Here is a 72,089-nt window from a genome sequence, read left to right as displayed (position 1 = left end):
CAACTCAAGCAAAGGTAAGGTACAAGCCACTGGTGCTGACAAAATAGCATGCACCATACTCATATCTTTCTCCTTTGTCAACCTTTTATGCATGGAGGGTATCCTCAAGGTTTGAGAACAGTTCTCATATTCTCCCAGATATGATGGTAAGGTTTTCATTGTATACTTACTTCTAGGAGAAACAATTGTTTGAACTTCCTCCTGAATGCTTGGGTGTCTAAATTTGTTTTCCATGCCTCTGGTAAAATCCACCTCAGAGAATGGAGGCGAACTAATAGAAGACATGTTCTCATGAACTTTCTCATGAACTGCGGCCCACATGTCATTTGCCATGTCCTCATTAGCATCAATAACTTCATCATTGCATGGGAAGACAAGGCTGGGTGATGGCAGAATGTCATCTTTCAATGGAGTGTCAATTGGTGCAGACCTTTCGCTATGAGCTTGTGAAATGAGCTCACTTTTCATTTCTCTACTTGATGACACTTCCGGTATGGGTTCTAATGTTGGCTTAAGAGAGGCTGGGCCCCGAGAAATAGGTGGTGGTGGTCCCTCAAGTATTGACTGAGCTTCCCTAATGAGTTGCTGATGTACAGCTAGATTGATCTTCTCCTCACGAGGGTTTGGGTATTCTTGAAGCTTCTTGGGTAGTTCAGATAAGGCTGTAATGCGACTTCTATGAGCATCAATGATGGCCTCTAGAGTCTCATTCACTTTATCCACAAAAACAGAACCCCCAGAACTAACCTCAGTCGTACTAGCCTCATCTTGTTTAACACTAGGCTCAGGTTGAGGTTGATGTTCCTCACGCACTTCCTGGGATGTAAAAGTTTTATCCTTTATGTTTTGTTTAGAGGCTTCTTGAGAACTAGTGGATGTACTTTTAGTTTGTTTGTTTCGGTTCTTCTTCCTCCTAGTGGTCTTTTTTCTATTGGACTGTAGGGTCTTATCCACTAGATTTGTCTTTGCATCCCTAGTTCGAGGTGTCTCATCAGTTTGCATTTCTGCATTTCGTGTTTGTGATCTAGTCATGACTCTAAGTGGCACGACATCCTCATTCTCAGATGAAGGTGGCGATGGAACTGTGCCTACAAGGTTGAGTGAAACCTTAGGTTGAGAGGTGCCTTCCTCATGTGGTTTCAGCAGACAGTCTTTTGGGAAGTGTTCTACACAACACCCTAGACAATATCTTTCAATTGGTGGAAACTGTTGTACTGTTGTATTGGATCGAGATGCTTGCCTAGAGCGATGTGGACAATCACGAGCCCAATGGGGTTCTCCGCACTCATAACAGGGGCCCATTGGTTTGGCCTCTACTTTCCTTGGCTGCCATTGACCTGAGGGGCCTGGAGTCCTAGGTTGGTAGCCGCCTAGCAACATTAAAGAGTTTTGTTCCCCTAGTTGAGTCTCCAGTGCTGGGCTTGGGTATACGGGACTTTCAAAAATATTTTCTTTGGATGAATATGATACATATTCTTCCTCCACATAGCCTGGGTTTACCAATTCTCTACACATATTCGAATTGTCGTAGTTGACAACCCTCACAGGAGCAGTCCCTGGAGCAGGAGGTTGAGCACCAAGAACAGGTCGTGCTTGTTCTTGTGTCATCGGTGGCTTACGTTCAAAACTAGTATACTGTTGATACATTTGTGGAGCCACTCCACCCCTCGGCTACTCACGTTCCTGTCTCATTCTCGCAATGCGAGTACATTCCTGTGTGGTATGAGTAAAGTTCCAAGCACAGGCTTGGCACCACTTCTTTGTGGGTTGGTTTGTGACTAGAGGAGAAAAGGTATTACAGTCCTCTGTTTTATGGTCACCGCCACATGCTCCACAAAGATGAGGACCTGTAGGAAGTATACTCCTCATTCTCTGCTGCTGTTGTTGTGGCTGCATGGGTGGACGATAGGTTTGTCCTAATCTCCTTAGCACTAGGTTGGCTATCTGGTCAGGATTTACTAGCGCGCTAGACCCTGAACTTTGGTCATCACCCCACTGATTTCTAGGTTTCACCTCAGGGCCAGAACCATCTTGGAACTTGAAGTTATCGGTGAAATCCATAGCATCATGGCAACACTCATTGAAACTTGTATGCTTCTTTGCATAGAGATGTGTATGCAGTGTCAAATTTTTAAGGCCTTTTAAGAAGAGAGAAATTAATCGACTTTGGGCGGGCTTCTCATCTTCTAGGCAACGATTAATGTACTGCTTCATTCTATTTACACAGTCTCGAACACTCTCATTCTCGCCTTGCTTGAAAGAGTAGATGTGTGCTACCGTGTCATGTTGAATTTCCATCAAGGAAAAAGCAGCAATGAATCTCTCTTCCAAAACTCGTAAAGAAGTTTTGTCTGAAGCTTCTAATGCCTGAAACCAAGCAAGGGCTTTTCCAGGGTGAGTCCAAACCCTTCAATTTGAGTATGCTTATCAGCAACTTGCTCAGCTCGAACTGCTTGCCTAAAAGCTGCTACATGATCGTATGGATCTCCCGACCCTTCATACTTCTTAACCAATTTCTGAAGAGTTGATGGCCTTACTTGTCGTGAATACTCATCATAGGGCCTACGGCCTCTCACTCTCAGTGGAAATTGTTCCTCTCTTTGGAAAGATGGTCCACATGTTTCCAAAATTGGTGTGGGTACCCTATTACCAGCCTCACCAAACCATTCCAAAGATCTTGTCACCCTCATTTCAGGAGGTGCATTTATAGGAGGCCGAGTTGGCTCCTCTCTCCTCCTATTGTCATAGTGAGAAAGATGTTGGTGTGATGTGACCTGAGGTCGCACATTTGGTGTAGGACGATATCTTGGTGCTAGAGTTGGGCTACTAGCAGTGGTCCACTTAGATGTTGAAGGTCCCTCTCTAGTGAACTCTCGTAGGGGAGGTTTCTCCAAGAAAGGCTGTCTCTCCTGGTTTGGCTGTATTTGTTGATAACACTTCCATAAATAATGGTTGTCCTTTCCACGTGAGTTCCCGAATCTCCTTCCAATCTAAGGTTCGGTATTCATTGGCCCATTTATTAATTATTCTGTTCATGTGTCCTGCAAGCTTCTCAACTACCACCACATGAGCTAGAGGAAGATCTAGCTGTGGCAATTTAGTCGTGGCATAATATCCCTCTAACGAGTCCTTATAGACCTCTTGAAGTGGGTCATCCTGTAAGACCTTAGTCACAGGAATTTGTCGTACAAACTCCCATTGGCATTCAACCCCCTGATCCAGTTTGCTCTTGCCTTTCCTATCCCTTTCCAAATTTAGATCTACAAGAAGTAAATCATCTATGGATGGCTTTGAGGACTGGGCATTGGATGGTCCAGGCATGTCCGGCTCGATGAGCCAGTCATTTCTAAACTCCCTTGCTCTGGAAAGTTCTGATAAGTCTAAGAACTCGGTTTTAGAGAGCTCCCCTAATTTGTCTACCTTTTCTGGATGGTAGGTGACTTCGTAGCGAACACCATCTCCACCCATGTACATGTTACCCTGGTCATTGACTAGAGGTGCTCTATCAAGTTCTGAGAATATATCGGCTATCTTAACAAGATACCGTTGTTGTGGGTCCCTAAAGATCTCAGCTCCTTGAGCATTTGTGTAGACATATTGGAGTCTCACATTGAGTGTTAACCCCATGGTGTCGGCTTCAAATGGATTAAAGGATCTTGTGGGTGTTCTATTTGGGGCTATGGGATGACTATTTGTCGGCCCTAGATTGTCCATGGACAATGAACTAGTTGTTCTAGAGGAAAGGGTATCGGATTGGGATTCAGACAGGGTTTCAGCAATATCTGCCAAATTGCCTACCGATTGGGTCCCACTTTCTTGCGTAGGTACTCTAGAAGGTGCCCTAGACTCTACAAGACGTCCCGACCGTAATTGCATAAGGTCAATTTTTTTTTTTTGGTTTTTTTTTTAAGTGTTTTTGTTTTGTTTTGTTTTTGTTTGTTTTGGTTTTGGTTTTTGTGTTTTGTTTTTTTTTATAAAAATATATATATATATGTATATATATATATATATTTTTTACCCTACCTAACCACTAAAGGTAACTAAAAATGGGTCTGTGTGGCGTAACTATCTATCCTATTTTTTTTTATTTGTTTTTTTTTTTAAATTTTTTATGATTTTATGTTTTTTTTGTTTTTATTATTATTTTTTTTTAAAATTTACACAAAAGTTATGAATCACACTAAAAAAATACTAATTATGCACAAAGTTACAAAAATTAAAAAAAATGCAGGTTACACTAATTATGCAAAAAATTAAAAATATGAAGAATTACAGAATATGCAAAAAAGTAGACTCCTAAAAAAAACAAAAAATTTTCTTTTGTCTTCTTTTGTTTTTTCCTCCTTTTTTTTGGTTTTTATTGTTTGTTTGTTTGTTTGTTTTTATTTTTATTTTATTTTTTTTTAAATAAATTTCGTGCCAAAAAATATGAGTTTACTAATTATGCATCATTTACATACTTCTAAAAAAATAAAAAATAAAAAATGCAAACTTCTTTAATTATGCAAAAATTTAAATGATGAACAATGATTTCAAAATACAAAAATAAAAATTGTTTTTTTCTTCTTCTTCTTCTTTTATTTATTTATTTATTTATTTATTTTTGGTTTTGTTTTATGTTTGTTTTTGTTTTTGTCTTTTTTTTTTAATAACAAAAAGTTAAAACAATGCAAATCACTCTAATTATGCTAAAAATTACAGAAATGAAAAATAAAAAATATGCAAACAATATGGACTCCTAAAAAATAATTTAAATTTTCTTTTATTTTTATTTTTTTATTTTTTTAATTATTTTTTTAAATTTCTTCTCTCTATTTTTTTAATATTTAATTGTTTTCTTTTTTCTCTTTTTTTTCTTTTTTTAATTCTTTTTTTTTCTTCTTTTTTAATCTCTTTTTTTTTTCCTTTTTTTAAATAAAAATATTTTTTTTGTTTTTTTAATTTAAAAATAAAAAAACATGAAAAAATAAAAAATAAAAAATAAAAAAAAATAAAATTCCACTAACCTTATCCGCGGCTCGCCCACTCCCTCCCGGATATCCCGCCGCCGCATCCACGCGCCTTCGCTTTGCTTCTGCCGGCCTTCTCCTTCAATGCCTCCACGCTGCTGCGTTGGCCACAGCAGGCGCCTTCTACCTTCACAACTCCACGCAGGTCCTTCCACGCCGGCTTCCTTTACACAGCCTTCAGTTCGAGTTGCTGCATCGCCTTCACGACTCCACACAGGCCGACTTCTTCCACGCCTTCAGTGTACTCGTTTTTTTCTTTTTTTCTTTTTTTCTTCGCTCTGCTCGCGCTTCAGTGCCAACGCCTTCGACGCCACCTTTGGCCACGTCAGCTGCTGCAGCCAGGCACTGCTAGGCCTTCCGCCTGCTGCCCTATTCCTGGCTGGCTTCCACCTCCATCACTTCGAGTTGCGCCTTCTGTCTCGTCTACATCCATCACTGCTGCAGCCCGCCTACACTGCCTGCAAGCAGCCGGTCCTTGCGAGTCAGCCTCCTTTCTCTTCGACTTCTGCCAGCTGCCTGCGTCTACTCCTTCGCTTTGCTCGCTCTTCAGTGCCAACGCCTTCGTCTGCAGGCTGCGCCCACTGCAGCGCTCGATACAGCCCGCCTACACTGCAGCGCTCAAGGAAGACGTCCCCCTACAGCTGCCACGTCAGTCGTAAAAAAAAGAAAATATATATATATTATATATATTCTTTTTTTTTAAGCCGCCTCAGCTCTGGCTGCGCCTCACCGCCTCTCTCTTCGACTTCTGCCGTGGCCCGCCACCACTGCTCCTCCACGCCACACGGCCACCTTCACTGCAACAACTGGCGCCTTCGCCTTAGCTCGGCCACCCAACAGCCTTGTGATTATATATATATATATATATATATATATATATATTATTGCCGCCTTCTTTGCTATAAACCGGCCGCCCACAGCCTCTCCATTGTATATATACGTGAATAAATAGATATATATATATATCTATATATTTATCTATTTATATTTTTTTTCTTTACTGCGATTATGGAGATGCCTCCCCACACGATAACAACACAACAAAACATCAAAAGAAAGGTCGCCTCCAACACTTCCTATCTCCCTTCTCTTTCCCTCTCTCCTCTCATCCTTAAGCAGACTTCTTGCTTGGGAGTCTATGGGGCTTGCATAAGCTATGGAAGAGCTTAGCAACGCACCTCTTTTCTTTTTATTTATTTATACCAATTACATGTTAACGAAAAGCATGAAAGAATGAAATGACAAAAAACAATGAAGGTAAGCATAATGAACGGTACTTGAAAAAGCATAAAAGCAATGAAACATAAAAAATAATAATGCGGGAGAAACCTCAACCGCTCAATGGTTAACCTTATCCACTCACACCGGGATCACACACCCAAACTTAACCTAATCACTCAATGGTTTTGCAACCAAAAGAGGAAATAGTGGTGGTTTCCACACACTCTCAACCGGATTTGAGTCTTCTCCCCGGCAGAGCGGCGCCAATGGAGAGACGGAATAACTCTCTCACTTGTAGCAAGAGTAGTACGATCCACACGTAGCTCAATCCAATGGGATTTGCATCCCTTTCGGAGCTAGGGATTCAACCCATACCGGTGCACAAAAGCTTATCCAATTAATGGAGAGAATGCTAAGAAAACTACTACTATTGACATAGATTCAACACACACTCAAGCTCAATCTTGCCATACTCATTCACTCATCATCCCACTCCTTCATACATCCAAACAAGAAGAAAGCTAAGCTATTGCATACACAAGCTCAAAGCATCCTTCATTCTCAAAATCTTACTCCCTAGCATGCACACAAACCTTGAAGCTAACAACAAAGAAACATGCATACTAGAGAATAGACAAGAGAAGAGAGACAAACATCACTCATTGCATTGAATTAACAAAAGAATAGAACTTACAACAATGTTGATGGGGAGTGAGAAGAGCTTGCACCTCTATGGAAGAAGAGGGAGAGCTAGTCTCAAGAGAGCTCAAACATGAGTTTGCCCAATGTGTCCATGCTCTCAAATGAGCCACCTTTTATACAAAAATTCTAGAACTCTCAAAAGTTCCCATGTGGGATTATTGTGAAGCCCTCTCCCACATTCATCTACAAAGTGGAACTCTTTACAAGAGCCCTAAGTATCTTTTTTGTTGCTTCCTTGTATTGATCTTCATTTGCATGCAACAGTATTGTGGAATCCCTTGCATCTATTGGTGTTTCAGTAGATGATGATGATAAGGTGGAAGTCTGTCTATGTGGTCTCGGGCCACAATACAAGGTGTTCAAGACGTCTATTCAGACTCAGGAAAACGTTCCCAATTTCACAAATTTGGTGTTTATGTTGATTATAGAAGAGAAGAGATTGGGTGAAGATCAACAGTCTTCACAAAACAAAAACAGTTCAGAGCAACAGGCCTTCTACACAAGTTCAAGAAGAGGACGAGGTAGAGGAGGCCATGGACGCGGCCAAGGAGATGGCCGAATAGGTAATCAGAATTATGGCCAGCAGCAACAACAACAACAGTCCCAGAATTCACAACAACAACAATAACACAAAGGTGGAAGAGGCCAATTCAGAGGCAGGGGGAGTCAAAGAGGTCGTGGAAATTTGGCAAAGGTAGTATAATGATACACGTGGGATGCTTTTATTGTGGTAAGCCTGGACATGTACATGCAGATTGTTATAAGAAGCAGGCTGACATGCAAAATGGAAAATTGTAGCAAAACAACTATGCATCCTCGAGCAAAAACAATGAGGATAATGAAAGGTTGTTTGTTATGCAACATGTCGTTAATGCCATGTCTAAAAATGTTGAAGCAGCACATAAAGATGAAATATGGTACGTTGATTCAGGTGCTTCGAACCACATGATAAGTCATGGGGAGTGGTTCAAGGAGATGAAAAACCTTGAAAGACCAAGTTTTGTGGAAACAGGGAGATGACACTGTTCATCCAATTGCCCATGTTGGAGATGTGCCATTGTCTATGCAGGATGCAAAGTGAAGTACCTTGCAGATGTACTTCATGTTCTGAACATAACAAAGAATCTAGTTTTAGTTGGCCAGATGATTGAGCAGGGTTTGTAGGTTCGGTTTAACCCTGATGGGGTTGTTGAAGACTTTAAAGACAAGTGTAGGTTGGTTACAAAAGGCAACAGAGTGGGCAGAATGTTTACATTGAATGTAAACATGCCTGAAGTGAGTGCTGCGATGTTTGCAAATGGTTCATGAATTTTTGCAGACACAGACATTTGGCATAAAAGAATTGGACATGTGAATGTGCAGAGAATGAAGTCTATGCAGACTAAAGGAATTGTGACAGGGCTGCCAAAGTTTAAAGTTGAAGGTATGCAGAAAATATGTGAAGCATGCCAATTTGGAAAGCAAACAAAGCATGTATTTTCACATAACAAAAATGTGAGCATAAATGCACTATATGTTGTGCATTCAGATATATAGGGTCCTACGAAGACCATGTCTATGGGAGGCTATAGGTATTATGTGACATTTATTGATGACCACATAAGGAAAGTGTGGGTATACTTCATGAAGGAGAAGGGTGAGGTGTTCACTCATTTTCAGAATTTCAGAGTTATGGTTAAAAAGCAAACAGGGAAATATGTAAATTGCCTAAGGTCAGATGGAGGGGGAGAGTACTTCTCTAATGAGTTCTCTGAATTTTTGAAGAAGAATGGTATTCGGAGACAGTTTACATGCACATACACTCCGCAACAAAATGAAGTTGCTAAGCGAAAAAACAGGCACATTGCTGAGATTGTGCGAGCATTGATGGGAGAGAAGAATATGCCACATAGCTATTGGATTGAGGTTGTTTCTACAGCAGTTTACATCATGAACAGGACTCCAACTGCAGCCATACATGATGTAACTCCGGTTTACTAGTGGCAGAAAACCTGATTTGTCTCATCTGAAAGTCTTTGGATGCATTGCATATGTGCATGTGCTAGATGAAATGAGAACTAAGCTGGATCCAAAAGCTGAAAAATGTGTGTTTATTGGGTATTCCCTTGAGCAAAAGGAATACAGGTGTTATAACCCTACTACATGTGAGTTGAGGGTAAGCAGGGATTTTTTATGAGATGAGCAGCTGGTATGTTGCTGAAAAAGAAGCTATTGGGGCTGATGTGAGTGGAAATGTGGTTGTACAGAAGAATACAAGTCAGCAATCACAGTCTTTGACTGGACCAAGAGAGTCCTCATCTAGTGGTTCAGTTGGATAGACCATGGAGTGGTAGGCTACATCATAATACCAATCCTGTAAATGTGATTAGTACATCACATAAAGGCAAAGAGAAAGAGCCCCTTAGTATGCCTGACATTTCTGCAGGGCATTCTCATGTTGATGGAGAGTCTAGTGGCTCAGAGATGAGCCTTGATGAGGAGCTTGGGATACCAGCTATGAGAACACCTGGTGTAAAGAAGGCTATGGAAGCCATGAATGCAAAGCTACGAAGATCTGGGAGAGATCTATACAGAGGTTTACCTATGATGATTATGTGGCACATCACTATGCATACATGGCAAAAGTTGTACAAGTTGTAGAGCCCACATTGCATTGATGAGGCTATTGGAAATGTGTGTTGGGAGAAAGCTATGGATAAGGAGATGGATGCACTATATGAAAATGAGACTTGGGATTTAGTGGAATTGCCTGAAGGCAGGAAAGCCATTGGATGTAAGTGGGTGTACAAAGTAAAACATAACAGTGATGGAAGCATAAGCAGGTACAAGGCTAGATTGGTAGCCAAAGGATATGCGCAGACATATGGCATTGATTATGAGGAAACTTTCAGCCCAGTTGCCAAGATGGCAACAATGAGAGTTGTGATAGCAGTGGCTGCATCAAAGCAATGGTCTTTACATCAGATGGATGTAAAGAATGCATTCTTGCATGGGGATTTGCAGGAAGAGGTGTATATGTTGCAGCCACCTGGTTATGAGGATGTGAGTCGCCCCGAGCATGTTTGCAGGTTGAAGAAGGCCTTGTATGGCTTAAAACAAGCACCAAGAGCATGGTCTAACAAGATTTCTGAATACCTTGTCACTATTGGCTTTCATGTAGCCAATGCAAATTTCTCGCTGTATGTGAAACATAGTGATAGAGGGGTTGTGCTTGTTGTCATCTATGTAGATGACCTGATCATTATGGGGGACCATGATGCAGAGATGTTTGATGTAAAGATCCTGCTTAGACAAAAGTTTGAGATGAAGGATCTGGGGGAGCTTAGATATTTCTTGGGCATTGAGGTGATTAGTAGGACACTACATGGTATTGGATTACTGCAGAGACAGTATAGTTTGGACATGTCCAAGTACGGTATGACAGGCTGTAAGCCTATCTCAGTGCCATTGGATCAGAATGGCAAGTTGAGTGTAGATTCGGGAGAGATTTTGGAGGATCCTACTATGTATAGACGCATAGTAGGAAGCTTGATACATGACGATCACCAGGCCAGATTTGAGCTATGCTATTGGGTTGGTGAGTCAGTTTATGCAGGTTCGTCTCAAAAGCCGCATTTGGATACATTGAGATGCATACTAAGGTATGTGAGGTCTACTTTGCATTGTGGACTATTTTATAAAACTGGACAGAGATATGTGTACATGGGTATGCAGATGCTGATTGGGCTGGTAGTATCTCAGATAGAAGATCTACTACTGGCTTCATGTTTTCTTTGGGGAGTGCTGCTGTCACTTGGAGTAGCAAGAAGCAGTCTACGGTTGCTCTATCTAGTACACAGAGGCCGAGTACAGAGGTGCTGCTATGGCAGCATGTGAGGTAGCTTGGTTGAGAAAGCTACTTGAAGATTTGGGTCTATTAGTGGATAGACAAATTGTCATTTTCTATGACAACATTAGCAGTAAACAGTTGGCCAGGAACCCAGTTTTTCATGCTCGCATGAAGCATATAGAGGTCCACTACCATTTTGTCAGAGAGAAGGTTTTGGCAGGAGACGTTGACCTTGTTTATGTCAGCACACACAGGATCAGGTCGCTGACATCTTCACCAAAGCATTGGGTACAGAGAAGATCCACAGATTCAGGGCTTCGCTTGGTGTACATGAGATGGAGTTGAGCTCGAGGGGAGAGTGTTGAGATATCGAGCTCATCTAGTGAGGCGGTGGACACTGATGACCCACCTAGGGGATAGACCCCACACTTACACCACTAGCATGGTTGGTGAGATCATGGGTGATATGCGGCCAGTGAGATGACAGGTTGTGTGACAGCCATTCTAGAGACTGGCATAGTTATAGCGCCAACTCATTTAGTTGGGTTCACACTATAGAGAACCCTAGAATGTATTTGGTTGAGTACCTTTCATATTGTGTGCACTCTTATCTTTGTATATGGTGTGTTGAGTGTAGTGTGAAGAAGAAGAAGATTTTCAGCCTCTCACCTGGTGTGATCTCTTTTAGGGTTTTGTGAGTGTGTGTGTGCTTGCAAGAGCTCAAGCTCTCTTCTCCCCTGCATCTTTTCACTAGGTAGGTGTAGTCTAGCTATGAAACTGATGAAGATCTATCGTGTTAGCTACCAAACACACCAGTGGTGTGGAACGGTCACCCAAGCGCATCATGAGTGTCAACTCATGTTGAGTTTGACATCTCAACACTTCCCCTCGCTCAATTCTATCTCTAAGACTCCAAGCATAGTATAAAATTTAGAAAGCTTCTATGCTCCCAAGGCCTTGATGAAAATGTCAGGGCAGTTTGGTCCTCTGTGTTGATGACATACACGAGATCAATATCTCCTGTCAAGACCTTCTCTCTGATGAAGTGATAGTGAGCCTCCATGTGTTTGGTCCATGCATTAAACACTGGGTTCCTGGCCAATTGTATGCTACTAAGGTTTCCACAATAAATGACAACATGCCTATCCATGTGCAACTCCAAATCTCCAAGTAGCTTGTGTAACTAGGCTACCTCACATGCTGCCATTGCATAACACCCTTGTACTCTGCCTATGTACATAATAAGGCAATTGTCGAGACTGCTTCTTGCTTCTCCAAAGTAATAGCACCACTCACAAAGGAAGACAAAAATTCTCTAGTAGTAGATCTTCTTTCCAAGCTGCTACCAGCCCAATCTGCATCAGTGTATCCATACACCTGCAACTCTATACCAACCTCATATAAGATACCATAGTCCACTATGAACCACATGTAGTATAGTGTGCACCTCACACCATCCAAATGTGGTTTTCGAATAACTTGCATAAATTGGCTCTCCAACCCAACTATGTAGTTCAAGTTTGGCATGGTGATCGTCATGTAGATTAAGCTACCCACTATCTTCCTGTACATAGTGGGATTTTCCAACATCTCACCTATATTTGCATTCAGCTTAAAATATTGATCTAGTGGTATAGAAAGGGGCTTAAAGCCAGCCATAACATATTTGGACAACATGTCCAATGCATACTATCGTTGTGATAGCCATATGCTATCAAAGCATCTTCATGACCTCAATGCTAAAAAAGTATCTCAACTCACCCAAATCCTTCATGTCAAACTTCTTTTCGAGGATACCCTTCACATCCTCACCTTTCCTGCTCATTGTCACCCCAAATAATCAAGTCATCCACATAAATGGTAATGATGACAATCGCTTTATCACTATTTCGCATGTAGAGGGAATGATCTGCATCTGCCATATGAAATCCAATGGTGGCAAGATACATTGTGATTTTGCCATGCCATTCTCTTGTTGCGTGTTTCAAATCACACAAGGCTTTATGCAGTCGGCACACATAATCTGGGTAACTCAAATCCTCATAATAACGAGGTGGCTGGTCCAAATACACTTCTTCTTGCAACTCACCATGTAAGAATGCATTCTTTACATCCATCTAATGTAAGACCCAACCTTTTGACATAGCCACTGTAATTACATCTCTCATTGTTGCCATCTTGGGAACAAGGTTGAATGTCTCCTCATAATCAATGTTGTAGGCCTGAGAAATACCTTTGGCAACCAATCTTGCCTTGTACCTGCTAATGCTTCCATGTGAGTTGTGCTTCACTTTGTAGACCCACTTACATCCAATAGCCTTTTTACCCTCAAGTAAAGGCACCAATTCCCATGTCTCATTTGCATCCAATGCAACCATTTCTTTATCCATGGTTGTATCCAAGTTTTCATGCCCAACAACATCATCAAAACATGTGGATTCAACATCCTACACAACCTTTTCCATGTATGTATATTACTAAGATACATAACTATCATACATCAATCTCTAAATAGGGTTTTTCACCCTATTCAACCTCAGTGGTCCTGGATCTGTCCTTGGTGATAGAAAACCAGATTTGTCAGACTTGGATGCATTACATTGGTACATATTCTTCATGAGCTACACAATAAGTTGGATCTGAAGGCTGAAAAATGTATTTTCATTAGTTACTCCCTTTAGAAAAAGGGGTACAAATGTTACAACCATGTTACATGTGAGATGGGGGTGAGCAACCATGTTACATGCATGTGAGATGAGGGTGAGCAAGGATGTCGTATTTGATGAGATGAGTAGATGGTATGCTGATGTAGAAGACTTGATTGGGGATGATACACAAGAATAGTTGGTTGCACAAAATGCACGTGAACAATCACAGTCGTTGAGGGGACTGAGAGAGTCCTCTAGTAGTGGGCTAAAGTAGTTGCGATTGCAGTTCACTAGTAGTGGGCTAAAGTAGTTGCGATTGCAGTTCACATTATGAACAGGACCCCACATTCTGCATGGTATGACTCCAGAGGATGGACTTCAATTGCTTCTCATTTACATGACCAATACGTTTGTGCCAAATATCTGTATCGGCCACAACACATGCACCTTTTGTGCAAACATAAAAGCTTTGACCTCATGAATGCAAACATCCAAAGTAAACATTATTCCCACTCTCTTGCCCTTTGCAGCCAAACTACATTTGTTCTTAAAGTTCTCTACATAGCAGCTACCATCAAGGTTGAAATGTACCTACAAACCATGCTCAATTATCTACCTAGGTTCTTTGTGATGTCGGGCACATGGAGTACATCAGACAAGTACTTCATCTTACTATCCTACATAGGCAATGGCACATTCCGAAAATAAGCAACAGTATGAGCTGTGTCATCCCTCGTCTCTACATAACTTGGTTTTTCCAAGTTCTTCACATCTCTAAACAACTTACCATAATAGGTCATGGTAGTTAGAGGCTCCCGAGTCCACATACTATGCAACATCAACATTTGTGAATACATTTGCAGTCACTGTATTGACCATGGGGATACAGCTAGAGTCACTGTATTTACCATGGATACACCTGCAGTCACTATTGATCCATGTGCTGCATAACAAATTAATGCTCGTATCTATCTTCAGCTTGCTTTCTTGAAGACGCATATTTTTTTTTCTGAAATTTTTCATTCTTCATGTCACTTTGCTTCTTGTGACATTCTGTAGAAAAATGACCTAGTTTTCCATAATAATAGCAATCTCTGGAACCTGCTCCTGATTGTTGTATGTTCCAATTGCCACGACCTCTTTAGCTTCCCCTACCTTAACCACTTGTGTATTATTGTTGTCTGTTCTAATTGCCACGGCCTCTTTAGCTTCCCCTGCCTTAACCACTTGTGTATTATTGTTGCTGCTGTTGGGAATCATTGGGCTATTGTTGTCCATAATTTTTATTTCCATGTCATCCATACCTTGGCCTCGACCATGACCTCTACCTCTACCTCTACTTGAATTGAAGTAGAAGGTATGTTCCAATGTGTTCTTGCTTTGTGAAGAAGTGTTCTCACCCAGAGACTTTTCTTCTATGATCAGCATAGATACAAAGTCTCAAAAGTTTAGAATATTCTCCCTGACTACGATGGAAGTCTTGAATCGCTTGCACTCTTTTCCAAGCCCATATTCAGATAGACGCTCACTGCTTTTCTTATCCACAACATGCAGCTCTTGTTTTAGTTGTAGTTCCTTACCTTTGTGTTGGTCTGGAACATCTTCACACAGGTTCTACCATGTAGCTGCTAAAATGTTGGCATCCTGTATGTGTTCTATCATTGTGTCTATGACAATGATTAAAATCCAATACTAAATGACTTTCCTTACACCCTGGTTCTAATCCTTGAATGCCTTTACGTATGCTAGAGTGGCATTCTCTTCAGGCAACTCTGGAGGCTCCTTGTCTCCTTTGACATTGCCCCAAATCCTTTTACCCATCAGGAAATTGGTCATTCTGAACTTCTAAGCATGGAAGTTGTTCTTGTCCAGCTTCTCATTAACAATCGGATTGAGTCCAAGAAAAAACCAGCAAATAGACAATTTCTATATGCAACCTGTAACACGGTAATATTTTTTATGTGATTGCCTGCACAGTAGTACTTATGCACAACCTGTATGTCAATAAATGTGACCAGAGTACATGTACATACACCCAAGTTCAGCAATACATGTGCAAACACTATCTGCACTCCTAAAATGTACTGATGCATTGTAATAACCAAGTTTCAAGCAAAGACAGTTCTTAACCAGATCTTCTTGAAACTACTTAAAAACACTTTGCTGACGAACAGAGACTGGAACGCGCTCGAAACATGATTTTGGCCATAAATTATAGTACAAAGTATTGTGCACCTTACATACACCTCCATGCCTACGCAAATAGCTCCTCAATCAGAGATGTGTAGCTCCTAGAGCTACCCAAGGGGTGTTGCACCTAAATAAGAAGGGGAAGAGATGATGATGCTCTTATCTGTATACTGCTTCCTTTGCCTTTGTAGCTTCTTTTTCTTGCTGCTTAGCTCCTTATCTTAAACCAGGCTCTGATACCATGAAAATATTGGAGGATGAGAGAGAGAACTTGAGGTCTTGCAAGCACACACACACACACTCACAAATCACTGGATAACACACATCACTGGATAACACACACACAAGGATGGAAGGTTAAAATTTTCTTCTTCTCTCTATTCAAAAGAGGTCTACAAAAGATAAGTGAAAACCAACATAAGTACTAGAGTACTACGTACAAGTGGTCCATATGTGAACACGCTAAATAGGTGAGCTCGCAAGATAAGTATGCCATTAGTCGGTTGGACTAGGTAGGTGTGGTTTAGCTATAGAATCAGTGGGGCAGAGATCCGTCATGTTAGCTATACCAAACATGCCAGTGGTGTAAATGTGGAACGGTCACCCATGCGCATCATGAGTGTTTGCTCGTGTTGAGCTTGACATCTCAACAATGCCAGTGGTGTAAATGTGAAACGGTCACCCAGGCGCATCATGAGTGTTTGCTCATGTTGAGCTTGACATCTCAACAATGCCAGTGGTGTAAATGTGAAATGGTCACCCAGGCGCATCATGAGTCTTAGCTCGTGTTGAGCTTAACATCTCAACAATGATGGTGTCCCAAAGCTCATAGGAAGATAAGATAGCTACCAAACATGCCAATGGTGGTGTAAATGTGGAACGATCACCCGCCAGGTGCATCATGAGTGTTAGCTCGTGTTAAGCTTGACATCTCAACAATGATGGTGTCCCAAAGCTTATAGGAAGATAAGATAGCTTTGAGCTTGAATCTTCATGGAGAATAATTGGTGCCATAAGCTCTCCATTACCACCAAATGGTGGTGATAAACCTTTCCTTTTGCTAACACAAAGAAATGGTGGGTGACCAGCTTTTCTATGCTAGCACAATGGCTAATTGGTGCCATTAACACCACCAAATGGTGATGGGGGGTTTGTAGGAGATTCCATTTCTCTTAAGGCATGATTAGACAAGCAACTAATAAAGAATTTTCATATTGAGATGTAGCTCTAATACCATGTAAGAGGATACATGTGTGTGGGTGTATGCAAGAAACACTCACAAGAATTATATAAGATCTTTCATGTCACAAAACTTTAAAATCAAATTACATAATAATATAGAGAGAATAATATTATATTATTGATACAATGTATGGCAAGCCACGCAATCATGTACTCTTATGTGAAAGGAAGGTTTGTTGACGGCTCATTTAGATGGAGGTTGTATTATGATAATACAAGATCAAGAGAAAAATTATAGTGATGGCTATGTGGAGAAGGGTATGGTTGTGTACCTATTTAGGCATGTATACATAGGGGAGCCATGGCATAATCACATGGCTCCACGATCATAGTTGATGCCACCATTTAGCCCTTCAAGAAGTCCTAGAAGTTGCTACTTGACTTTCAAACCTCTACCAAGCTATTCCCTTTTGGCCACGTATGTCAAGACAATGCGTCCCCCCAAGAGTAAAGTTTACCTACTCCATGTGTAGACCACTGTAGCATTAGCATGCGTCCACTATAGCATGCTAGGGGATAATGATCTAGTATAGAAATAGGATCATGTCATAGCTCATAATGGTGTGCATGCATTGGGTAGTGGTGGGTTACTCTGGTGTGTATGCATTGGGTAGTGGGGATTCTTTAGCATTTGTGCATGAGGCATTGGTTCAATCTTGTGAAGAAGCTTGCAGAGAGAAATAAAGGTGGTGTACTCCCAATGGAGGGCTACAAGTCCCCTTATCACTAAGGATTTTTCAAGGCCAAATTTGAGGGTCCCGTAAGGACATTTCTCAATCACAGCAATTTATAGGGGACTCTAAAATGTTGAAGCTTTTTGGGGAGAAGGCATAGTTTCCTTTTTCGATCCTTGCTGTGGAGGAGAGACTAAAAAGAAGGTCCATCCTTCTGGTCTCGATGAGCAACCTACAAAGCACCCTTCGGTTTCACAGATATGTTCTTACAGATTGCAGTGCATCCCTCCCATCACCACAATAGGCATCATTTTAAAGCTTGTTTAGGTCTTTGAGAAGGGCAAATTGCCCAAGTATTACATACTATTCTCTTTCTTTCTTTCATTGGTTCTACCTAAGTAGTGCTCAAGTCTTAACTTTGTAATTATTTCTATATCTCATATTTTGCTCCAATTTGGGAGTCACCTAAAATTTGGAGCTTAATTGTATTCCCCCCTGGCATCAAGCATTGCCATTATCCAAGCCCAAACATGTAAGGGCTTGAGCCTCTTGTATTTCTTTTATATTCTTTTGAGATTTTGGAAAAACCCATTTTCATTTTTTGTATAACTTTAGTGTCTTTACAAAACAAACACTTGTATTTATTCTTTGTATATTGAGAATTTTTCTCCACTAAAGACTTGCAATGACCCTCTAAGATTTTCATTTTACCTCTAAAATGTATCCTCTCAATTCCAAAAAAAAAGTACATTTTGATGCATCCTAGCTATAGTTCTATTTACAAAATCTACACTTTTTCCAAAAACAATTGTTAACTTCTGGAGTCATAATTTTAATAATTTCTGGAGGAATTTTCTTTTGGTAAACAATAATTGATATAATTTAAAGATCTTTAATGTATGTTTATGTGTGTGTGTGTGTGAGAGAGAGAGAGAGAAATTGAGTGTTTGTGTGTGTGTGTGTGTGTGTGAGAGAGAGAGAGAGAGAGAGAGAGAGAGAGAGGGATGCTTGAAAGTTATTCCTTGGAAGGCCTGTTTGAGGCCAATTTCCACATGTTTTGCTAGGCTTTTATGATGTATTTGTGGGTCTTTGACTAATTTGTTGCTCGAGGTTATTTCATTATTTTACACCACCATGATTGTACATTTGGTTCCATACTATAGATATTTGCCCTTGGAGGGTGATCAAAGCTTGATATTTTGGCAACGATACAATTTAAAAGACTATCATTCAGATGTACATAACTTGGAAGTTATGGGCTGACAATCAAGGCACAAAGGAAGCACATTGTCAAGCTGAGTATGGGTCCAAGATACACAAGGACTTAAGTGAAAACACTAATATACTATAGAACACTCAATTCCTAAAGATTGGACTCAAAGTTAAGCCTATGTTTATCTTTGATATGATGACACATTGTTTTTGGTAAAATACAAGATAGACCTTGTAATTCACTTTTGCATGCAAGAGAGGCCAAAAAAAAAAAGTGCATTAGCCAAGGGTAAGTCAATAGTGTTTTCAATACTTGTTCTATCTATTCTTCTAAAAGTGAGTATAATTGGCTATAGCCTAGACTATGCTTACGAATTTACTCGATATAACCAAGACTATAATCGATTCTAGGCTATACCATCTCAACACGGAGGCTCAATAGCCTATGTTTGGATTCTCTCTCTCTCTCTCTCTCTCTCTCTCTCTCTCTCTTTGCAATGATGTTGAGTTAAAAGAAAAAATAGAATATGCATGCCCCACAAATTCAAAGACTTCTTCTCACAAGTTCAAAGACAACTTATTCAAATACAATGGTGCTTCCTTGTTAAGCTCTATCCTTGGATCCAAGAAAAGGCTTACCCAATGCCAATAGATCACAACTAGCACAAGCATCAAGAGAGGGGGGGAAGGGGGAGAAGGAGGTATAGAAGCATTTTTTATGTTTGAAAAAGGAACCAAAATATCAAACTAATTGTGATGTATCAAACTTGTTTACCAAAGCTTGCTATGCTGACCTGTGCGGTGCGTGTGTGTGTGCGCGCGCGCGCGCTATGCTTACCTGTGTGTGTGTGTGTGTGTGTGTGTGTGTGTGAGAGAGAGAGAGAGAGAGAGAGAGAGAGAGAGAGAGAGAGAGCTTGCAGACAGCTTGGGCAGCAAAGTTAACTGCACAACTGTGTACAGATCTCTTGAAGAACGGCATTGGACTGGTTGAGTGCAGCCAAGGTTGTCTTGTTGTTGCTTACGCAAGTAAGCTGCCAGTTGTTTCCCACCTGAGATGTCTGCACGGGCACAATGTGGGGTTATTGTCAATCCTTATCAAAATTTAATGAGCAAGAGTAAAGCCTACTGCACTGTGACTGGACTAGTTCTTCCTTAGTCAAAGCCCCAAAACACTAGTAAGGTGCTCCCAACCCAAATAGACTCTGGCAATTGAGCAGCACTCACAGTGCTAAAATTTGAAAGTTGCAGTACTCTTCAAAGAGGGGGGGGGGGGGGGGGGGGGGGCGTGTTGGTGTTTGGGGTTATCCTTCACAAGAAGAGTAGAAAAAAATTACCCTTCAAAAGAAAGGCAGAAAAAAAAACTAGTATGCCCTCCACCCTCTTTAAAAAGAAATGCAATGTTGAAGTAAGCCCTTCAAATGAAATTTTGGGGTCACCCATCAAATTCTAGGGCTCAACGGAGCTTCTTGTAGGGGGATCCAAATAGAATTGGCAATGGATTTCCATGTAAGGGCCAGTGCCCCCTTGGGTATAAAAAAGGTTAGGTGCAAACCTGTCCATCCGCAGTAGGCGTTTCACTGTTCATGGAAAAACGACGAGCCATTAAAAAAGTGAAATGTTGCAAAGTTGACTGGAAATGCATGAAAAGGCCGAGATCTGGCAAAGGGTGGCCTTGTCTTTTTGTGACAAGTGGGGTGGACACAGGTGGGTCACCATCGTCGAGGGCGATGCCTTTTGCGCACACACAATAAGGTCATATTTCCACGTATGCATGGGTTGTGTCCAGGAAAAGGCCAGCCAGAATCTGGCAACCAAATTTCAATTTCCATCCAGTATTTCTGGCTGCTTGTTTTTTAGTGAGAGGTGGAACCAGTTGCCAGCTCGATAGCTAGGAAGCCGAGCTAGCAACCTGGCAACCATGGCCTCTAGCCTAATGCATAACAAATCTAGCTGATATTAATGCTTTTTCAGCAGTCAAATTATAGGAAATAGCCGTTACAGATGTATTTCACCTTTTTTCTAGGGCCCATGGAAACACAAATACAAAAAGCCAAGTTTTCAAATTTCAACCACCTCTACAACCTGGTTTCCAACCCCACTGAGTGTGTAAACAAGCCCTAAGGCATAACAAAAATATACAAATTTTCAAGACCATCCAGAGCTAGGAGAGACATTTGTGGGGTTTTAAGTTGCAAGAAAAAAATTGAAGTCCCACACACGCCAGCTCCCGAGGTCACCGAAGAAGAAGGGACCCATAGTCACCCATTACGTGGGTCCTTCACTTTTTGAATAAGACAAGGGGAAGTGTATGATATTTATCCCCATCCCTTTGTGGGCAGGATAGAGACTTCAGATAAAAATCCATGTTGATTCAGCAGACCAGCAAATGTGCAAAGGGGTTCACTGCTGTCCTTGCAAGCTGAAGCCCCTCTATCCAGGCGGAAAGCATATCTGCCACCCTGTCCAAACCCTCGTCTAGATCCTCCGCAACAAAGACTTCCTTGCTTCATTCTTCATTTCTGCTTCCTTGTGCGTACTACTCCAAGCTACACGAGGAAGAACACAATGGAATCTACCTAGGCTCTAAGGGTTTGAATCTACCAACTGGCATCTAATTTCAGTACCCACTTTTGAGTCAAAAGAAATAAGCTACATAAGGAAGAATACAATGGAAGATTTCTCTACCATTGGCAAAAGTACAAGCCTTACATCTCCTTCTTCCTTTCCTTCCAATTATTCCCTTGTTTTCTTTGAATAGCAATCCCTACCCAACAGGAGTGAATTTGACACTCAAGATTTGAAGCCCAAAACTGGACTTCACCAAATTTTTAGAGATGCTTCTCATTTCTTATGGGCATCAAATTGCCTATATATACATATATACATATATACATACATACATACACATACACATATACATATACATACGTACATACATATAGATATATATATATCAAGGTCACCACGAAACGTTTCACTATTGAAATGAAACGATGCTGAAACGATTTATTTTGGAACAAAACGTTTCAACACCAGGTAGGTGGACAACGAAACGTTGGACCGAAACAATCATATATATAAAATGTGAAGGTACTGGCCAATAGTTATAAGATGATATTAGCATATTTATCATCGATAAACAAAGAAGACATACAAAAGAGAAGAGAAAAGAACAAATAGGATGAAAGAAGGAAAGAGAAAGAATTATAAAAGCTAAAAAGCACACAAAATCACCACCTTTTTCCCCGCATGAAACGATATGGTTTCAATGTGCACATGAAACGTTTCAACACTGAAACGTGAAACGAGTTCCATGGTGACCATGATATATATACATACATTTATGTATGTATGTATGTATGTATGTATACCTAGATGAATCCAAGAACATGTCCAAATTCACCTTTTAGGAGCGTGCATGTTATATACTCATGGTAGTCAACCCACAAGACTATATAACTATCAACTCCATTATGCATAGTATGGACTAGATACTACGACATCTCCACTAATGTCATCAATGCCCAATAGTGGTGTAGAACTCTATATCAAGATATGCTCTCACATGCACTCCACACACACACACACACACATAAGAGCATATATTCACACACAGCTCTTCATAATGAGTTTCTGTCAAACCTCCAGGGATTCAGGACAGACTCGGCCATAATGAAGCCTAGCACTAAGGGAAGTAGCAAATAGAAAGAATTAGTACATTAAATAAGTAGTTGATAGGGCAAATGCCCTGCTAAAGATAGAAAGAATAAGCACAATATCAACTGGCCGCAACTTGGACGAAAACTTCACAATGTGAAATGTTATGACCCTGTGTTTTTCCCTCTGGACAACAAGCAGGTGGGCACGGGCACAAGCATGGGACACACAATGTGGACAGGCATCAGTTTGAATGTGAAAAGGAAACCCATATATGGTGGCCAGCCCAAGTGTGAAAGGGAACAAAAAGGAAAATATTTTTGTTCATAAGGTTTTTAAACCTTTGATGCTTAAAAGAATAATATTATTTTATTTTAAAAGCATGCGTTTTAAAACCTTGGCTTTTGGCGTTTTTGAGATCGTTTCTTTATATAAGGAAGGTGGCGGAGATTCGTAACGGGGCCGTGTGGTGGTGAGGCACAGTCGCCGGATGGTCTTCACGGGCGTATTCCCTGGAGCGCTGCTGCGCATGGGTGATTCTCTTGCTGCTGCCACCGTCGGATACAGCCGCCGCCGTCGGATACAGCCGCCGCCGTCGGGTACAGCTGCCGCCACCAGGTACAACCACCACCGTCGGGTACAACTGCCGCCACCGGCTATCGCCACTTGTTACTATCGCTGCTGCTGTCGCCGCCAGGTATTGTTGCTGCTGCTATCGCCGCCAGGTATTGTTACTGCTGCTGGGCACTGCCAGGGGGCTCTGCACATGGCTAAAGCCAGGCGGGCTGAGCACTTTAGCACTGGTGATCTACTATGCTTCATTGGGGACTTGTGCTTACCACTTGGGTGGAGTACAAGCAAGTTTTGGGTGCTTGAGGATGTATCAGATGAGGCTCAGTTGGAAGCAGAGGAACTTGATGAGGTTCTTATTCCCGAGCAGATACTGGCACACAAGGAAAGAAAGGTACGAGGTAAAGTTTTCCGTCGCTATCTTGCGAAGTTTAAAGAACTATTCACTGATGGATGCGAAGTGGATGGAGGAGGGTGACTTAGCAGATTCACCTCAGGTATTGTAGCTTTATCTTGATGCCTTTGACTTGGAGCCGACTCTTGCGACGGTTCATTCAGGTTCAGCAGAGCATGGGTCTGGAGCATTGCCTGATGCTCAAGAGGGGGGTAGCACCTCCACTCCCTTGTTATAGACAGGCTCAATTTTCATCTAGAAGTCGCTTGGTGACATCTTTGTATTCACCCAAGGTACTGAGGCTGACAGTACATGTCACCAATTGGCCGACCATTTGGTCCATCTCCAGTTTTGTGTCTCGTTCACTTGAGGCCAGGCCGGTGTCTCATGTGAAGAGGCCAGTATTTTTGCTTGACATGGACGGGAGCCAGACTGGTGCCACCCGTGTGTTAGCAGGATGGTGTCGTATGGACGGGAGCCAAACTAGTGCCACCCGTGTATGACTTGGATTGTGTTCTATCCATGGGATTGTCACGCCATGGAAAAGCCAGTATTTGTGCCGTGTCTTGCCTATGGGACTATCACTCCATAGGGAGGCTTGTGCCTGGAACTGTGTTTTACCTATGGGACTGTCACTCCATAGGAAGACCAGGATTTATGTTTTATGTCGTGCCATTTTTGTGTCCGACACATAGTTTGTACTTGTTCCATGAACGGGAGATATGTCCATGATACTATTTGCACATGCACTCATGTTTTGCATGTTTGAAACTATTTTCGCATGACTTGTATTTTTGTGTTTGCCTGCTTGACGCGTCACTTACTGAGCGGGGACGCCTGCCAGTGAGTCGTGAAGTTTGCTCTGTCTTCTGACAAATTTTGTTGCATGTGAACAGGTGGTAAGTGTATTGCACTTGTTGGTGTAATAGTTTTAATTCTAACCTTTTGTTTTATAAGGTTGTATGTTCACATTCACTTAAAAGTGGGCACCCACATATGGGCCAAAGTGGACCACACTTAACCCTTTGTGTGTGTAGGGGTGGGTGCATGGCCACCTACCCACACCACACCATGAAGCTGGCCGCCCACATCCAAACGTGGGGAGCCAGCCAGCTCTAATCGTTTACTCCACTCCAACCTTTACAAGAGAGAGCCACCACCTCTCTCGTAAGAAAAAGAAACTGACGATCATCTCCTCCGCTTCAGGCTGCGCCATCTTCACCCCCTCAGCTGACAGCGGCTCCCTCTGTCCAGCAGGCTGACGGCTGCCTTCTCTGCAGGCGGCTGTGCGCTTCATCCCTAGTAAGGTTGACGGCTGCCTCTTGCAGGCGGCTGTGCGCTTCATCCCTAGCGGCTGTGTGACCAACTTCAGCGGGCTGTTCTCTCTGTTCTACAGGTGGCGCAGGCTGCAGCCAGGCACCTCCTATCCATCAGGCGGCTACACCACAGGCTGAAGGCGTTGCTTTTCCTACTCTGCAAGCGGCTGGCGGCCATCTCCATACAGGCTGCGCTGCCCCTTCTGTGTGTTCTCTCCAGCAAGCTGTACACTACAGGCCGGTGGTTGCACTACAGGCTGCCCTCCCGTCTCCACTGTTGCCTGGCAACCATACGGTTGTGTGTCCTCTCCAGCAGGCTACGCTCTGCAACCAGGCGGCTCCTCTTAAGGTGGCTACACTTTCTACACAGGCAGCTACTCCTCTTTCTCCTCGACATGCTGCTGCACCTTGGTGTCCCTCTCAAGTAGCTGCACACAAGACACCATGGGTATTGGTCTTCCATCTGCAAGCTACAAGTAAGTGAATTCAGATTTAAGTTAAGAACTGTGTTGTAAATCTGATAAAGGATTCTCTCTCTACGGCTAACACCCGTTCAATGCCGGGTAGTCCAAGCTTTTGGAGAACCACCGTCCAAAGGTGCCGAGATCGGGAGAGCTAGGCATTAGTACGGGAGCGCCTGTTTGTGCATGGTCCTGGAATACCAGTGGGGCGCTCTCCGCGGATTCTAGTAAAGGCATAGGACCGTAGAGACTGGACCACTCAAGTGGTCGCTCTCCTTCAAACATCTACTTCGAGCCTCTTGTTTGGTACTGCTTTCATTTGTACATGGACATCACCTGGTTCTTGGAACCCATGGAGCATTGTATTTGTTAAATACTCCCAATAATATATTATATATTGAGGGGGGGGGGGGGGTCGGCCCGTTCCGGCCCCAGTGCTGGTGTCCATCTATCTCATTTCATTTCAAATTTCAATTGTTATTAAGTTGTCCATTTCAAATTTCAATTGTTATTAAGTTGTCCATTTTAAATTGTGAATTAAGTTGTGCTATTACGCGTGTGGGTGTCCAACGGAGTCTAATCCCACTTGACGGGATCGGTTTCACTGGTATCAGAGCACGGTTGTTTCCCTCTTCTTAGTGGGGAAACGAATCTGTGTATTAAACACCCCGCTTCTAGCACACTAAACACAATGGACAGCCAAGGCAACCCTTTGGAAGTGCCTAATTCAAGGGTCCAATCTAGTGCCTCGCGTGGTTCTGATGCTCTACGAGGAAGGCACAAGCCCCTTGAAAGGGTAAATGATAGTGATTCAAAGGGACAACTGTCTCGAGGAAAGACAGTCATGCAAGAAGATGAGCCTGATGCAATGAGGGCTGAATTGGAGCATATGAGAAAGCTTTTGCAGGCACAAGAGCAAGAGTTGAAATTTTTGCATGAAGATCCCCATGTGCAAAGTGCCATTGAAGCAAGGAAAGCCGATGCAATGGTAGATGTGACTTTTGAGTCCATGGCACGGGAAGTGGGCAAGAAGCCAAGGGAGTTAGCACTTTCCTACCCCCTCCGCAAAGGTGACATCAAAGAGGGGGAAGATGGAGAGCTAAAATTCAGAAATCCACCTCGCTTGAAGCATGGACATCCCGCATCTCAAAGGTTGAGGTCTTTTATGCAAAAGGAAGAGGTGACAGTCACCTCTTGTCATGCATCTTCTCCACAAGGCACAAAGCCTGACAGGTATATGTATGCTAGTGCTCATGGAGGGTATGATGGTCATATGCATTCAAGACATGTATCCCATGGTAAGGGTGACAGGTCTCCCACTAGAAGAATTTTGCCTTCTGAGTTGTCTCATGGAGAGACATTGCCTTATGCAGGAAAGTCACATGCATCTGATTCTCAAGTTCGTGGAGCACATGCCACCGTGCTTCATGAAACTTCCATGATGGCCCATGGAGCCCATGCAGATAGGGTTGTCCCGTTGAATAAAGGGAAAAGAAAAAGAGAGGACCATGAGCCTCATGCCAGAAAGCTCAAGGAATTTAAAGCAGGTGACAAGTCTGTTAAGTTTGATGTTTTTCATGGACAGCATGATGCTTCCAAAGTGTTAGCATTTGTGGCACAGTTTGACATTGCTTTTAGCGATGAGGACTTCACTGAGAAGTCAAAAGTACGCCATGCTAGCATGTTTTTGAAAGGAACCGCTGCTCATTGGTGGATCATTGAAAAGATCACCAAGGACCCCATTTGCACCTGGAAGGAATTTAAGCACACATTCTATGCTCAGTTTCTACCACCAAATGCGGAGCAAACTCTCACCCAAAAGTGGGATAGACTTGAGCAAAGAGATAATGAAAGTGTGCAACAGTATGTAAACAAGTTTTGGAAAGTGTTGCTAGAGGTAACTCCTTTTATGCAAATCACTGAGGATGAAAGAAAGAGGAAGTTTCGCTCTGGATTGCAACCAGCTTATCGTTCGGGCATTGAATTGCACCCGAAACATACTTTGCAACAGCTCACAGCCTCTTCTCTTGCTACGGAGCAATTGGTGCTCAAAATTAAGCAGCATCAAGGCGGTTCAAAGGGGAAAGACAAGGCTGTCCCAAATCTGCAAAAAGGTGGACAGCCACCTAAAAAGAACTTCCGGGAGACCCACAAGGGAGGTAGAGCTGAAAATACCTCATCTAAAGATCAAGGTCTAAAGAAGAACAAATTCGGCTTGACCCCAAAGCAAAGAGAGCAATATGCCAAGGAGGGAAAATGTTTTTCTTGTGGTAGCAAAGAGCACATGTGTAGACAATGCTCTAACCGCAAACCAAAGCACGAGGACAAGCAGACCAAGGCTAATGTACATGCAGTTCCCGATGTGCAGGGGAACACAAATCATGATGCAAAAGAGCGAATGGTATGCAAGGCTTGGGGTCAAATCAAGGATCAGCGCGCCTTATTCATGTTTGATGACTGTGCAACCGATAACTTCATCTCTATACAAACGGCAGCTGCCTTGGGTATTGAAGTTGAGAACATGGGACCTCAGATTGAAACCGAAGCTGATCCCATCAAGTGGGAATAGACTCCGTTGGACACCCACACGCGTAATAGCACAACTTAATATCACAATTTGAAATGGACAACTTAATAACAATTGAAATTTGAAATGAAATGAAATGAGATAGATGGACAACAGCACTGGGGCCGGAACGGGCCGACCCCCCCTCAATATATAATATATTATTGGGAGTATTTAACAAATACAATGCTCCATAGGTTCCAAGAACCAGATGATCTCCATGTACAAATGAAAGCAGTACCAAACAAGAGGCTCGAAGTAGATGTTCGAAGGAGAGTGACCACTTGAGTGGTGCGGTCTCTACGGTCCTATGCCTTCACTGGAATCCGCGGGAGAGCGCCCCACTGGTGTTCCAGGACCACGCACAAACAGGCGCTCCCGTACTAACGCCTGGCTCTCCCAATCTCGGCACCTTTGGACCGTGGTTCTCCAAAAGCTTGGACTACACGGCACCGGGTGTTAGCCTTTATCAGATTTACAACACAGTTCTTAACTTAAATCTGAATTCACTTACTTGTAGCTTGCAGATGGAAGACCAATACCCATGGTGTCTGTGTGCAGCTACTTGAGAGGGACACCAAGGTGCAGCAGCATGTCGAGGAGAAAGAGGAGTAGGTGCCTGTGTAGAAGGTGTAGCCACCTGAAGAAAGGAGATGCCGCCTATGTAAAGGAGGCGCAACCGCCTGCAAAGGAGAACAACCACCTGCTGTGCAGGACACAGCCACCTTCTTGTGGAGGAGGAGGAGGAGTAGTAGCCTATCTGAAGAGGAGCCGCAAGAATAGTTTCGAGGCTTGGGGAAGCTTGGAACTAGGCAGATTGATTGACGAGCTGAGTTAGGGATATACTAACGGGTGGGCACCCAAGTATGGACGGGCGGGCGCCCAAGTGTGGACGCCCGATGACCGGCCAAGAGCCTATAAAAGGGTGGCCAAGGTTAGTTATTGGGATATAGAGAGTCTCGCGAGTTTGTGAGAGCTCTATGGTCTTGGAGCCTGGATCTAGTGCAGACGTGCACCTGTTTTACGCAGCCGAGGCCGACAGCAGTCTCGAGGCCCGCGAGGGCAGCTTCGTGGCGGTATGGGACGTCGCGAGGAGGAGATTGGTCGGTACGTCATCCTAGTTAGCTCAACTCGTGGCTCGGTGGGGATAGCCAAGACTGTGGGCTTGCCCACCGCTGTCATGGTTGGGAGGTGAGTCAGGCCTGCACCCCCTTGTTGTTTGTTTGTTCGTTTGTTTGCAGGATTCGAGTCTCGAACCAAGAACGATCACGTGGAGATCCCTGGGGATTTGACAGTGGTATCAGAGCATACCTCGTGAACGAGCAAGTCAGTAGGTAGAGAAGATGAGGTCGAAGAAAGGTATGTGTTAAAAAAGCTTGCTGTTTTTCAGTGCATACTGTTGTTTTCAGAATAGTATGTGTTTTTTCTTCATCAAAGAAACCCATGTTGATGGGAGGTGGTAGTCTAAGTAGGGTCGTTGCTTTGCAAGAAAGAGGAGAGTCGTTTGTGCAGTCATACGCATGAACTGCACAGAGAGAAACAAAAAAAAGCACGTTTGCTTTTCGTTGAACGAGTGAGAGAGAGAGAGAGAGCGAAGAGAGATGCGAAGGGTGGCGTGCTGGAAAACGTGCTAGAGGTCGTGTTGGCGCCACGTTTGTGGGCAGCGTTGTGGCGGGCGAGTACACAGTCGGCCAAGAAAGCACATTCGCACACAAACGTGTGCAAGCCTTGTGCGCAGGCGGGCTCTGTACGCAGGCAGGGAAGCAGCCGGCCAAGTATGCGCAGGCGCCCAAGGCTGTGTAGGCAGGCGGCCTGGTTTGCGTTACAAGCCCAGGCAGCGCAGCAGCGCCTACGCCATGCAGCCAGGCCTGCATGACTAGGCGGCCAGGCCTGTGTAGCCAGCCCAGGCCAGGCCGACGCCCAAGCACGCTGCCATGATGCCGAGGCCCACGCAGGCGCAGGCGCAGGTTGACACAAGAAAGCACCGACCGGCGAAGGTGACGCCTGCAGCGCTATTCCAGGAGGAAGGAAAAAAAAAACAAGTAAAGCTTACGTTTTTTTTAAAGCTTTCGTTTTTTTTTTTTAAGTTTAAAATTATTATTTTTTAAGTTTTAAAAGACCCCTCCTCCAAGGTTTCAAAGTGTGTATTTTTTTTTAAGAATATAGAATATATATATCCATATATATATATATATATATATTCAAGAAAAAAAAAACACAAAAGCAAAAGCAAAAGCAAAAGCTAAGCCTAGCTTTTGGAGATTTTTAGCTTTTGGGGCTTTCTTTATAAACCCCTTAAGTGGGCTTCTTGCCACACCTCTCTCAAGTTTTCAAGCTCTCAAGCTCTCAAGTTCACTCGCACTTTTGTTGTGCAAAAATCGAATTTTCTCTCTACGTACCCTCTTCACGATGTCGACCCAAGAATCGGAGTTGGAGCCCCTTGTGGAGCACGAAGGCTTGCCGGCTACGGAAGGTACCGATGCCGATCTTTTTGACGATTTTGTGTCAAAATCAGATTTCCAAGAGTTCAAAGTAGCTCTCGAAGCTTCTTCGACGGAACGTCAGGCACAAATCGCAACCCAGATGCAAGCTTTGCAGAACTCCATTGCTCTATTGACCACTACCCTCTCTACTTTCTCGGGTATGGATACCTTGGCCTCTGCTTTAGGTCCCAACATTACTCCGGAACCGTTCGGGGGCGAGCAAAAGTAGCACACCAAGGAGATCGTGGACACGTGGCTACACAAGTGGCAAGTTCACTTTCAGTTTCATCCATATGATGATGGAAAGAAGATACACTTAGCAGCAGGTTTCCTGTCCAGCAAAGCTTTGCTTTGGTGGAAGGAACTCAACCCTAAGCCAACGACTTGGACACAATTTGAAGACGTCTTCAAGAAAGAATTCCTCAAGAAAGAGGATGACTATGATGTTGTTGCCCGGTTTTCAGCTTTGACCATGACCTCGCAGCACCTCACTTATGAGGTCTACCTCCAGAAGTTTCGTGACTTGCAGATGAAAGCTACAAAGATGGATCCCACTACTCTTTTGGGGTTTTTCGTAGCCGGTTTACCAGACTCATACCGATTACAGGTTAAAAATAACAAATGTAAAACACTGGACGAGGCCATTCATTCAGCTCGTATCTATGATGATACGATGGTCTCTTCCAAGTCCAAGCCCATTACTGAGCAGGGGAACAAGCATAAAAGAAAGTTCTCTGCACCTATGGCTAACACGACAGAAGGAAAGTTTTCGGACCAACCTTCGAAGAGTTCCAGTTCGACACCAGCGAAGAAGAAACGACTCCTTAGGGCTTTAAAGCTCAAGAAGGAAGGACGTTGTTTTATCTGCGAAGAAAAAGGACACATGCATAACGAGTGCCCAAAGCAAAAGGATACCAAGACCAACACAGGACCCAAGCCAAAGGCAGCTAACCAGTTGTCTTTGACAGGTATGTCAATAACTCTACTTTCTCGCCCTAGTACTTGTTCTGATTGTCTGTTCAATTCTAAAGTATTTGGCTTGCATGATCTTCTCCGAGTTTATGGAGAAGTGAATGGCCATAAAATTCACATTCTTTTAGACCCTGGCAGTTCACTACAAACTTGTGCAGAAATTGAGTCTTGATATGACACTCGGCGACCATACCTATGAGGTACATCTACCTGCGGGAAGGCAAGTTTGGGATCTCAAGGTGGAGATGCTTCCAATCCAGATTCAGGACTACAAAGATACTCTGGAATGCTATGTAATGCATCTAGAAAATGTAGACTTGTTATTAGGGATTGAGTGGTTTAAGACTCTTGAAGTCCAGATAGATTTGTCTAGTCATATTTTTTCTTTTCAGCATAAGGACACCAAGTATAGTATTTTAGGTGATTGTATTCATCCCTCTCAGGGACCTCTTGTAAATACAATTGATTTTGGAAATATAATGGATTCTTCTTTGTATACCGCTTTCCATTGTGTATTGATTCCACTTTCTTCTCTTCTCATCCCTTCCATGGATGTAAATGAATTAAGTGTGTTTGAAAGCAAAGAATTACATAAGATACTTGATTCGTTTCAAGATGTATTTCCTAAGGAACTGCCATCGGGTTTACCACTTGAACGGGCAGTAGATCATCGTATTGACTTGATCCCTGGTGCTCATCCTATCAGTATTCCACCTTACAGGATGAGCCAAGCCGAGGAAGATGAGTTGGCTAAACAACTCGAAGATTATTTGAGGATGGGCTAGATCCGTCCAAGTAAATCACCTTGGGGTGCACCTGTGTTGCTTAGGAAAAAGAAGGACAACACCTGGAGAATGTGTATAGATTACAAAAGATTGAACAAGCTAACCATTAAGAACCGTTATCCTCTCCCTAGATCAGATGACCTGATTGACCGGTTAGCAGGAGCGAAATATTTCACAAAGATAGATTTACGTACTGGCTATCACCAGATACGTATTCATGAAAGGCATGTCGAAAGAACCGCCTTTTGGACTAGGTATGGCCATTACGAGTTTCTCGTATTACCTTTTGGGTTAACCAATGCTCCAGCCACTTTCCAGCAAATGATGAACGATCTTTTTCCTGAACATTTGGGGAAATTTATGGTGGTGTTCCTGGATGATATTTTGATTTATAGTCGTACTCTTGAGGATCATGTCAGACACCTCACGATTGTCTTATCTATTTTAAGATAGAATCGACTGTATGCTAAGTTAAGTAAATGTGAGTTCTTTATGACCGACATCATTTACTTGGGACACAAGATCACTAGACATGGATTGAGCATTGACTATGACCGAGTTCAGAAGGTTCTGGACTGGCCTATACCACGAATAGTGAAACAACTTCGTTCTTTTCTCGGTTTTGTTGTTTTTCTTCGAAAATCTGTACGAGACACTACCGATGACCGGCTTATTGAAAGGTCGTGGATGTAAGTCAAATCAGCCTATCATTTGGAATAACGATTTGGATATGGTCTTCAGACTTTTGAAAGATAAAGTCAAGGAAGCACCTATCTTAGCATTACCCGATCCTAGTCGGCCTTATGTTCTTGAAACTGATGCCAGTGACTATGCTATCGGGGCTGCTTTATTTCAAGATGGTAGACCGGTTGCTTTTGAAAGTAAAAAGCTAGACGACACTCAATCTCGTTGGCCAACCCTTGAGAAGGAGCTTTATGCTGTGATTCATGCTCTCAAGGTTTGGAGACATTATTTATATGGCTCCAAGTTTGTGGTATTGACTAATCATCAGTCAATCAAGTATGTGTGTGATGCGGATGATTTGAGAGGCAGGAAAGCTCGTTGGGCAGAGTTAATGTAAGATTTTGATTTTGAGATTCGTTATTGGAAAGGGTCCATGAATAGTATTGCAGATGCGCTTAGTCGGATTAGAGCGGTGAATACTTTGTCGTTCACCGAGATTTCTACTGACTTATTTCAGTCATTGAGAGGGCTTTGCAGGACTGATAGTTATTTTGGTCCATTTTGGCAGAAGATCCAGGATGGGAGCTCATTGGTTGACCAAGACTCCATGACTCAGCAGTCTACCATTCAGGCTGCAGGAGGCCAGTGGATGATTCGGAATGGTTTACTGTTCCGTAATGACAAAATTTGTGTACCACAGATCCCGGACATTAGGTCCAAGATTCCTCACGACGCCCCTTCTGCTGGACACCCTGGGGTACACAGGACACTATCGTTAGTGAAACACACTTTTTATTGGCCAAAGATGAAAGGGTATGTAGAAGATTATGTTCTCAAGTGTTAAATTTGTCAGGCAAATAAAGCAGAACGCTTTAGACAGGCTGGGTTGTTGCATCCTTTGCGAATCCCAGGATATGCTTCGAGCATATGTATCCAAAAGACAGAGCTCATGGGAGGATTATCTTCCTATGTTAGAATTTGCATATAACAGTACTAAGCATACGAGTATAGGATTTAGTCCTTTCATGCTTATGTATGGTTTTCAACCTAGATCACCTGTTACAGTAGGATTCTCATGATGCAGTACGTAATTTTTTGCAAGACATGCAGGAAATGTTACAAGTTGCGAAGGAATCTATTAGAAGTGCTCAAGACCAAGACAGGTTTTATTCTAATAGGCATCGTTCACCTAGAGAGTTCTATGAAGGAACGATGGTGTATTTGCGAGTTCCGAAAGATTCCGAGACTTTACGGACAGGTAGATCTCCGAAATTATCCCCTAGATACTGTGGACCATTTCGTGTTACACGACGGATTGGTTCAGTTGCATATGAATTAGATTTGCCTTCTCATGTGAAAGTTCATCATGTATTTCATGTCAGTAGACTTAAGGAAGTACTAGGTGGAGCAGATCAGTTAGTTACTCCTCAAGAAATTATAGATGTCGAGGACATGACATTTGTTCTGCACGAACCTGAAAAGATTCTTGGATTTCGTGAACGAAGATTGCGTAATACGCTTATCACGGAATACAAGATCAAGTGGAAGGATCGTGTTGAGGAGGACGCTACATGGGAGACATTGACTACTCTTCAGAGAGATTACCCTGGCTTTTTAGTGAGCTCAGGAGTGAGCTCTTAGAGGAAGGGGAGTATGTCATGTGCACAGTGTGTATCTACCGTGTGCTACACGCACGCAAGACTAGTTTCGAGGCTTGGGGAAGCTTGGAACTAGGCAGGCTGATTGACGAGTAGGGATATACTAACGGGCGGGCACCCAAGTATGGATGGGTGGGCGCCCAAGTGTGGACGCCCGATGACCGGCCAAGAGCCTATAAAAGGATGGCCAAGGTTAGTTATTGGGATATAGAGAGTCTCGCGAGTTTGTGAGAGCTCTATGGTCTTGGAGCCTGGATCTAGTGCAGCCAAGACTGTGGGCTTGCCACGGCTGTCATGGTTGGGAGGTGAGTCAGGCCTACACCCCCTTGTTGTTTGTTTGTTCGTTTGTTTGCAGGATTCGAGTCTCGAACCGAGAACGATCGCGAGGAGATCCATGGGGATTTGACAATGGTCGCCTGACTGAAGATGCACACACAGCCACCTGCAGAGTAGGCAGCGCAGCTTGTGTGGTAGTGGAGCGCAGCCTTAAGTGGATAATCACCACTTGTATGTAGGGCACAGCCGCCGCCTGTATGCAGAAGCGCAGCAACCTGCTGGAGGTGGCATGCGCAGCCTGAGAGGAGCAGAAGCGCAGCCTGAAGTGGAGGAGCAAACTTAACAGACTTGTCACCTACTTTAAATTCCTTGAGCTTTCTGGCACGAGGCTCATGGTCCTCTCTTTTTCTTTTCCCTTTATTCAACGGGGCAGCCCTATCTGCATGGGCTCCATGGGCCATCATGGAAGTTTCATGAAGCATGGTGGCATGTGCTCCATGAACTTGAGAATCAAATGCATGTGACTTTCCTGCATAAGGCAATGTCTCTCCATGAGACAACTCAGAAGGCAAAATTCTTCTAGTGGGAGACCTATCACCCCTACCATGGGATACATGTCTTGAATGCATATGACCATCATGCCCTCCATGAGCACTAGCATACATATACCTGTCAGGCTTTGTGCCTTGTGGAGAAGATGCCTTCTGAGTTGTCTCATGGAGAGACATTGCCTTATGCAGGAAAGTCACATGCATCTGATTCTCAAGTTCGTGGAGCACATGCCACAGTGCTTCATGAAACTTCCATGATGGCCCATGGAGCCCATGCAGATAGGGCTGCCCCGTTGAATAAAGGGAAAAGAAAAAGAGAGGACCATGAGCCTCATGCCAGAAAGCTCAAGGAATTTAAAGCAGGTGACAAGTCTGTTAAGTTTGATGTTTTTCATGGACAGCATGATGCTTCCAAAGTGTTAGCATTTGTGGCACAGTTTGACATTGCTTTTAGCGATGAGGACTTCACTGAGAAGTCAAAAGTACGCCATGCTAGCATGTTTTTGAAAGGAACCGCTGCTCATTGGTGGATCATTGAAAAGATCACCAAGGACCCCATTTGCACCTGGAAGGAATTTAAGCACACATTCTATGCTCAGTTTCTACCACCAAAATGCGGAGCAAACTCTCACCCAAAAGTGGGATAGACTTGAGCAAAGAGATAATGAAAGTGTGCAACAGTATGTAAACAAGTTTTGAAAAGTGTTGCTAGAGGTAACTCCTTTTATGCAAATCACTGAGGATGAAAGAAAGAGGAAGTTTCGCTCTGGATTGCAACCAGCTTATCGTTCGGGCATTGAATTGCACCCGAAACATACTTTGCAACAGCTCACAGCCTCTTCTCTTGCTACGGAGCAATTGGTGCTCAAAATTAAGCAGCATCAAGGCGGTTCAAAGGGGAAAGACAAGGCTGTCCCAAATCTGCAAAAAGGTGGACAGCCACCTAAGAAGAACTTCCGGGAGACCCACAAGGGAGGTAGAGCTGAAAATACCTCATCTAAAGATCAAGGTCTAAACCCCGGAGCAAAGAGAGCAATATGCCGAGGGAAAATGTTTTTCTTGTGGTAGCAAAGAGCACATGTTTAGACAATGCCCTGACCGCAAACCAAAGCATGAGGACAAGCAGACCAAGGCTAATGTACATGCAGTTCCCGATGTGCACGGAAACACAAATCATGATGCAAAAGAGCGAATGGTATGCAAGGCTTGGGGTCAAATCAAGGATCAGGCCGCCTTATTCATGTTTGATGACTGTGCAACCGATAACTTCATCTCTATACAAACGGCAGCTGCCTTGCGTATTGAGGTTGAGAACATGGGACCTCAGATTAAAGCCGAAGCTGCATTTGTTGGTAAAGAGGTGTAGGTTACCCCACTGATAGGGAAGTTGCGCATACACATCCAGGGATACCTTGATAATGAACACTTCTTAGTTGCACCACTAAATGGATGTGATGTATTGTTGGGCAAGCCATGGCATCATAGGCTTGAGCCCCGCAAAGAGTACAAGACCAACATGATTTCTTCTATGCATAGAGACCGCATGCATGTCATTGATGCCGGCAAAGAAGGGGACTCCATCCCACTTGTATCTCACATCCAAATTAATAAAGAAATGAAAAAGAGTCTTTCTGCGTACTTGGTTTTTGTTCGTGATAGCATTGTACCAAGTCATCAAAATGTGGATGCTATGACTAATGATAGGCTCAATTTTCTTCATGCATTCAACGATTGTTTTGCTGATGCACTGCCAGGTGAATTACCTCCCCAAAGGCCCGAAGATCATCGCATAGATCTTGTGCCAGGTAGTTCTCCACCTAACAAACCCGCATACCGAGTGAGTGTCGCACAATAAGAAGAGATCATGAAGCAGGTAAATGAGCTTTTAGACAAAGGTTTGGTTCAGCCCAGTTCCTCACCTTATTGCTCTCCTGTACTTCTTGTTCAAAAGAAGGACGGCTCATTCCGCATGTGTGTGGACTATAGAGCTTTAAATAAGCTTATCATCAAGAACAGATTCCCAATTCCGCGTATTGATGACATTTTGGATAAGCTTGATGGTTCGGCTTGTTTCAGCCGGCTTGATTTGAAGAGTGGTTATCACCAAATACAAGTGGTGCCACAAGATGTCCATAAAACTGCATTCAGGACAGCCTTTGGATTATATGAATTTTTGGTAATGCTCTTTTGGTCTCACCAATGCTCCTACCACGTTTAATCGTATGATGGATAGAATATTCCGACCCCATCGCAAATTCACAGGAGTATTCTTTGATGATATCTTGGTTTTCTCCAAGGAGTATTCTTTGATGATATCTTGGTTTTCTCCAAGAATGAGCAGGAACACAGAACTCATTTGGTCACAGTGTTCGAAGAGTTGCGGAAGCATAAACTTTTCATTAATGCCAAGAAAAGTGAGTTCTTCCTTTCAGAGATACATTATTTGGGTCACATTGAATCCAAAGATGGCGTAATAATGGATCCTGCAAAGATAGAGACCATTCGGAATTGGCCAGAATTGCAAAACGTACAAGTACGTAGTTTTCTGGGATTATGTTCATATTATAGGCGTTTCATAAGGCATTTTGCTATGATAGCCACCCCTCTACATGATCTCACAAAGAAGAAAACCACTTTCAAATGGACTTCAAAAGAACAGGATGCTTTCTTGCACCTCAAGCATGCTATCATATGTGGACCCGTATTGATTGTTTCCTGACTTGCAAAGATCATTCGTAGTAGAATGTGATGCTTGTGGCGATTGTATAGAAGCTGTCCTAAATCAAGAAGGGCATGCAGTTGCATACGAGAGCCGTCGATTGCATGATGCTAAACTTCATATGAATATCTATGAGAAAGAGCTCTTGGCTGTAATTCATGCCTTAAAGATATGGAAACATTATCTCCTTGGGGCTGAATTTGTAGTCAAGACAGATCATCAAAGCTTGAGATACTTTCTATCTCAAACAAAGCTTTCAGAGAAGCTGATGAGAATGGCAAACTTTCTTTCCATGTTTCATTTTCAGATTGTGCATACTCCAGGAAAGAAAAATGTGGTGGCAGATGCATTATCCACGAGGCCTTATGTAGCTACAGTCTCAGTGGCCTCTCATGGCGACTTATCTACTATGCGAGATTTGTATCATTTGGATGCTGATTTTTGCCATATATGGACTGATTTGATGGCTGGTCATTCACATGCCTCTTATGTTATCAACGAGGGTTATCTTATGAAGGATAATTGCCTATGTGTGGTGAAGGATTTGCGTCCAAAGGTTATGGAGGAATGTCACGCTCCACCTTATGCTGGTCATAGAGGTATCATGCCTACTACACACATGATTGAGAGATATTTCTTTTGGCCAAGCATGCGTAAACACATTGAGGCTTATGTACGTGCATGTATTACTTGCCACAAGGTGAAATTTGACAGGCAAAAACCTCCATGTTTGCTTCAGCCATTGCCTATTCCCTCGCAACCTTGGGAAAGTATTACTATGGATTTTATTATGGACTTGCCTCGATCCCAGCATGGGAATGATGCTATTTGGACCATTGTGGATAGGTTTAGCAAGCAAGCTCATTTCTTGCCCGTCAAGAAAACCATTAAAGTTGACCATATGGTAAAGCTTTTTCTTGCTAATATTTTCAAGCATCATGGTATGCCTAAATCCATTGTTGGGGATCGAGATCCCAGGACTACGAGCCTCTTTTGGAGGGCATTATTTGATAACATGGGTACTAAACTTGAGTTTTCATCAGCTTATCATCCCCAAACGGATGGCCAAAGTGAAGCTGCAAATTCAGCCGTGTTGGATTTATTGAAGTGTTATGTCGCAGATCAAAAGACTGCATGGGAGAAGTATCTTCCATTTGAGTTTGCCTACAATAATACGATCCATGCCTCCACAGGAAAGGTTCCGTTTGAGATTATTTATGGCAGAGTGGTATTGCCACCCATCCTACGTACAAAGGACGAGATTTTTGCAGCTGATGAATATGTTCGTGACTTGGATGTAGCCTTTGCTCAGGTGCGGACAGCCATTGCAAGGTCTCAAGATAAGCATAAAATGGCTGCTGACAAGCATAGAAGGGACATGCAAGTCAAAGAAGATGATTGGGTTTTGCTGAAATTTGAGAAGGCTAGGCTTCGGAAGAGGCCAGGACGAGAAGGATCATATCCTAAGCTTTCTCCTCGCTATTATGGACCCTTCAAAGTGATTCAAAAGATCAATGAAGTGTCATACAAGCTTGCTTTACCTAGTCATTGGAAGATTCACAACACATTTCATGTGAGTCTTTTTCGGAAATATGTGGGGCCAGATCCTGACGAGCCTGTCACAAAAGATCCGCTAGAAATTGATGAGCTTGAGGAGATCCTCCAGCCAGAACAGATTGTTTCTCACAAGGAGCGAAAGCTACCTGCAGGAAAGCTTTCCAGGAGATACCTTGTGAAGTTCAAAAATTATTTGCCTATTGATGCAAAGTGGGTAAATGAAGATTATTTTTTTGACTACCCACAATTGTTGCAAGCATATCTTGAGGCTTTTCAGTTGAGGACAACTCTTTAGAAGCCCGGGGAGATGTCACGAATTGGCCGACTATTTGGTCCATCTCCAGTTTTGTGTCTCGTTCACTTGAGGCCAGGCTGGTGTCTCATGTGAAGAGGCCGGTATTTTTGCTTGACATGGACGGGAGCCAGACTGGTGCCACCTATGTGTTAGCAGGATGGTATCGTATGGACGGGAGCCAGACTGGTGTCACCCGTGTATGACGTGGACTATGTTCTATCCATGGGATTGTCACGCCATGGAAGAGCCAGTATTCGTGCCGTGTCTTGCCTATGGGACTATCACTCCATAGGGAGGCTCGTGCCTGGAACTGTGTTTTACCTATGGGACTGTCACTCCATAGGAAGACCAGGATTTATGTTTTATGTCATGCCATTTTTGTGCCCCACAGATACTTTGTACTTGTTCCATGAACGGGAGATATGTCCATGATACTATTTGCACATGCACTCATGTTTTGCATGTTTGAAACTGTTTTCACATGACTTGTATTTTTGTGTTTGCCTGCTTGAGGTGCCACTTACTGAGCGGGGACACCTGCCAGTGAGTCGTGAAGTTTGCTCTGTCTTCTGACAAATTTTGTTGCATGTGAACAGGTGGTAAGTGTATTGCACTTGTTGGTGTAATAGTTTTAATTCTAACCTTTTGTTTTATAAGGTTGTATGTTCACATTCACTTAAAAGTGGGCACCCACATATGGGCCAAAGTGGACCACACTTAACCCTTTGTGTGTGTAGGGGTGGGTGCATGGCCACCTACCCACACCACACCATGAAGCTGGCCGCCCACATGCAAACGTGGGGAGCCAGCCAGCTCTAATCGTTTACTCCACTCCAAAGAGAGCCACCACCTCTCTCGTAATAAGAAAAAGAAACCGACGATCATCTCCTCCGTTTCAGGCTGCGCCATCTTCACCCCCTCAGCTGACAGCGGCTCCCTCTCTTCAGCACGCTGACGGCTGCCTTCTTTGTAGGCGGCTGTGCGCTTCATCCCTAGTGGCTGTGTGACCAACTTCATCGGGCTGTTCTTTCTGTTCTACAGGCGGCACAGGCTGCAGCCAGGCACCTTCTATCCATCAGGCGGCTACACCACAGGCTGAAGGCGTTGCTTCTCCTACTCTGCAGGCGGCTGGCGGCCATCTCCATACAGGCTGCGCTGCCCCTTCTGTGTGTTCTGTCCAGCAAGCTGTACACTACAGGCCGGCGGCTGCACTACAAGCTGCCCTCCCGCATCCACCACTGTTGCCTGGCAACCATACGGTTGTGTGTCCTCTCCAGCAGGCTGTGCTCTGCAGCGAGGCAGCTCCTCTTCAAGTGGCTACACCTTCTACACAGGTAGCTACTCCTCTTTCTCCTCGACATGCTGCTGCACCTTGGTGTCCCTCTCAAGTAGCTGCACACAGACACCATGGGTATTGGTCTTCTATCTGCAAGCTACAAGTAAGTGAATTCAGATTTAAGTTAAGAACTGTGTTGTAAATCTGATAAAGGATTCTCTCTCTACGGCTAACACCCGTTCGGTGCCGGGTAGTCCAAGCTTTTGGAGAACCACGGTCCAAAGGCGCCGAGATCGGGAGAGCCAGGCGTTAGTACAGGAGCGCCTGTTTGTGCGTGGTCCTGGAACACCAGTGGGGCGCTCTCCGCGGATTCCAGTGAAGGCATAGAACCATAGAGAGTCCACCACTCAAGTGGTCGCTCTCCTTCGAGCCTCTTGTTTGGTACTGCTTTCATTTGTACATGGACATCATCTGGTTCTTGGAACCCATGGAGCATTGTATTTGTTAAATACTCCCAGTAATATATTATATATTGAGGGGGGGGTCGGCCTATTCCGGCCCCAGTGCTTTGCCTATTGATGCAAAGTGGGTAAATGAGGATTATTTTGTTGACTACCCACAGTTGTTGTTGCAAGCATCTCTTGAGGCTTTTCAGTTGAGGACAACTCTTTAGAAGCCCGGGGGGATGTCACCAATCGGCCGACCATTTGGTCCATCTCCAGTCTTGTGTCTCGTTCACTTGAGGCCAGGCCGGTGTCTCATGTGAAGAGGCCAGTATTTTTGCTTGACATGGACGGGAGCCAGACTGGTGCCACCCGTGTGTTAGCAGGATGGTGTCGTATGGACGGGAGCCAAACTAGTGCCACCCGTGTATGACTTGGACTGTTGGGATTGTCACGCCATGGAAAAGCCAGTATTTGTGCCGTGTCTTGCCTATGGGACTGTCACTCCATAGGGAGGCTTGTGCCTGGAACTATGTTTTACCTATGGGACTGTCACTCCATAGGAAGACCAGGATTTATGTTTTATGTCGTGCCATTTTTGTGTCCGACACATAGTTTGTACTTGTTCCATGAACGGGAGATATGTCCATGATACTATTTGCACATGCACTCATGTTTTGCATGTTTGAAACTGTTTTCGCATGACTTATATTTTTGTGTTTGCCTGCTTGACGTGTCACTTACCGAGCGGGGACGCCTGCCAATGAGTCGTGAAGTTTGCTCTGTCTTCTGGCAAATTTTGTTGCATGTGAACAGGTGGTAACTGTATTGCACTTGTTGGTGTAATAGTTTTAATTCTAACCTTTTGTTTTATAAGGTTGTATGTTCACATTCACTTAAAAGTGGGCACCCACATATGGGCCAAAGTGGACCACACTTAACCCTTTGTGTGTGTGTAGGGGTGGGTGCATGGCCACCTACCCACACCACACCATGAAGCTGGTCGCCCACATCCAAACGTGGGGAGCCAGCCAGCTCTAATCGTTTACTCCACTCCAACCTTTACAAAAGAGAGCCACCACCTCTCTCGTAAGAAAAAGAAACCGACGATCATCTCCTCCGCTTCAGGCTGCGCCATCTTCACCCCCTCAGCTGACAGCGGCTCCCTCTGTCCAGCAGGCTGACAACTGCCTTCTCTGCAGGCGGCTGCGCGCTTCATCCCTAGTAAGGCTGACGGCTGCCTCTTGCAGGCGGCTGTGCGCTTCATCCCTAGCGGTTGTGTGACCAACTTCAGCGGGCTGTTCTCTCTGTTCTACAGGCGGCGCAGGCTGCAGCCAGGCACCTCCTATCCATCAGGCGACTACACCACAAGCTGAAGGCGTTGCTTCTCCTACTCTGCAGGCGGCTGGCGGCCATCTCCATACAGGCTGCGCTGCCCCTTTTGTGTGTTCTCTCCAGCAAGCTGTACACTAAAGGCCGGCGGCTGCACTACAGGCTGGCCTCCCGTCTCCACTGTTGCCTGGCAACCATACGGTTGTGTGTCCTCTCCAGCACGCTGTGCTCTGCAGCCAGGCGGCTCCTCTTCAGGTGGCTCCACCTTCTACATAGGCAGCTACTCCTCTTTCTCCTCGACATGCTGCTGCACCTTGGTGTCCCTCTCAAGTAGCTGCACACAGACACCATGGGTATTGGTCTTCCATCTGCAAGCTACAAGTAAGTGAATTCAGATTTAAGTTAAGAACTGTGTTGTAAATCTGATAAAGGATTCTCTCTCTACGGCTAACACCCGTTCAGTGCCGGGTAGTCCAAGCTTTTGGAAAACCACGGTCCAAAGGTGCCGAGATCGGGAGAGCCAGGCGTTAGTACGGGAGCGCCTATTTGTGCGTGGTCCTGGAACACCAGTGGGGCGCTCTCCGCGGATTCCAGTGAAGGCATAGGACCGTAGAGACTGGACCACTCAAGTGGTCGCTCTCCTTCGAGCCTCTTGTTTGGTACTGCTTTCATTTGTACATAGACATCATCTGGTTCTTGGAACCCATGGAGCATTGTATTTGTTAAATACTCCCAATAATATATTATATATTGAGGGGGGGGCCCATTCCGGCTCCAGTGCTTTGCCTATTGATGCAAAGTGGGTAAATGAGGATTATTTTGTTGACTACCCACAGTTGTTGCAAGCATCTCTTGAGGCTTTTCAGTTGAGGACAACTCTTTAGAAGCCCGGGGGGATGTCACCAATTGGCCGACCATTTGGTCCATCTCCAGTTTTGTGTCTCATTCACTTGAGAACAGGCCGGTGTCTCATGTGAAGAGGCCAGTATTTTTGCTTGACATGGACGGGAGCCAGACTGGTGCCACCCGTGTGTTAGCAGGATGGTGTCGTGTGGACAGGAGCCAGCAGACTGGTGCCACCCGTGTATGACCTGGACTGTGTTCTATCCATGGGATTGTCACGCCATGGAAGAGCCAGTATTCGTGCCGTGTCTTGCCTATGGGACTGTCACTCCATAGGGAGGCTCGTGCCTGGAACTGTATTTTACCTATGGGACTATCACTCCATAGGAAGACCAGGATTTATGTTTTATGTCGTGCCATTTTTGTGCCCGACGGATATTTTGTACTTGTTCCATGAACGAGAGATATGTCCATGATACTATTTGCACATGCAATCATGTTTTGCATGTTTGAAACTGTTTTCGCATGACTTGTATTCTTGTGTTTGCCTGCTTGATGTGTCACTTACTGAGCGGGGACGCCTGCCAGTGAGTCGTGAAGTTTGCTCTGTCTTCTGACAAATTTTGTTGCATGTGAACAGGTGGTAACTGTATTGCACTTGTTGGTGTAATAGTTTTAATTCTAACCTTTTATTTTATAAGGTTGTATGTTCACATTCACTTAAAAGTGGGCACCCACATATGGGCCAAAGTGGACCACACTTAACCCTTTGTGTGTGTAGGGGTGGGTGCATGGCCACCTACCCACACCACACCATGAAGCTGGCCGCCCACATCCAAACGTGGGGAGCCAACTAGCTCTAATCGTTTACTCCACTCCAACCTTTACAAAAGAGAGCCACCACCTCTCTCGTAAGAAAAAGAAACCGATGATCATCTCCTCCGCTTCAGGCTGCGCCATCTTCACCCTCTCAGCTGACAGCGGCTCCCTCTGTCCAGCAGGCTGACGGCTGCCTCTTGCAGGCGGCTGTGCGCTTCATCCCTAGTGGCTGTGTGACCAACTTCAGCGGGCTGTTCTCTCTGTTCTACAGGCGGCGCAGGCTGCAGCCAGGCACCTCCTATCCATCAAGCGGCTACACCACAGGCTGAAGGTGTTGCTTCTCCTACTCTGCAGGCGGCTGGCGGCCATCTCCATACAGGCTGCGCTGCCCATTCTGTGTGCTCTCTCCAGCAAGCTGTACACTACACGCCGGCGGCTGCACTACAGGCTGCCCTCCCGTCTCCACTGTTGCCTGGCAACCATATGGTTGTGTGTCCTCTCCAGCAGGCTATGCTCTGTAGCCAGGCGGCTCCTCTTCAAGTGGCTACACCTTCTACACAGGCAGCTACTCCTCTCTCTCCTCGACATGCTGCTGCACCTTGGTGTCCCTCTCAAGTAGCTGCATACAGACACCTCGGTGTCCCTCTCAAGTAGCTGCACACAGACACCATGGGTATTGGTCTTCCATCTACAAGCTACAAGTGAATTCAGATTTAAGTTAAGAACTGTGTTGTAAATCTGATAAAGGATTCTCTCTCTACGGCTAACACCCATTTGGTGCCGTGTTATATGTACATTATGTGTGCTATGTTATATACACATTATGTGTGCATATACTAGGAGGCTAACCCACATTAGGCTTGTGAGCATGGGTTAGGACTAACCTTAAGGTTTAAGGTTAGGGTCAGGCATCCAAGGGTCACACATGAGGAATGGAAAGTCAAGAGTCACTTGAGGGCCCTCCTATATAATAGGGGCATGGGGCACACTCAAGGGGGCTTGGAGGCTAGGAAGCTTGAGGCTTATGCTATGGTCTCTTGTGTAGAGATCCATATCTACTCATCTACCATTTCACACTATAGCTACATGCTATTGGATTGGAGTTATACCTCTTGATGGTATGGGACATCAAGATAGAGGTATGATGTATTTCATTTATTATTCATGTGTGCATCTCTTGGGCTCGGGGGTGGTTGGGTGGTTGAGTTATGCCTGATTTATGCATGTTTATGCATAACAATTATCTAGAGAGATCTTAGGGTTTTAACAGTGGTATCAGAGCAATCTCTATTTAATTGTTGTTGATTTTTTTTAGTAAATTTTAATATTTACTAATAAAATGTTATTTTTTGTTGATTTGTGTTGATGAATTGCACGTGGATCATCGATATGGTGATTGGAACGTGTATAACTACAATTCAATGGACGAATCGACGTTGCGGGGGAATACCGTGAGTTAATGCTATTTTTTCCTATTTTTTATGGTTAAAATCAAGCATTAATGAAATTTTTTTTTCAAAAATACCATAAATTTTATGGTGGATATTTTTGAGAGAATGGATTCCCTGAATTTCTAGAATTTTTAGAAATTTTTCTTATTTTTTTAGGAATTTTTGAGCATTTTTTTGATTTAAAATGTATTTTTATACATTTTTTGCTGTCAATTTGCTACTGAAATTTCTGTCAATTTGCTACTGAAATTCAGTAGGAGACAGCGTGTTGATGCATAAATTGCTCTCCCGTGTGCGTGGGGTCCTCTTCGCCTCTCAAATCTGATATTTTCTTCATTTTTTCGTGAAATTTCTCTTAAAAAAGAATTTTTTAAATTAAACATTAATCATAATTAATGTCTAATTATGATTATGAGTTTAATTAAAAATCTTAATCAAAGATTAAGTTAATCTCAAGCTAATCTCTCTGATTAACAGAGAGAGAGAGAAGAGATTGGAGGAGAGATGGAAATGGAGAGGAAAGGGAGGAGACAGGGGAGAAGAGAGAATCCATCTCTCTCAGGCTTTCCACGCGCAGGCGACCCCGGGGGCCGGGCGAAAAAAATCGCCCCCCCCCCCCTCCCCCCCCCCCCTAAAAAAATCAAATGGGTAATAACCCAATAAAGCTTAATTTTTCAATTTTTTTTTTTCATTTTTTTAAAAACAATGAGTTTTTTATTTTTTTTTAAAAAAAAAGCTTTTTGAATTTATTTCAAAAAAAAGCTTGGAAAAAGCCTGGAAATTACTGAAAAATTTGGGATTTGAGAGAAAAATTCTCTGAAAATTTTTGGCTTTTCATCTTCCGGAAAACCTTTGGCTTTCCTTTTTCCCGAAACCTTTTGGCTTTCCGAATTCCGGAAAAACTTTTGACCTTCCGTATTCCGGAAACCTTTGACCTTTCACATTCCGATTTTTTTTTCTCTTTTCATTTTCCCAAAACTTTTGGCTTTCCGTATTCCGGAAAAACCATTGGAATTCCAAAATTTTTTGACCGTTCGTATTCTAAATGCGTTCGGGGTAATTTAAAAATTTCAAAAAATTCTTGAAAATTAGCGAAAAATTAGACAAAGGTTATTTTAAATTTTGGAAAAATGTGGGGTTGGTGTTTGGCATGTGGTGTATCCATTCGGGCGCTCGTGACCATTCAAATTCCTTTAAAATTATATTTTTTGATCCAAAAATTTAAAAAAATCCATTAAAATTAAAAATTTTCATTGGATTTGAGAATTGTCGGACGGAATTGAAAAATTCGTGAACGATGGGATTCTCGGAAAAATTTAGGAATATTCTGAATTTATTTTTAGAAATCCTAAAAATTGATATTTTTAAAATATCAATGGTATTTTGGCAAATTAAATTGCTAAATTTTTTTTGAAAAAATATAGGTTTGGAATGCCATAAGATAGGTTTGGTGGAATTCAAAATTATTATATTTTGAGGTCCTATAAAATTAGAAAAAAAAAGAAAAAAATCATGATAATTCTTTTTCTCGAGAATTTAATATTTTCGAGGGTTATTTAATGTTGAAGTACGTTTTCTCGTGCTGACATTGGATAGATGCGGATTATTCACATATTTTTAATACGATTATACCTCGTATTAATGGATATTTATGTTTGGATTAATTCTAAACGACATATTCATGATTTTTTACCATTGTTTAGCCATTCTTTTTGGACATGTTCCTTAATTTCTTTTGATGGCTATAATTTTCGTTCAAAGTGTGTTTCACCTTTGACACTTTTCCATGATAATTTATTTTGCACTTATTAAAGTGTGGATTGTGCTTAATTTCTTAAGCCTAAGACAAATTCTATCATGGGTTAGTTGATCGGTTTGTTTTGGTGGATTTTTTTTAAGATATTTTCAAAGTTTTATATGGACTCATCAGATTCTGCCTAGATCACTTAGTTATGTCTAGGGTTTTCTTATTGAGTGCTACACACGTGTTTCACTTTCTTATTTTGGAGTTTTATTTGAGCAACACAATGTTCATATACTCCGGATTGATGAGTTGACCACCAATTTTAATGCTTCTTTTGGCATGATTACTGTCCATTAGATGGTATGCATTGATTCTTATGATCAACTATGGTTTTTATGGATTCGAGGAGCTTCTATGCTTTTATCCATGGTTTTATAAAAGGATCTTTTGATCTTTTGAATAATTACATGTGCTTTGAGGGTAGCATTTGCCTTCATTTTTGGCACGTAATTTTGGAGTATATTTTATACTCTTGTATATATTCCAACTCGGATACCTAGTTGCTTATATATCTAGGTGAGTTATTTTTCTACCCTAACTTTATTGTGTTTTGGGTAGTTATCATTAGAAAGGCGCCAATAATTCAATTTCTTTTCTAATGATGTACTCATACGGAATTATTCCTTGATGTAGTCTCAAGTATATAGAGACAGGTTTAGTATGTGAAAGTCTGGATAAGGCCATCTTATTCCTTTTATACAGGATTTTATTCATATTTTCCTAGACGGCATACTAGGGAGTTTCAAATTGTTAAGGTATGTATGGGTGGTATCATGGTGGTATGGGACGCTAGTGATCCCTCACATATATTATCTTATGGGATAATTTGGGCTCAAGATTGTTGCTTGGCTTACATCACTTAGCATGTTGACCTCAACATTCAAAGACAATCTTATTTTCTAAATTCACTAGAAGTTATATTGTGGGCATTCTCTAGATAAATTTCTTTTATCTATAGCCTGCATGTTTTGATGAGGGTAATCTCGTCGGCATTTTCACTTGTTGAAATCTCTTTCTTTAGAGTTCAAACAAGTTTATCTTGTTGTGTTCGGATAAGGAAATTTGGATTTTTCCTTTGTTGGCATTTCTTTCTCTAGTTCCGTACTTTAGGTGATTTATATAGTCAACCTGATTGTTTACGGATGGACATATGTAACTCATCGAGACGTTGATGATTCTCTATGTTGATATGGGTAATCTCTATGTTGATATGGGTAACTCGAGACGTCGATTATTCCATATGCAGATGTGGGTATGTCGGGGCACCGATGAATCCCTGGTTTCTGCTATTATAATGCCATGCTTTCCTACTTTATTCCGAATGGCAACGAGGAAGTTACTTTGAATGTGAATTATTCTGATCATCCGCAGTAATCTGATGAGCAAACAGAGTGTATGAATCAGATTGTAGAGTATATGCTTCGTACATATGTCTCTAGAAAATCATCATATTGAAAAAAATATCTTCCAATGTTGGAATTTACCTATAACAGTTCTCAATTTACGGCTATTATTTTTTAGTCCGTGCATACTTATGTATGGGTATCAACCTAGGGCACCTATTGATGTCGGTCTTAAGGACATCGAGCTTGATGCATCGAGGGATTTCTTGCGAGATATGCAGGAAATGCTGACCGAAGCTCGGGATTCTATCAGGAGTGCTCATGATAGGGCACGGTTTTATGCTGATAGGGGACGCTCATCTCGGCCTTTTGAACCAGGAGCGTTGGTTTATTTTAATGTTCATAAAGATTCTCAGACTTTGTCAATGGAAAAATGCTCGAATTTATCTCCTAGATATTGTGGTCCATTTCGAGTTATACATCGGATTGGCACGGTTGCGTATGAACTAAAACTATCTCCAATTGTTAGAGTTCATCGAGTCTTTCATATCCATAGATTGAAAGGGAAACTGGGAGGTGAGGATAACACAGTTACTCCTCAAGAACTCGTTGAAGTCGATGAATTATCCTATGTTCCACATGAACCTGATAAGGTACTTGAATTCAGGGAAAGGAAACTTTCTAGTTGACCCTGAGGTTAAAATTAGGTGGAAAGATAGGGAAATTGAGGATTCGACTTGGGAGTTGGTTGAGATTGTTCAGTGCAGTTCTCCTTCTTTTCATTGCAAGAGTGCAATGTTTTGAGAGAGGGGAAGTATGTTATATGTACATTATGTGTGCTATGTTATATACACATTATGTGTGCATATACTAGGAGGCTAACCCACATTAGGCTTGTGAGCATGGGTTAGGACTAACCTTAAGGTTTAAGGTTAGGGTCAGGCATCCAAGGGTCACACATGAGGAATGGAAAGTCAAGAGTCACTTGAGGGCCCTCCTATATAATAGGGGCATGGGGCACACTCAAGGGGGCTTGGAGGCTAGGAAGCTTGAGGCTTATGCTATGGTCTCTTGTGTAGAGATCCATATCTACTCATCTACCATTTCACACTATAGCTACATGCTATTGGATTGGAGTTATACCTCTTGATGGTATGGGACATCAAGGTAGAGGTATGATGTATTTCATTTATTATTCATGTGTGCATCCCTTGGGCTCGGGGGTGGTTGGGTGGTTGAGTTATGCCTCATTTATGCATGTTTATGCATAACAATTATCTAGAGAGATCTTAGGGTTTTAACATGCCGGGTAGTCCAAGCTTTTGGAGAACCACAGTCCAAAGGTGCCGAGATCGGGAGAGCTAGGCGTTAGTACGGGGCCTGTTTGTGCGTGGTCCTGGAACACCAGTGGGGCGCTCTCCGCGGATTGCAGTGAAGGCATAGGACCGTAGAGACTGGACCACTCAAGTGGTCGCTCTCCTTGGAACATCTACTTCGAGCCTCTTGTTTGGTATTGCTTTCATTTGAACATGGACATCATCTGGTTCTTGGAACCCATGGAGCATTGTATTTGTTAAATACTCCCAATAGTATATTATATATTGAGGGGGGGTCGGCCCGTTCCGGCCCCAGTGTTGGTGTCCATCTATCTCATCTCATTTCATTTCAAATTTCAATTGTTATTAAGTTGTCCATTTCAAATTGTGATTAAGTTGTCCATTTCAAATTGTGATATTAAGTTGTGCTATAGCGCGTGTGGGTGTCCAACGGAGTCTATTCCCACTTGACGGGATCCGTTTCAGTACATCTGCTTATGGGACTTCTATGACATTGTGTACTAGTCACATGTGATGGTAAAGTTGGGTGGTCTTCCATACCCAGACCAAGCACATAGAGATACAATATCACTTTGTTCGTGAGAAGATCTTGGTTGGTGACATCTTACTCCCCCCCATTGGTAGTAGAGGCACTCACTCGATCAGTCTCCTTTATACATAGCACTTGGGCTCTCCCTAGAGACAGATAAAGTAGCACTTCTTGCGCAGGCCAGGGTCCCTCAATTGGGGCCTCACCCACGGATATCCGGACAAGAGACTAATATATCGGTTCTTCCAAAACCGAACCTGGAAAAACTTCCCATTTCCCAGAAAGCACGGGCGGTTCCTCCAGGATAATTTTTCTCAAACGTAGTCAAAAAGTCTTAACTAACTAAACTGATTTGACCAAACCCGTAAGTCCCATAGTCAGATCAGGGAAAGATTGCACTTGGATCATAGAGACCAACGCTTTTTTCCTCATTGAGAGGGATAGCCGTTGATTCTTTTCCATGTAACAATTTTTGTCTGGGATTTACTTCATCTAGTGTACCATAACAGAATTGAGTCTCAATTTAGGGATCCATCAGTCCAGCTTAACCCCATCCAGTCCCATGGGTTAGCCAACTGCCCAGCCACTGTAGTGATGGGATCCAATTAGGAATTTGGTTAGGTTTTGTCCGGGGTACCAGGGAAAAGAGTTCCCAAGCCCCCTAGCCGGATATTGCAAACTTAAAACTAGTCACACCACTTACACACCCAATATGAAATTACTTTTTTCATAGAATCAACTGTCTTTAAAACAATCATTTAATGAAACCATAGTATCACTGGTCCATAATCCTCAAAATCACATATCAAAAATGGAATCTCCGTTAAAGATCGGCAAGATCAACTAACGGATCCATATAAAAGAGCCATGGACTCATCCGTTGAGGACCATCAAGGCCAATCAACCAGATCCATGCCCGAATTCAGAAAACAACTCTTACTCCTTGTTCCAATATCTTCCACAACGCATGTGTGGGCACCATGAACTATAACTGCAACTATGGATGGTTTTTGCCTTTGGAACTAAGGTATGACTGAGGAAGATTGATCTTTGTCATATGGTTCTAGCTGTTCTTGACCACAGGATTGGTCAATTGGATATTGGATGATGCTATTTGTGGAGTTGGTCTCCTTTGGAATGGCATGGTTTGGTTGAGCTCAAAGACTGCGGCAACCTGAGCTAACACTTCGAGACTTTATGGAGGGCATAAGTCTTGCAAGCAATCCTAGAGTTGGTTTGGTTGATACATGGATTGAACTCTATTTGTGCATGTATTTATACACTTTCTGAGGTATTATGGTATTTTGGTGCCATTGGATCCTGGTACCCTTGAGAATACATTGGGTAATACTCTGGATGTGTCAAGATGAGATGCATGTATGTTGGTATGATACATCAGGTACTTTACCATGTTCATGGTGTATCACTGATTGTGGCTCCTGCGGGATGGCCATGAGCAGAGTGGGTAAAGCATCAAGAGGGACATATGTGGGAAGTACTTAGTGGATGTATAGTTTAGATGCATTGAGTGCTTTCATATGCTCATGTTGTACCATCAGTCGTGGATCCTGCAGGATGTACATGGGTGTAAGGCTAGCGAGCAACCCTGAGACTATTATTGTCGAGTGGGTAGAGCATATTGTTTGCGAATGCATATATGTGTCATGCATATGTTTGTCATATGTAGAATGATGCATAATTTTGTTTTTGGCTAACACAGGTTACGTGTTTCCACTTGGTTTTAGACTTTTGCTACAGGTTCTAAAGGAACAAGCAAGAGTTGTTTGTCACTTTGACGTGACGATTTGGCCTTATTGTTCAGGATGATTGTTTCATCACCCAGTTGCACTAGAGGGGCATTGCTTTGGTCATTGAGTGCAATCTTTTGGATGCTTACTGTGTTATTGAGTGCAATCGAGGACGCTTACTTTTTTTCAAGAGGGGGGTATGTTATGACCCTATGTTTTTCCCTCTGGACAACAAGCAGGTGGGCACGGGCACGGGCACGGGACGCACAGTGTGGACAGGCATCAGTTTGAATGTGAAAAGGAAACCCATATATGGTGGCCAGCCCAAGTGTGAAGGGGACAAAAAGGGACATATTATTGTTCATAAGGTTTTTAAACCTTTGATGCTTAAAAAAATAATATTATTATATTTTAAAAGCATGCGTTTTTAAAACCTTGGCTTTTGGCGTTTTTGAGAAAAAAACGCATCGTTTCTTTATATAAGGAAGGTGGCGGAGATTCGTTACGGGGCCGTGTGGTGGTGAGGCGCATCGCCTTGAATTCGAGAGCAGGGGGGTCGCCAGATGGTCGTCACGAGCGTATTCCCTGGAGCGCTGCTGCGCATGGGTGATTTTGTTGTTGCTCCCGCCATCGGATACAGCTGCCGCCACCAAGTACAGCCGCCGCCGTCGGGTACAGTTGCCGCCACCGCGTACAGCCGCCGCCACCGGGTATAGCTACTGCTGCCACTGCCGCGTTGCTGCTGCCGCCGCTGTTGCTACTGCTGCTGCTGTCGCCGCCAGGTATTGCTGCTGCTGCTGCTGCTGCTAGGCACTGCCAAGGGGCTCTGCGCATGGCTAAAGCCAGACGGGCTGAGCGCATGGCTACAGCCAGATGGATTGCTGCCAGCGCATGGATATCAGGATTGCTATATGCACGGGCTGCCAGCATCCAACGACCAGATAGGCAGGCAGCCAGGCAAGCGATCAGTTAGGTGGACAGCTAGTTGGGCAATCAGATGGACAGGTATGAAAAGCGGTGCAAAGGATGGGCACACAACAATGAATTTGACCAGGTACTGGTAGTCGTGGAGCAGGTTACATGCATGTGTGGAAGGAGCCAGGCAGGCGAACTTTGGTATCATGGATTGCAGGCCTTATTTACGAGATTGGGATACAGAGGATCAAGCTGAGTATGCACTGGATTATGTTCTTGGAAGAGATGTGTGTTGCTCTTCGTCTGGGACTTATGTGTATTCAGAGATTGCTTGACACGTCCTCTATCTTTCTCTGGGTTTTGACAACCGTGTTTTGAGGGTTTATCTGTCATGGAAACAGGACATTGGTCTTTCGAGAAGAAACAGGACTTTGGTATCGAGAAAACCCAATATCAGATACAGGTCTTTGGTTTCATGAGGAAAGCGTGTCTCTGGATTCATGTGACCAGGTTCTAGTTTTTCTCGAGGTTACACGCAAGCTGTGACTATAGGAAGGACATATGGTTTGCTACAGCCCTACTGCTGTCTGGGAAAGGGTTCATGAGATCCATGGTTGAGATGGAGAAGACTAATACGGCTAAATAATATACCTAGATGAATCTAAGAACATGCCCATATTCACCTTTTAGGAACGTGCATGTTATATACTCATGGTAGTCAACCCACAATACTATATAATTATCAACTCCATTATGCATAGTATTGTAACACGCGGAAGCTCTGAGAGTCTTCTTTCAGCCCTAAACCCCACTGAGAACATGCTGATGCAAAAACGCAGACAGAAGGGAGGAGAGTAGAGAGAGAGAGAGATGCTAGAAATTCGGTATATATCATATAGTACAAAAAGGTACTCTTCTACAGTCCTAGGCTGTCTTCATAAAAAGGGTGATAAACACCAAAATCTGTCCTAGACTAAGGACCCTAAGGATCCACTCCCTAAAGGAATGAATGGTTCAATCTATGAGCACACTTTGCCTTTTATAGGGTTCTTGGACACTTGGTATACTGGCCGACTGTTGGTCGGCCAGTCATTTATGCTTTAAATGCTCTTCAGCATTGCCCGACTGGATCTCTTCCTTAATCATGATGCGCCTGCAGCCGCCCTCAGCCGACCAGCTCTGTGAGCAGCCGACAACCTGTCTTTTCTTCTAACGCACTGTCAGGACTCAGGACACCCTCTTCATGCCCTCCAAGCCTTGCTCTGGGTCCACACTTGTCCACTTCTATATCTTGTGCTCAAAATCCTAACTCTATCTGGTTCATACTCTTTATCTGGCTGCCTCTTCTGGACCAGCACTTGAGAATGTCCATGGCATCTTTCATGCACATGACAAGTATGGACTAGATATTACGACATCCCCACTACCGTCATCAGTGCCCAATAGTGGGTGTAGAACTCTTTATCAAGACATGCTCTCACACACACACTCCACACACACACACACACACACATAAGAGCATATATTCACACAAAGCCCTTCGTACTGAGTTTCTGTAAAACCTCTGGAGATGCAGGGCAGACTCAGCCATAATGAAGCCTAGCGCTAAGGAAAGTAGCAAATAGAAAGAATTAGTACACCAAATAAGTAGTTGATAGGGCAAATGAACCGCTAAAGATAGAAAGAATAAGCACAATATTAACCGGCCGCAACTCGGACGAAAACTTCACAATGTGAAATCTGCATGTCCGCTAATACGGCTGAATTATATACCTAGATGAATTCAAGGAACATGCCCAAATTCACCTTTTAGCAAGACTATATAACTATCAGCTCCATTATGCATAGTATGGACTAGATACTACGACATCCCCACTAACGTCATCAATGCCCAATAGTGGGTGTAGAACTCTGTATCAAGATATGCTCACACACACACACACACACACACACACGAGCATATATTCACACAAAGCCCTTCGTACTGAGTTTCTGTCAAACCTCCGGAGATGCAGGGTAGACGCAGCCATAATGAAGCCTAGCACTGAGGGAAGTAGCAAATAGAAAGAATTAGTACAGCAAATAAGTAGTTGATAGGGCAAATGCACCGCTAAAGATAGAAAGAATAAGCACAATATCAACTGAAACCTTAGACAAAAAATCCAGGCTTCATTTTAAAGCTTATATGCAGTTTTTGGACTTCAGAGTTCCAGACTTCATGCTTGACATGTAGATCAAATTACAGGGCATCATTTGAGGCGCAGATTGGCAGTGTTGCCCAAAATGGCTTCAAATTTGAGTGTGCTTTGCCATCTAGTGGGTGGCAATACTGATGACGGTTCTGTAGTCAGTTAAGTGGCCTAAGAGGGGGGAGTTCTGTAGCCAGCCTGAGTAGAAACACGGCACCTGTCTGTTTGGGAATCCATAAGGCTACAAGGGTGGACATAATAATGTAGTGTGTAATGAGGGCTCAAGTATAAAAGGAAACTCTGAGCCTAATGAGGGATCAATCATTTTTACTATCAATCATTCTAGTACTCAAGATTACACATCTTCTTGATCTTCTTGCTTATGCAAGCTTCTATGGTGTCCTCCTCCCATATGAGATTGCACATGTGTGTACTCCCTGTTAATGAGTGCAATTACAACTCCCTCATAAAAGAACCCTGTTTCTTGTAAAAACTTGTGCCCACTCTGGGGAGAAAAGCATTCCTCTGAATATTCAGAACTGTAGAATTTCAGGGCCACACACAGCCTCGTGTATGTCATTAGCAAGGCTACGTGCTTTTTTATACTAAGGATAGTCCTTGTTTTCTGTACTTTGGTGCTGTCATATGCATGCATGTAATCCACTGGCCCCCACCCTCCTCTCTCTCTCTCTCTCACCCTACAAAACACAGTGAAGGTTCTGTTTCTAATGGTCAGAGCAAAATCAGCTAAATGTAAGGCTGCCCCTTTCAGCTTACATGATCAAGAAAGGAACAAGCCACGGGTAAAAGAATTGATGCACTTACACTACAAGAAAGTGAGCTGCTTGAGTTGTTGCATTTCCATTTTGAAGTGGGCACACAGCTCAGGTAATGACACCAAGTGCATTTCTTGTTCCCATCCACCCCTCGGAAGACCAAAACTGTAACAGTGGCAAAGCTGGGAACACAAAACATTAATTAACATGCTGGTAGGAGCCAACCACCTTCACACAAAAACAAGAAAGCAGGCCCCATCATTATTTGTGAGTTTGGCACCATAGGATCAACAGGCCATGCCATCATGCCACATGTGACATCATCAACATGAACAACACGCCATGCCATCAAGAAACGTGTGACATCATCAACATGCATGGCATTATCGATAAGCTTATTTGGCATGACTAATTCAAGTAGTATGAATTGGCTTACCCAGCAATAAGAAAGACCAGAGCAATAACCCAAAGTCCGTACTGGTAGGCTTTATGCTTTGCCTTTGTAAGAGCATGCATGTCATAGCCAGGTGGCAAACTTGCATGATTTACCCAACCAAACTGAGGCTTCACCAACAGCACAAAACCCAACAAGAACCCAACTGTGAAGCCTCCTATGTGGGCAAAGTTGTCCACATGTGGCAATATTCCCACTGCCAGGTTCACAGCAACCACTAGCACAAGAGTTGTTATCGTGGCACACTGATACCAGCATCCAATCAATTCATCTTAACTTAGTTACGGTTTTAATAAGACTAACATTTTACAAGCCCTTGACAAATATGCATACACATACTCACACGCATACATATACGTACATACATACATCTATGCATACATAGGCTCTCTCTCTCTCAGCACACAAACACACAAATTTATACACTTATTTATGTATGTGTACACATACATGAATATACATGCTATATGTAGACGCCATACCAAATCCTTCACATTTTGATTTCAATTAAAATATATAAAGTTGAAGCTGACCTTATTTGCATAAATTGTCCAATTCATGATTAGTTCAGACAGCATAGCACCTAGTAGGCCAAACAAGGCACCAGAGGCACCAACAGAGACACGATCTTGAAGAAACAAAGCAGAGACCAGGCTTCCTCCGAAACCAGACAATAAGTAGATAATTCCAATTCTCACTGCAAGAGGAAGTGTATAAGCAAGTTACCACCGCCCCCCCCCACCCCCCCAAAAAAAAAAAAAAAAATCATAAATGAGCAACACCAGAGCTTATACCGAATCCGAATTCTTGTTCTAATCGGATTCCAATGAAGAGGAGACTCAGCATATTAGCAAATACATGAATGACTCCTGCATGCAGCCAAATGCAGGTGATGAGGCGCCATCCTTGGTGGTCATGTGTCACCTTGTTTGCATCAAGGGCACCCAACTTTTCCAACCTGGAAATAACACCCCCACAGTTTGGCTATATGAAAACCTAAAGAAAAAGAGTCACTCCGATCCATTCTAGTTGAAGGTGTAATTCAGATGTTATCCAAGTAACATGCATGTCTATCATACGTACATGCATAGACCCAAAACCTTGTTCACCCGGAAAGGCGTATCAAAACCACCTTGCATGTACCCAAAACCATACTCGATCAAGCAATGCATATGCCATACTGAATCAAAACATGCATGTACCCAAATCAAACAATGCATATACCGTACTCCATTGCATGTACTTAAAGCCATACCGAACCAGAGCAGCTGAACGCATATGTGCCTAAAAGCAAAGATACACTTACGTCTGAGATGCGGGGCCGAGGAGGGGGTTCTCACTGAGGGGCTGGAAGGAGAAGCGATTGAGGAACTTGGCTAAGCACCTGTGGTTGTTTGCTGTGGTTCTGGGGCAGTCGTTGATGTACATGGTGACCATGAACATGCCGGCGTTGAGGGCGACGATGCAAGGGATGAGGAAGGCGATCTTGCGCTGCTCTGGCGGCTGATGACGAGGTTGCTGCTGCGATGATGATGGGTACAAACCCCGCTTGCTGTTCCTCTCCACATCTGAATTCGCATCATCGCTCATCTCTGCAATTCAATTCAATTTGGGCGCCATTTTTCCTTTAAGAATCCACTTAAATGGCGCCAACTTTGACCCAGATTTTGCTGAGCATCGGCTGGCTTACGCATCTCTCTGAAATCCGAGAAGCTTTCACAGCTTATAAAAGAGCAAAGAAGAGAGAGTAAAGTAAAACCTCCGTTTTGCTTATCTTGCACAGACGATATAGAAATAGAATGGAGCTTTTGATCACTGCGCAGCTTCGCTTTTACGTAGTGTGAGTACCTGTGTAAACGTCATTAAAAACATTAAAGCTAAGTAACTATTATACTCAAACAATAATTATAATAATTAGAATACTTACAATCTAATGTGGATACATACGAAAAATCAAATATAAATGCATACTTTTGATATTTCATTGATAATCTCATAATAAAATCATCAACTAAATTGTATATCATTCAAGGGGATTTCTCACGTGTAAAAGTTGTCCTAGGAGCTTGATTTGTGATTTCAAAGCTAATTTGAAGGATCTAAATCATGGGAAACAACAATATTATTGAGGAGTTGAACAAAGTGCTTTCCAAAAAGAAGGGTGTGTAGTGGAGTTCTATAGGGCAAATGAAGTGTGCAATCCTTTGAAGTTCCAGTAACCACAATTGCCTCGTTAAAATAAAAGGTTTCTGAAGCAAGTGGGTATAACCAGAGCCAATGCCTCTTTCTCCATTATATGCAAAGTATTTGTTGCAACAATGAAGCGAATAAATTAAAGGTTGCATGTTGCTTATATGTCAACTAAAGCAAGTGGCTATAACCAAAGCTAAGGCCTCTTTCTCCATTATTTGCAAAGTATTTGTTGCAATGAAGGGGAAAAATTGATCGTGTTTATTGAGCTTGAGGCTTAAATCTTGGCTAATGTTATGATTCATAAGACTCCTCATCTTCAAAAATTCTAAAACCTCTTGTAACATCTTACCAACCACCACCCATCGTGTTTTAAAGTGTTTCTATTGGAATGTTGTACCAAAAAGAATATCAAATTGTGACATGCCAATGCCCACTTTTCATGGCCCCTCCACCATCATAAGGTGCATAATTTATTAGTGGTGTCAAAATAATTTGGCCATTTCAATGTTTTATTTTTATTGTTCTAAGTAAAAACAAAACATCAAGAAAACCTATGATTCTTATTTGTTGTTTTCTACAACATAATAGTCATTAAAAGGAAACTTTTAAACTTGCAAATGTGAGTAAATTTCAATAAGAAATAAGTATAATATAATTTATTTTCTGAATTTATGTGCAATGTCCCATGAGATTAATATCTATTAAGAACCCCAAAAAAAGACACTTTACTTTTTAAAACCATGCAACCATCCAATGAAAGCAACTACACATGTCACATTTGTAACTACTAGCACTTGGTTGCCAAATCAAAAATACTTGCAATAAGTGGAAGAGGTACATTGTGGTGAGCTAACAATTTATCTTGTGTAAGTACATGATGCATGAGTGAGAGTGTGTGGTGTCATGCATGTGCACACACACACACACATAGTGAAGAAAGAAGAAGTAAATCAAGAGGAGGAAGCAATGAGGGAGGGGCTAGTCTCTTTAGAGTAGCTAGTCTATTTAGGGAAGAATATCTTTGCCCCATGAGTCCACCTTTGTTGGCTAATCTATTTACCAGCGATCTTAAGAAGATCTTCGCCATGAGTCCACCTTTGTTGGCTAATCTATTTACAAGCGATCTTAAGAAGACATTTACACACACACACACACAATATATATATATATATATATATATTCATTTATTCATGCATGTGGATAGAAGATATATATGAACACTAACTACCAAAAATGAACTAGCAATGAGTTACATTATTCATATCTTTTAGGATTTTGTAGACTCTGTTCATACCACCTTGATGTGTACCTTGGAATCACTTTCCAAGCTTTGACAAACTCAAAATTTAATGGACAACCCTATAGTATTCTCAAGTGAAAACAAATTTGTAATTTATTAGAAGGAAAAACCTAGTGGCTAAGGAGACTTTGTGTGGGTTTGATTATAAAATCAAAAGCTCCAGAAAATTAGAAGGAGATTGATTTCTAAATCTACATAGATAAGAGATAGGCCCAAAATCAATGCCTTATTTCTCCATTATAGAGGCAAGATGAAAAACAATGGGTAGTAATCATCATGCCTCTTCAAGTTAGCTTATTTCTTACAGGAACATTTGGAGTGTTAACTCTCCATAAGATAGTCCTCTTACTAGCAAAAGCCTATGACCCTCCATAACAAAATCTTGTTGGGGAAGCATAGTGGTAAAGTCCAGATATACTCTATTGACCCTTTTTCCAACAACTTAGAGGCTCTCTACAGACAAACTTTTGTTGTAATCATTCACACAAGAGAGTATAGAACCTTGGAACTAAATAGTCTAGTCCAAAACATCAACTCACCTCCCATATTTGCTTTGTATACATCTTGCTTGGCAATTGAATTTCCTTTATCACATCTTGCTTGCCATTTAATATGATGGGAAATAAGTTTATAAGCTTTTTGAGAATAATGTTCGAGAAAGATATAAGATAGACCTTGTCCCCCCAAGGAAGGCCATGTTGTTGCCATTTGTAGGAATTGTGCCTTTTGCTATTTCTCTCAGGATCTTTGTCTCAATATCACCATCCAAGGTTGAGATTCAAGGACAAAGTTTGGTAGAAAGCTAGCTTTCCTATCTAATATGTGTCTCTTAAATTCTAAGAGCCTATAAGACCTCCCCCTTTGATAGATAAAGCAACTTTATGCTAGGGAAAAGTTTTGTGACGAGCTTTCCTCTTCTAGAGAAACTTCTCTATAGTAGTCTTGAACATACATGATTTTCCCCACACGAGAAAAGCAAGTCAATAGGATTTTTTCCACCTGAGGAAAGGAAGATAATATGAATTACATGCTTATGGGTTAGGCATGGTATCAAAAGTCACATCAAAATTTCTCTATTCAACTTTCATAATGAGCAAGGTGAGGCTTGACCCACGACACTACCACATAAAAAAACATCTGTGTGCACTCGGATTAAAGCTGCAAGAAATGTTGGTAGGTAATGGAAAAAAACTAAGGAGACTAACCTTCCCTTAGTAATTTGGTCAATTGAAAATTCTTTTCCATTTAATAAGAGGAGGGAGCTAGCCTTCTTTGTGACGAGGAAGATCAAGTTAACTATCTTATGGGAAAACCTAAGCTTAATCATACCTTTGTGTATAAAAAACCATTGCACTATATCATATGCCTTTTCCAGGTAGACATATGAAGCTTATCCTTGTGGTTTGTTGATTGAGAAAACTCTATTCCCATCATAAAATTCATAATGTCATTCAAAAATCTATTTTCCTTAATAAACCCATATTGCTTTTGAGATATAACTTTGGATAGAATTGGCATCCACCTTCATGATACAAAGGTGTTGAGTGAAGTTATAAGTCTTCAATGTTTCAAATGTGAGCTACAAACTTTGCAAAACACCTTATACAAGGTCTTCAATGTTTGAACTATGATCTTGTCAACTTGTTTGGGGATCAAACTTTAAAATTCCCTATTTGAGCTTAAGAGGCATCATTTAACATATCCATAGCCTTTGTATTTGGAGAATGTGTTATTATAAGTCACTCCAAAAGAGTTGAAAATTTTACGTTCTCAGCTCATAAAATCCCAGTGCTCAATTTTTACCAAGATAAGATAATGCATGAGAATTTTCTTCCAATTCAAAAGGCTTGTGTAGTGCAAATGCCTCTTCCTCCCCCAAAGCCCAGTGCTTTATTTTTACCATCAAAGCATGCTCATTTTTATCGAGATAAGATAATGCATGAGAAATTTCTTTAATTCAAAAGGCTTGTCTAGTACAAATGCCACTTCCTTCCCCAAAGATTTATGAGTAAATTAAAAAGTAGTTCAATGCATCTGACCCATCACTAGTGTATGTCTTGGATGTAACATACTTCCCTCTATCCGTTAGCGACTCAATGCTAGTGCATGCCTTGGATGTAACATACTTCCCCCCCCTTAAGGACCACTGATGTCCTTAGCAAATGACATTCGAGAATTGGGTCTTGAGATTTTTGAAAGATTTCCAAGTAGCTTGCATTTTAAATCTCCCCCTCCACTTGATCAAGTACTCATAATAAAATTTAGGAATTGGGTTGTCTTGAGATTTTTTAAAGATTCCCAAGTAGCCTCCATTTCAGATCTCCCCCTCCACTTGATCAAGTACTCATAACAAGAACATCTTGAATGCTTAGTATGTTGAGAGTATGTTGACTTAGAACCACTTCAGGTTTTCGAGGAATATATTCAATTATATTCAGTTGGCTCTTTTTGAACTAGTTCCTTGAAAGGAACAATCATGTCGGAATCTCCCAACCATTCTTTTTCAGTCTACTAGTATGAAAGACAAGGTGAACCATTACTTCTCCAGGAAGTTCTAGGTGGTACTACACAACATCAGTATCTTCCTTTCCATCATGAATGGACCTTAAAACCTAGAAGAAAACTTGTAATGTTTCCTCTTATGCACAGTACTAGAATCCTTAGGTATCCTTAAGTACACCCAAGTACCTATGTCAAAGACCCAAGTACCCAAGTACCTATGTCAAAGACCCTCGGAGATCTATTCTAGTTAGTGTAAGACTATGATCGATCTTGAACCGTAATTATGCTTTCCGTGGCAAGGTTAAGCATCTCGTACATACCTTGCAAAAAATCTTATGCCTATTGATCCTAAATTTTATCAAATCCTATGGAACTTGGTGATCGAGGTTGAAAACCATGCATAAGAAGAAAAGGACTAAAGCTTATCATCATCGCATGCTTATTACGTGAATTCAAGTTGTGGAAGATACCTTTCCCACTCCGACTATCTTTTTAGAACATAGGCAATGTAGTTCCTCTAAAGTATGGTTAACATGCTCAATTTAACCATGACTTTGGATGATTAGAGGAATACATACTTAACCTTGTCTCCCTAGTTTAGTGAATATCGCTTGCCAAAAGCTTGTAGTGAAACTTAGAGTCACGATCATTTACTATTTCTTGAGGTAAACCATAAAGAATATATAACTATTCTACTAAATAAGTAGCCAGTTCATGGCTATTAATCATAGACCGTGTTGAGAGAAACTTGGGTGCATGCATGGAGATTAATAGAAAACAGATGAAGATTAATAGAATGTCTTCTTCAAATCCTTCCTAGATATCTCTTCGAGTATCCTAAGGCCAATGTAATTTTCCCCTCACATAGCACGGACAACGTCTAGTCTAGTTGGCAGAGACCCCTCACATAGCACGGACAACGTCTAGTCTAGTTGGCAAGGACCCCTCCTCCAAGAGGCTACACCGTATCTTCCTATACGGGGAGGATTGTTGACAACCACACTGTTTTTGATCCAACCGGTCACAGCCTCACTTTGTCACCCATCAGCCATCAGCCATCAGCCATCTGCAACAAAATCAGCCTCACCTCGACACCCATCAACCGTCTCTCTGCAACAAAATCAAGCTCTTCGCCAAGTAAATATGGGTGCCAAATTTTGTTTGGCAATTAATTAATTTGTTAAGGTGGTATAACCTTAGGAGTGAGGTGGTATAACCTTACGTGGTATAAATAGGACGTTTTTTTTTAAAAAAATTCTCAAGCTTTCTCTTTAACAATAATCGATTCACGTCGGTCATTCCCTTATAGGATACTTGTGAGATACTCTTGTCTACTTATATGCTATTGTATTCACGCATGTTAGATGGATTCCATTTGCCATTTTCAGAATTAGGTTTGTTTTTCCAGGGCCAATTTACCTCAACTCTCCTAGCATTGTTTGATAACGATGTTGCCTTCGCTCCTCCATCTAGAATAGTTATAGCTTGATAACCCTTGTGCAACATTGGTAGTGTTACATTCATGTCGTCACTCTTGTAATAATGTTCAAGATAATTTGTCGAAATCTATGCAAGTTGCGAGAACCTTGGCTTCTTCTCTAATCAAGTTCAAGTCCTCTTCAATAGTTATTAGCAGATATTAGGCCTTGTGCTAGATTAGAGTCATCTCTCTACCCATTCTTTCAAGTCCATCCACCACAAGCTTACCAATGGCCCTATGGGCAACTTAATTTCAAAAGAAAGAAAGGTCGTAAGTCTTACAACATCTCTTGGTAAATGGTTAGAGTAATTAGGGATACTTGTTCAAAAAATATTGGTTGCATGGGAAAGGACCCTCCCTCTTCAAAAACATACACTTGAATAGACCTTCATTTATATTAGACCTTAGCCTCTCCTCAGAACATTCCTCCAACCATGCTAAAATCAAGTGAGGTAGAGATAGTGAAGAAGTCACCTGCCATGATCAACATTAACCGACAATTTGAGATTTTACCTTGAAGCCATGCAAGCTTTGTCATGATTCACTCCTTTCCACTGCTATTTCCATGCTTAAAGCAAATAGATTGAGTGGCCACTATTTTTTTAAAAAGAGGCTCAAGCAACACCTAATTGGATCCATTTGGTCATGTCGGGCAATCCACCCATTGCTTACAATTTACCAATATACATGTTATATTAAGTGTCCTAAACTATTCCATTCTTGTGGATAACCCGTCATTCACATGCACCTAATTGGCTAGACTCATTACACATCAACAGCACTCAATTCTCTATATCAAACCATGTGTAAGCATTGAAGAAAGTAGATAAATAAGTGTCAAAAAAGTAGTGCATTGGATTTTTCACTAAAAGCAGCTTTTGTCCTGTTGAGATGTCAAGATCAACATGAGCTGACACTTATAATATGCCTAGGTAACCGTCTCCACCACTTACATCACTGGCATGTTTGGTAGGATGCTTTCATGATAGAGCTTTGCCAGTGATTCTACAGTTGGACTACACTAGCTACTAGTTCACCATTGATTTATGGTATACTTATCTTGCCAGCTCACTCACTTAGCGTGTTCACATTATGGACTGCATGTACATAGTATTTTAGTACTTATGTTGTATTTCCCTTATCTTTTTTAGTAGAACCCTTTTGTTGAGAAGAAGAAAGAGAACAATTTTCAGCCTGTCATCTTGTGTTTTCTCTTCTAGGGTTTATGTGAGTGTGTGTGTGTGCTTGCAAGAGCTCAAGATCTCTTCCTCCCTGCATCTTGTCATGGTATCAGAGCCTGGTTCATGCTAAGAAGCTGAGCGACAAGCAAGAGAAGAACATGAAGCAGTATGAGGGTAAGAGCTTCAAGTACTCTTCTCTCTTTGTGTTAGCTCCTACACCCTTGTCGGGAGCTCTTCGGGAGGCACCGACAAACGAACTTCAATTGAGAAGATTTTTTCGTGCAGAGCGGAGCTACAGGGCAACTATACTTTCCTTTAGACAACATTTTTTGTGGTTGAAAATGCATTTCGGGCGCGTCTGGACCTCCGTTTTTTAGTTCGTAGGTGTTCATGGGCACTATGGGTAAGTTTCGATTTTCTGGAGAATTCTGTTTTTGGAACTGCATGAAGGGTAATTGGTTGTGCAAACATTGTGTGTATTGCAAAGAGGTCTTACATGTGCGATTGGGTGTATGTATCCAAATTGAGGTCACTGATTGTGACAGTTTGGGTGCAATACAATACCACTGTGTAGAGAATACAACAGTTTGTGTAGGACAAACAAGAGTGTTATTTTTGGTGAGTTTGCATTATAGACAAGATGTCGAATGATGGAATTAATCAAATTATTGCAAAGAAGCTTGACTAGAACAACTTCCATGCTTAGAGGTTTAGATTAACAAATTTTCTCATGGGAAAAGGCTACTAAGACTACATTGAAGGTGAACATGGAGAGGCACCAGAGATACTTGAGATTAATCCAACTACTATAGATGTAAAAGAGTATAAGGATTAGAATCAAGGAGCAAGGAAAGTCATGTATTGGCTTTCTGTTAGCATACAGGACACCATGATTGGGCATATACAGGATGCCAAGTCACCCAAGGAGGCATTGGACACCTTGGTGAAGTTATATGAAACTAACACCAAGGCACGAAAGATTCATTTGAAGAATGAGCTTTATATTGTGGAGAAGAAAAACATGTATGTGAATGATTATGCCTCAAAGATCAAGGGCATTGTGCAATCACTTGCATCTATTGGTGTCTCTGTTAATGATGATGATAAGGTGGAAGTATGTCTATGTGGTCTTGGGCCACAATACAAGGCATTCAAGAAGTTTATTTAGACTCGAGAGAACATTCCCAACTTTACAGATTTGGTGCCAATGCTGATCATTGAAGAAAAGAGTTTGGGTGAAGACCAATCTTCAAAAAACAAAGGCAATTCAAAGCAACAGGCCTTCTACACAAGTGCAGGTAGAGGACGAGGTAGAGGTCAAGGCCGTGGCCGAATGGGTAATCAAAATTATGGTCAGCACAACAATAGTCCCATGAATCACAACAATAACACGCAGGTGAAAGAGGCTAGTTTAGAGATAGGGGAACTCAAAGAGGTCGTGGAAATTGGAAAAGGCAGCAAAATGATACACGAGAATGTTTTTATTCGGGCAAATCTGGGCATATGCAAGCATATTGCTATAAGAAGCAAAGTGACATGAGAAGTGACAAAGTGCAGTAAAATAATTATGCGTCCTCTAGACGAAGTAATGAGGACAATAAAATGTTGTTTGTTATGTGATGTGTGCTTAATTCTATGTTAGAAAATGATGTATGGTATGTGGAATTAGGTGCTTCGAACCACATGACCAGTCATGGTGAGTGGTTCAAGGATATAAAAAATCTTGAAAAGCCAAGTTTTGTTGAAACAGAGGGGATTATACTACTTATCTAACTGCCCATGTTTGTAAGATTCCTCCCTCCCGCTTTTGAGGTGTGCAGGTGTAAGAACCTCCCCTTCTGATCCTTTAATTATTCCCTTCTCTGAAATAAAAGAAATATCCTGTTTTGGCCTGGAGAGAGAAAATGTCTAGAGGGAGGTAGTTCAAAATTAAGATATTTTTGGATATAAAAATCTTCCTAGTGTCTAAAATGGTTTCCCCTGAAATAGAAATTCAAAAAGAACTTTCCAATGTGCAATTGGAATTAATTGAAAATAGGTATAAAGGAGCTTAGCCTAAGGGTCCATGTTTTCAAAAAAAATTAGATTATGGTCCAATTAAGGTTCCCATGGACCAATTAGATTAATCCAAATGTAAGGAGGAGATAAATTGAAAAATAAAAGAAAAACCTCCCAAAAATGAGTAAATGCTCACATAAGATGAAGAGTAGACTAAGGACCAAAGAAAAGAATTAACAAACTGAATTTTGACACCTCAGCGTGGGGATCTCCCCTCATGAAGTAGGTGCCTTTTTCTCATCATTACCCCCAATTTTTAATTAATAGAATGAGATATTTTTATCTCTCCTCTCTCCTGTTTCAAAACTAGATCCAAAAAGTAAGCTGAGCTGACCCAAAAAAGGTCAAAACTTGACCAAACTGATCTGGAAAATTCTAGAATCACTTTGCTTGGTTAGAAGCTCACTTTTTCCTATAAATAGAAGCCTCCCCCTTTGTAAAAGCTTAATGGTGCTTATGCACTGTTACTTTACTTCTATCCTAAGCCATCTACATTGAATTTTTAATAATTCAATTGTTTTTACCTTAATCCCCTCCTGGCCACTCTTGCCTCAAACAAGAGTAGAACCCTCAATCCCTCAAGCTAAAGGAGAGCTTACAAGCTTCATATAAGCTAATTTTCTTACTTTGTTTACGAATTTTAATGAAAAATCTATGGTTTTCTTGATTTTTATGTTTTGCAAATGATTGAATTAAATTCAAATGCTATGCCTTTGATTTTTATGTTTTGCAAATGATTGAAGTAAATTCAAATGCTATGCCTTTGATGAAATGGCCACCCCCTCTGACCTTGCTCCCAGGAGACATCCTCCATTGACTCTCCGTCAGCTATTGCAACTTTATCACTTAGGTCTCCACCACGACCTCATTCACAAGATGGTCAAAATGCTTCCCCAACATTCTTGACATAAAACAGTCATTTAAAAATAGGTCATAAATACAGTTTCTAATGAACTCTCCTCTTCCCACGTTGTTCCACATCATTTCTCGTTATTCCACATTTTTCTAAATCAATTCACTTTACTTATTCCACATCTAGTCACATCTATTCCCATCATCCTTCATTCATTCTCTGTTGGAATTAGGGTTGCAGGAATGCACACACAACTTCAAGAAGATGAGGAAGCTTGAGCACAACACAGTAGTGTATTATGAGTGCCAAAAATGAAAGATAACAAGCCCTAGAAGATAATGGGCGTATATACAATGCACGGGGGAAAAAACCTCCTAGTGAGGGAAAAAGTGCCCCGGCGGTCCTAAGTGTGTTCACACACATCACTACTATAATATGGTAACAAATCCCCCCTGGAGTGATGCGGTGAACAAGAGCTAGCACTCATGTATAGGGAAGTGTCTAGCTATGTGGACGAATCCACAAAAGGGAGTAAGCCCAAAGCTTTGCGAAAAGCTTCGAACTTCTCACGAGGCAGAGCCTTTGTGAAAAGGTAAGGTTATCCTGTGTTGGCACATAAGCCAAACTGATCTCTCCTGCAGAGAGTCTCTCCCTGACATAATGGTAGTGCACCTCAATGTGCTTCGTACGAGCATGGAACACTGGGTTCCGCGCAACTGCCAATGCGCTCTGACTGTCAGTGAAGATGGTGGTGGCAGATGGCTGCCCAACATCCAAATCAGCCATAAGGCGTCTGAGCCACACACACTCAACCGTAGCTGTGAAAGCTGCCCTGTACTCAGCTTCACAACTAGAAGTGGCCACAGTAGGCTGCTTCTTGCTCAACCATGATATGCATGAGCTTCCAAGCATGAAGCAAAAACCACTCGTGGACACGCGTGTGTCATAACAACCAGCCCAGTCAGAATCTGAAAAAACATGTAAATCTGGCGGCAATGATCCCCCCTTGGGATAAAACAACCCAAGATGCCGAGTACCACTCAAATAGCGAAAGATACGCTTCACTGCCTGCCAATGCTTAATGCCTGGGCTATGCATAAATCTGCTCACCTGTGAGACTGCAAACTGAATGTCTGGCCTCGTAATGCATACATAAATGAGGCAACCAACAGCTGTCTGATAGAGTGTGACATCAAAGTGATCTCCAGCATCATGAAGACTCAACTTCAAACCTGTCTCCATTGGAGTAGCAATAGGCTTGCAGTCTTCAAGGCCAAATCTCCGCAACAATGTTTCAATATACTTTGTCTGACACAAAGCAATACCTCCATCACACTGCTTAAATTGTATCCCCAAATAATGATGCAAATGCCCCAAATCTGACATCTCAAAAGAGGCATTCAAATCAGCCTTAAAATCAGCAATATGACTCTCATTTGGTCCTGTGAGCAGCATGTCATCGACATAGAGAGCAATGATTAGATGTACACCATCCACACGTTTAACATACAAAGTGCTTTCTGTTGGACTATTCTGAAACCCATGTGCAGTCAAATATGCATGTATTTTTTCATACCAAGCTCGTGGAGCTTGCTTTAAACCATATAAAGCCTTTTTTAACCTGCACACTTTGTTTTCCTGCCCTCTTTGAACAAAACCACGAGGCTGTGATACATACACCTCCTCATGCAAATCTCCATGTAAGAACGCAGTATTTATGTCCAACTGATGTACATTCCAACCATTATGAGCTGCTAATGCACAGATGCTACGAACAGTGGTCATACGACATGTGGGAGCAAAAGTCTCATCAAAATCAATGCCCTTCTCTTGAGCATAACCTTTTGCAACAAGCCTAGCCTTATGGCGATCCACTGTGCCATCAGGCTTACGCTTCAATTTGTATACCCACTTAGTGCCAATGGCCTTCTTGCCAGGGGGCAAGTCACATAAAGACCATGTACTATTCTTCATAATAGCATCGTATTCTGCTTGCATAGCAGCCATCCAATTTTCTGAACTTTGTGCCTCATCAAATGAAACAGGCTCACTTTCATCGCACATACTAGAAACAGCCAATGCATAACAATCTGACGCATAAGAGGCACCATGAGAGCCAGAACGAGTGCGACTAGACAAAGGGGCATCCAACTTGCTGTCACGCAAAGTCTGCACCAGCCATCTAGGCATGTTCCTAGAGCCCTCAATCTCTTGTCTCTCATCCTCAAGTGTATCATGCACATCTGCATCAGATATAGGCTGATCTGTGCCATCATTTAAAACCTGCATAGGCTGAAAAACTGCCTCATGAGGTATTGCACTTGACTGTGCACCACTGAAAAGAGGCAACAATGTATCATAGACATCACGTGAGCTGATATCTGTCTCCTTAGTACATGAAACCAAGGGCTGAACTGCATCTTCCACAAATACAACATCACGGCTAACCAAAATGCGCTTTGTCTGTGGATGATACAAACGATAGCCTTTGCTCTCAGCACTATATCCAACAAAAATACATTTGACAGCTTTGTCATCCAATTTTCTGCGATGTTGCACAGGCACTAATGCATATGCCAGGCAACCAAAAACACGTAAATGGCCAACAGATGGCTTGCGGCTATGCCAAGCCTCATATGGAGTGACAACCTGTAATGCTTTGGTGGGACACCTGTTTAGTACATAAGTGGCACACATGACAGCCTCAAGCCAAAAACCATGTGGTAGACTTTGACTCTTAACCATACATCTTGCCATTTCCATGAGAGACCTGTTTTTTCTCTCAGCCACACCATTTTGCTGTGGTGTATACGGCACTGTACATTGGTGTTTTATCCCACGCTCAGCCAGAAATGCATTAAATTCTGAAGACATATACTCCCCCCCTCGATCTGAACGGAGGGTGCCCATCTTACTTTCTGACACATTTTCAGCCATAACCAAAAACTGTTTGAAGCACAAAAACACTTCGGACTTTGCCTTCAAAGGATATACCCATGCATGCCTGGTAAAATCATCAATGAAAGTCACGAAGTAAAGGTAGTTTCCAAATGATGGAGTTTGCATGGGACCACAAACATCACTGTGAACAAGCTGCAATCTGCGTTCAGCTCTCACTGATCCATCTTTGGGAAAGGAAGCACGCTGCATTTTACCCAATATGCAGCCCTCACAAACATGCTTGACAGGTGCCTCAAGCTTAGGCAAAGAAGACACCATTTCAGATTTCTGCAGGCGCAGCAAACTTGCAAAATTCAGATGACCAAAACGTGCATGCCACAGTTTTGCATTTGAAATAGCCTGCGTATCCATAATAGCACATGCTGAATCCTCTACACATTTGCCATCCATATTGAGCTTATACAGCCCTCGACATAGTGAACCAGATGCTACAATGATGTCACCACAAGAGAGATCATGAACAGTACATCTGTCATCCACAAATTTTACAACCAAACCTGTTTTGGCAAATGCGGAGACTGACAGCAGATTCTTTTTGATCCCTGGCACATACAATGCATCAAAAAGTGTAAAGGTGTTGCAATTTGCAACATTCAGCACAATCTGTCCAACTCCTTTAACGGGATAAGAG

At 42.4% G+C, this 72,089-nt stretch overlaps 1 protein-coding gene across 1 annotated transcript; it reads right to left on the bottom strand.

The window, feature by feature from the left end:
- Positions 1-19,307: 19,307 nt before the first annotated feature.
- LOC147630750 (RHOMBOID-like protein 2) lies at positions 19,308-59,359 on the bottom strand. The gene is made up of 8 exons (XM_086810728.1): positions 58,902-59,359; positions 58,690-58,778; positions 58,237-58,522; positions 57,725-57,888; positions 57,464-57,627; positions 56,913-57,175; positions 56,526-56,658; positions 19,308-19,785 (listed from the first exon to the last, which is right to left on the bottom strand). Exons 1-8 carry the CDS (start codon positions 58,955-58,957, stop codon positions 19,666-19,668), a joined length of 1,275 nt encoding a protein of 424 aa, XP_086666854.1. The 5' UTR covers positions 58,958-59,359; the 3' UTR covers positions 19,308-19,665.
- Positions 59,360-72,089: the final 12,730 nt, after the last annotated feature.

The sequence above is a fragment of the Cibotium barometz genome, chromosome 16 (genome assembly GCF_041138505.1).
Source record: "Cibotium barometz isolate CiBa-2024 chromosome 16, ASM4113850v1, whole genome shotgun sequence".
Classification (NCBI taxonomy): Eukaryota; Viridiplantae; Streptophyta; class Polypodiopsida; order Cyatheales; family Cibotiaceae; genus Cibotium; species Cibotium barometz.
Note: the sequence above shows the minus strand (reverse complement) of the source record. Positions and strands in the feature narration are given on the sequence as shown.

What these genes read in the sequence shown, in the direction of transcription:
- LOC147630750 (XM_086810728.1), bottom strand. Translation starts at nt 58,957, where the DNA reads ATGATATACAATTTAGTTGATGATTTTATTATGAGATTATCAATGAAA. An exon ending in GCAAGATAAGCAAAACGGAG is followed by an intron (nt 58,523 to 58,689) that starts GTTTTACTTTAC and finishes ATTGAATTGCAG; the next exon opens with AGATGAGCGATGATGCGAAT. An exon ending in GGACAATTTATGCAAATAAG is followed by an intron (nt 57,176 to 57,463) that starts GTCAGCTTCAAC and finishes TGCTGGTATCAG; the next exon opens with TGTGCCACGATAACAACTCT.